The following is a 72,089-nucleotide window of genomic DNA, read 5'->3' on the forward strand; positions in this document are numbered from 1 at the left end:
CTATCGGGTGGATGAGATAGTGGATCATGTCCTGTTCTGATATGATGGGCCAGGAGGTCTGGAGGCTCGTCGAGATCTCGCAAGATGCATGGAGTGGGATGGGGCCTTTCCTACAGGCAATTCAGCAGTGGTTCGGGGTCCCCCAAATGTGCCGGTGGCTGTTGGAGCGACCTGCACAGATTATTAGATCTGGCTGGCATGGAACACTTAGACTTTTGACAAGAGGAGTCTGTTCCTGAGGTTCATCATGGAGTGCGCTAGGACACAGACGGTAGAGATCATGCATGCAGGCTTAGCACATAGGCCTTTGATAGCTCGGGACATCTAGGACCTCCATTCTATTCAGGGAGCATCTCGTGTGATATTTTTCACCTAGAAGCCCCTACCCCTGAGTTTTTTCAAGGTCAATTTCGATAAATCCATGTTGGATGGTGGCAGGAGAGATGGTGGTGGGTTTGTGTTGACCCCCTAATGGATTTTGATGAATACAAAATACTAGAGTATAATTTCCTTTATATTAACAATTTATTTGAGGATTTCAGGTGTTTAACTAAGAATATTGTTAAGAATTGTCAAGGCATGTTCCCATATTTTTCAAGGATTTATTGAAGATTTTTTGAGATAAAGAAAACAGATCAAGGACAGCCGAGACGTCTCCGGTTTGTCCCAGAGACGTCTCTGGCACGAAGAGGAAGAATTGGCATGTCTGGAGACGTCCCCGGCACCTGGCGAGGCATCTCGCAGGGTCGGAGTCGACTCCCGACTCTGCGGAGTCGACTCTCTCAGAGACGGCAGAAAGGCCGATTTCAAAGGATGCGCGCGAGTCGTCTCCGAAGGACGCGGAGTCATCCCCACGCATAAAAGACAAACATCCCGAGACGTCCCCAGAAAGCGCGGAGTCGACTCTCTTAGGGATTCCAGAGGACTTGTTTTTCGTTGATAAAACTACGGAGTCGTCCCCGACGTCGCGGAGTCGTCCCCATGCAAAAAGCGCAAACATCCCGAGACGTCCCCATAAAGTGCCGAGCCGACTCTCTCAGAAAAACAGAAAAACAAGCATTCAAGCTGTTCTTCTTCAGAGACGTCCCCGTAAAGCGCCGAGTCGACTCCAAACATCGTCAAAAGAATTTTTATACAGCCGAGACGTCTCGCGTTCAAGCGGAGACGTCTCCGGAGCGCCTGGGACGCGACTGACACACTTTTGCAGGTTTGTTTGAATTTCAAATGGCTATATTTTTGTGTCTAACAGATCTATTGCTTGTAGGGCTATAAAAAGGAGCTTTTAAGTGCCTTTAAATATCTTCTCACCAACCAAACACAAGATCATTCAAGAGAGAAGAAAGAGAAAGAGGTTCAAGGGAGTTAGAGCTTTCAAGAGGAGAAATTAAGTGCATTCAAGTTTTCCCATCTGATTTCGTGCTCAACTACTCACTTCCACTCGGCATTCAAAGCTCGCATTCAAGCAAACGTGATCCACATCGGAAGAACCACCATCACCCACGCTTCCAACGGCAAAAAGGGTGCTTCCGATTTTGTTGTTTTTCATTGATATATTTGCTTTCTTAAGAGCTTTCAAATCTTTGTAAAACATTTGATTATTGTGCTTGTTCCAGTCAAGGGACTTGGAACAAGGGATAGGCGTCCCAAGCCTAAGTTAAATTGGGGGATTGTAGGGTTCGTTGTTAGTCCGGGGTAAAACAACGAGTTGGGTAGTGCACTCGGAAAACTACCAGACTGTAATCGCTGATTATAGTGAAAATTCCCAAAGGTGTTTGGGGAGTGGATGTAGGAGCAGTGGAAGCTCCGAACCACTATAAATCTTTGTGTTTGCGATTGACCGTGCTTATAACTATATCTTTACTTTAGCACATACACTTGTGTGTCTTGTTTTAATTAGACAAAAAGTTTTAAAACACCAAATTCACCCCCCTCTTGGGTGACCATCTCTGGGCAACAAGTGGTATCAGAGCGGGTGCTCTGTGTATTCTTGAAGACTTAACCGTCTTTGCCAAAGATCAAGATGGCAACACCCTTCAACAATGTTCCTGCTGAGGGGCAGGCAACCAATAGACCTCCACTCTTCAATGGGACAAATTATTCCTATTGGAAGACTAGAATGAGAATTTTTATTCAAGCACAAGATTATGCCTTGTGGAGGGTTATAATCAAGGGACCACACGAACCATCTCACATAGTAAATGGCATTCAAGTTCCCAAACCTGAGGAGGATTGGGATGAGAATGATAGTAGGATGGTTCAACTCAATGCTAGATCCATGAACTCATTGTTTTGTGCTCTAGATGTAAATGAGTTTAATAGAGTCTCCACCTGTAGTTCCGCCAAGGAAATATGGGATAGGCTTGAAGTTACCCACGAGGGTACCAATCAAGTCAAAGAGTCTAAGGTGAACATTCTAGTTCACAAATATGAGTTATTTAAGATGGAACCCAACGAAACTATTTCATGCATGTTCACACGCTTCACTGATATAATAAATGGTCTAAAGAATTTGGGTAAATCTTACACTAACTCTGAACTTGTGAGAAAAATTCTCAGGTCTTTGCCAAAAGTTTGGGAAGCAAAGGTCACGGCGATCGTAAAGCTAAAGACCTCAACACGTTGGCACTTGAACAACTATTGGGCTCATTGATGACGCATGAGCTCACAATGAAGCAACATGAAGAAGATGTGCCAAAGAAGAAGACAATCGCCCTCAAGGCTACTTCAAGTGCTTGTGAAGAAGAAAGCAGTGAGAGTGAAGAAGAAAGTGAAGATGAAGACTTGGGCTTAATAGTAAGGAAGTTCAAGAAATTCATGAGAAGAAAGAAACCCTTCCCAAGAAAGAAGTTTGGAGGGAGAAATGATTGGAAAAAGGAAAAAGAAAAAGAAAGAGACCCAATCATATGTTATGATTGCAAGAGACCGGGACACATCCGCTCCGAATGCCCTCAACAGAAGAAGCACTATGGAAAGAAGAAGAAGAAGGCGTTGAAAGCAACTTGGGATGATAGTGACACATCCTCCTCCGAGGAAGAGAAGGAAGAGACCGCAAACTTGTGCTTCATGGCATTCGACGACGATGAGGTATGTCAAAGCTCAACTACAGATTTTACTTTAGAAGAATTATATGAAGCTTTTCAAGAGCTCATGAGTGATTGTAGTATGTTAGGAGCAAAAAATAAAGAATTAAAAGCCTCCAATCAAAAACTAAAGGATGACATTAAAAACCTATTGATTGAAAAGGAGAGCTATGAAAATGATAACACCATTGACCTAAAGAATAAAAATTCAAAGCTTAGCATTGAAAATGAAACGGCAAAAACACTCATTAAGGAATTAAATCTAAAAGTCAAATTCCTACTCAATAGTAATACCTCACTTGCACAAAATGTTGAATCCCTTAAAAATGATAAGGAAGAATTGGCTAAAGAAAATTTGGACCTTAAAAATGAGGTACACAAGTACAAACCAATTGTGCAGAAATTTACACATAGCTCTGAAAAATTAAATCTCATTCTATCCAATCAAAGAGCTGTTTTTAATAAAGCCGGATTAGGATACAAAACTAGCAAACAATAAAAATATCTAAAGAACTTTTTTTGTGAAAGCAAAAGATTTCAAAACTGAAAAACCTACATGCTTTCATTGTGGAAAAAGTGGACATAAAGCCTATTCTTGCATTCAAAGAAAGATTCAAACTAACAAGAATACATTTGTAAAGGGTAAAAATACAACTAAAGTGTGGGTGCCTAAGGAAACCAACTACACTAACCAAGAAGGACCCAAGAAAACTTGGGTACCTAAGAGCTTCACGTGATTATTTTGCAGGTATGCCTTGCAGCCGGGAGCAAAAAGAGAATGTGGTATCTTGATAGCGGTTGCTCAAGGCATATGACCGGTGATGAGAGCCTTTTTGTCACCTTGAAATCAAAAGAAGGAGGAGTAGTCACATTTGGAGACAATGCTAAAGGTCAAATCATTGGCGTTGGTAAAATCTCCATATCACCCTCCTCATTTATTGACAATGTATTGTTAGTTAATGGATTAAAACATAATTTATTAAGTATAAGTCAATTTTGTGACAAGGGATTTAAAGTGTCATTTGAATCTTCCCTATGCATAATTAGTAGTCCAATTGACAATGAGATCATACTTATGGGACATAGGCGTGGAAATGTTTACATGGTAGATCTTGATGATCTCACTATGAAAGATGGCCAATGTCTTGTAGCCATGGATGCTAAGGTCAATGAGACTAGCTGGTTATGGCATCGTAGGTTAGGGCATGCTAGCATGGATTTAATTTCTAAGTTGATTACAAAAGATCTAGTCAAAGGACTACCAAAAATAGACTTTGAAAAGAACAAAATTTGTGCCGCATGTCAACTAGGAAAACAAACAAGAAGTTCTTTCAAGTCTAAGAACATAGTTTCAACATCAAAACCCCTAGAACTAATTCATATGGATTTATTTGGACCCACTAGAACTGCTAGTCTAGGGGGTAAGAAGTTTGGTCTTGTAATTGTTGATGATTTTTCACGTTTTACATGGGTTTTATTTCTTGCCCACAAAGATGAGTCCTTTCCCACTTTTATCAAGTTTCATAATAGGATTTCGAATGAACTTAATCTTAAACTAAAAGCAATTAGGAGTGATCATGGTACCGAGTTTGAAAATCAGCATTTTGAAAAATTTTGTGAAGAAAACGGTATCAATCACAATTTCTCGGCTCCTAGGACACCCCAACAAAATGGGGTGGTAGAAAGAAAGAATCGCACACTAGCAGATATGGCTCGTACCATGTTGTGCGAATCGGATCTACCAAAGTACTTTTGGGCTGAAGCAATAAATACTGCTTGTCATATTTTAAACCGTGCTTTAGTTAGATCTATCTTAAAGAAAACACCTTATGAGTTGTTGAAAAATAAGAAGCCCAATATAAGCTATTTTCATGTTTTCGGTTGTCGCTGCTTTATTTTAAACAATGGAAAGGACAATTTAAGTAAATTTAGTGCTAAATCAGATGAGGGGATCTTATTAGGTTATTCCTCATCTAGTAGAGCATACAGGGTCTTCAACAAGAGAACTCTCGTTGTTGAAGAATCCATTCATGTTGTTTTTGATGAAGCTAATGGAGATTCTTCTAGAAAAGAAGAAGATGGTGATGCAGGTATACTTGAAGACAGAATGAAGGAATTCTCCATACAAGATAAACAACATGAGGATGAAATCAAAGAAGATACAATTCAGCAAGATGAAGAAGATCAACCTCCAGCGAGAAATCAAGATCTTCCTAGGGAATGGAGGTATGCACATGGTCATCCAAGGAATCTAATCCTTGGTGATCCTTCACAAGGGATAAGGACAAGATCCTCCTTAAGAAACACTAGTAATTATCTTACATTCGCTTCACAGATAGAGCCTAAATCACTAGAAGAAGCCGAAAAAGATGAAAATTGGATAAATGCTATGCAAGAGGAATTAAACCAATTTGAAAGAAATCAAGTTTGGACTCTAATGAAAAGATCCCCTAATGTTTCAATTATAGGCACCAAGTGGGTATATAGAAATAAACTAGATGAAGATGGAATAGTAATAAGAAACAGAGCTAGGCTAGTAGCCAAAGGATATAATCGGGAGGAAGGAATAGATTTTGATGAAACTTTTGCTCCTGTTGCTAGGTTAGAGGCTATTAGACTACTTTTGGCATATGCATGCTTCATGGATTTCAAACTCTATCAAATGGATGTAAAAAGTGCCTTTTTAAATGGTTATATAATGGAGGAAGTTTATGTAGGACAACCTCCAGGTTTTGAGAACCACTTACATCCAGATTATGTTTTTAAATTGCATAAAGCATTATATGGACTTAAGCAAGCCCCTAGGGCATGGTATGAAAGATTAAGTAATTTCCTAATTGAAAATAAGTTTAAGAGAGGAAATGTAGACAAAACCCTCTTCATTAAAAGAAAAGGGAATGACTTATTGCTTGTGCAAATTTATGTGGACGATATAATTTTTGGTGCTACTAATGATAGTCTTTGTCAAGAGTTTGCTAAGCTTATGCAGGGAGAATTTGAAATGAGCATGATGGGTGAGCTCAATTTCTTCCTTGGGCTACAAATAAAATAATCAGAGGAAGGCATCTTCATCAGTCAGTCCAAATACATCAAGGAAATGTTGGAAAAGTTCAAGATGAAGGATGCAAAGGAAATCAGCACACCCATGGGCTCAAGTTGCAAGCTTGACAAAGATGAAAAAGGTAAAAGTATAGACTGCAAATTGTACAGAGGTATGATAGGTTCTTTACTTTACCTTACTGCTAGTAGACCAGACATATTATTCAGTGTTTGCATGTGTGCTAGATACCAAGCATGTCCTAAGGAATCACACTTGCAAGCTGTTAAAAGAATATTCAGATATCTAGTAGGGACATCTAATGCAGGCTTATGGTATTCTAAACAATCTGATTTAAATTTAATTGCTTATTCTGATGCTGATTTTGTCGGGTGCAAACTCGACAGAAAAAGCACAAGTGGTACTTGTCAATTCTTGGGTGCTAACTTGGTTTTTTGGTTTAGCAAGAAACAGAATTCAGTTGCATTGTCCACAGCTGAGGCTGAGTATATTGCAGCCGGAAGCTGTTGTGCCCAAGTTCTTTGGATTAAGCAACAACTTGAAGATTTTGGTATCAAAATGGACAACATACCAATTAGATGTGATAATACAAGCGCAATTAATTTAACAAAAAATCCTGTCCAACACTCTAAATCAAAACACATAGAGATTAGGCATCACTTTATAAGGGATCATGTGCTGAAAAATGATGTATTAATTGAGTATGTATGCACTGAAAATCAATTGGCCGATATCTTTACAAAGCCCCTTTGTAAAGATAGGTTCAACTTTTTAAGGAATGCTTTGTACTTGTATGATCCTAACAAATAGATTGAACCTGTAATGCAATACTTTGTAAGCTCTAGAGATACATATGAATGCTACTCAAACTAATAATACACTTCAAGGTCACGTATAGCAAACCTAGTGCCTAATAAGTGAAAACTTGAATCTATCAAAGTTAGATGACGAATTGTTTGACTTTTCGGAGGATGGTTACCCTCCCTTGGACTCTTCATGGAGATATTTTCAGAGCCTATTTCATAGGCATTCGAAATTTGGTCAAACATTCCTCATTTCAATATTGATAATTCAAAAATCATTATCAAACTTTTATAGGATGTGTTATTGAGGGGAAGGATCACAGGCAAGCTCACTCTATATTCACCAAAAGAAATCACACTGATTATTGTGGTTGAATAAAATAAATTGGAAAAAGATAGAAATCATTCTGAAATTTTTCAGTGCCGGAGACGTCTCTGGCAAATCACAGAGACGTCCCCCCGGCGAGACGTCTCACATTAGTCACGGAGACGTCTCGGGGACCGAATGAAAGTTTTTAAATTAGGTCGAAACAGCTCGAGCCATCCCGAGCTGCCTTCCTTCGTCCCCAACGAAAACATAAACCCTAGCCTCCATTTTCTCTCCACCACAAACCGAACCAAAATCTCTCCCCATTTTCCTAGATTTCCAATCCATGGCACCTAAGAAAGCTAGGCGAACGGGTGGGAGGCGTCCTAGGGTAGCGAACGACGACGAGGAACGGAGGGAAGAGTCCTCCGCTGATAAGTGCTGATTAATCTATAATTTAATATTTTTTTTCCAGCACTTATCAATGTTCTTAAACGGATAACCACTTGTTTTACCATGAAATTGAATAAACAATGAAATAAATTTAAATTATGGTAAGAGGTAAATAATACTTTTCTTAAAACAGACTCTGAATTTGTCTCTCTTCTGGTTGAGATCTTTCATAAAAATATATAAGGAGGAGATTGTGTTGACCCGAATTATTAACCTGATGGAGTTGCAATCAAGCTAAGGGTATAATTCAATGGGCTTTGGTCCTGGTTAGATTGAAAGTTATAATTATATGAAAAAATATTTGATTAACCCTTTTATTAAGTCACGGTCTGATCTGGTTGAGTTCAATCTGAAGCGGTATAGTAAGAATTAAATGTCATTGGGCTCGAGAACAAATTCAAGCAAATCAACAATCATGACCCACCTCAAACCCAAAGTCAATTCCCAACCAATGCCTTGCGTGCCTTCATATAAAATTTATAATTTTAAAATAAAAAAAATAAAAATAATAATAATAATAAATAATAATAATAAAATAAATAAAAATAATTTCGGGAAGAATTACTGGAAACACTGTTCATATGAACAGTATCCCGTGAAAACACTGTTCATATGAACCGTGTTTTTACAAATATATATATATATATATATTTATGTATATATATAAATCAAATAATAAATAAATTAATAAATAATATCCACTGTTTATCTTCTTCTTCCCGATATCCCACTGTTTATCTTCTTTCCCCCCTTCCCCGCAGTGCATCCGGGCCGTTCCGCTTCTTCCCGTTGATCCCGCGTCGATCCGCCGCCCGTGCCAACTCCCAGCAGCCAGCGATGCAAATCCTCCACGCGGTACAGCCGGCGACCAGCTCCTCCGCGATCACCGTGCGTGCAGCCAGCACCCCAGCCCAAGCGCTCGTCCGCGTTCATCACGGATCCCGCATCCATCCGTGGGCCAAAGAAGAAGATGGATCTTCTTCCATCCGTGAAGCATTCCTCCCGGCGATCCCGCAGGCCTTCATCTCTCCCATATCCGCCGATTCAAGAAGCCGTTTCAGCCGCCCGTGATTCTCCCCACCTTCCGCATGCGTTCCCCTCTTCCGGATTCGAGAGCCTTTGCATCGCGTCCCCTCCTAGCTCAGCCTCCTTCGCATGATCCGCTCGTCCGCGTCACTGCCAGCAGCCCAAGTTCCCATCCGTACTCATCTTCCACGGATCAAGCCTCCACATCCAAGCAATCCCACAAATCAAGCTCCCGAGTCCGCCTCCTTTGAAGCCAGTGATGCATCCCACGCTTCAAGCCTCCGCGTCTGCAAGCACCATGATCCAAGCACCCAGCGGCTCATCCGAGATTGGCTCCTCCTTTCGTTTCCAAATCCCAGCCCCCAAGCAATCGGATCCCCATCGATCAAGCATCTGTTACCCCTCCATCAAAGGATTCGTCGCTGTCCATCAGGGGGTGGGCGACCTATTTAAGGAGAGGAAGAGGGAAGGAGAAGGGGGGACTCGGTGGAGAAGAAAACAGGGGAGACCCCCTGTTTCGGTGAAAAAGGAGAAACCAGCCGAGAGAGAAGAAGAGAAAAAGAAATAAAAAAAAAGAAAGAGAAAGGAGGGGGGACTTGAGGCGGATGGCGTGGAGTATCTTAGCAAGCCGATCAAAGTCGCCAAGCATCATGAGCAGCTAAACCTCGGTTTAGGGGTTTGATGAAGCCATAGAGGAGTATTCGTTTCATTTTTGTTGATTTGAGTTTGTATTGTAAGATAGGTTGCATGATGAAGAATTTATCAATTGATCTTATGATTTATCCAATTTATGTGAATCATTTATCTTGCATAAAATATTTTACATAGATTGATCTATTTCATCGAATCCAACACCTGTTGTTTGGAGGAGATATTCATGTGACATCGATTTCATATTTAATGATTTAATGATCAGATGCATCATGCTAGGTTAGACAGATCATGCTTATCGTTAGAGTAGATGGTTTGTGCTAGACTTAGATGATTCATGCTGCGAATTAATCATAATTTTTAATGATTGCTTTGGCTTGTAGTCGGAAGCAATCAAGTCTTACATACAACTCAATTATTGAAAGCGTCACGGATATAAATCTATCGGTGGATTCTAGCCCTAAACATCTCTCTCCATAGATAATTCATACTATTACATCCATATTGATTCTTAGTTTTTATCATTTACTCTAGCTTATCCCCTTTGAAGTAATTATTTAATTAGAAAAAATAACTTGTCTCCAATCCCTGTGGACCGACACCCGTAATCACTATCCTACAGGATACGTGCTATTGCGTGGTTTATTTTTGAAATTGAAATAACCGATCAATTTTTGGCGCCGTTGCCGGGGATTGCTAGCATAGTTATTTTTCTTACTAAATTTTTTTTTAAAAAAAAAATTAAAAAAAAATTCTTAAAAATTTTTTTTCTATTATTGTTACTTTTCTTATCTTCTTTTTCTCCCTTACTAATTTTTATTTATTTATTTTTTTTATATACTATTTGATCAGGAATCGAGGAAAAAATCTGGGATGATCAAAAGGAGAACTGCCGGAAAAAAAATGCTGCAGAGGTTTGCAAAAAAAAAAAAAAAAAAAATTGCTGGGGAAATTCCCTTTGGTAACCTCTAATTATTGGTTTGAAATTTTGTGGTGATTATTTGATTTTAATTATAGCAAAATTGTGAATGCATGCTTGATACACATACACAAATCAATTTGCACATAGTAAGGGCAATCACCCCAACAAGATCAGAGCCGGATTTCATCACCGGACTCTTGCCCAACTTAGGTGAACTCAATCTCACATAGTGTCATCTTTAATTAAAATCAATTAGACGTTGGCCCCTAGGGACATTCGAGCTCAATAGGACGAAGATCACCGAAGGTTGCACCAATTTCGCTCTGTGGCTTAGTTGATGTCTAGGCAAGCTTTGTCCCTAAAAGGGAGACAGTTCATCTGTTCGAGGCAAGTGGGTTTTAAGTGGGACCTTTGCGAACGCATCGTGACCCCTCCACTTACCTGGGAGCTTACCTGGTCAACTCGGTTCATTAGACCGGATTGGAGGCTTAGGTGCCCTCTTCAAACCAGTTAGGAGCTGTCTAGTGATTTTAGGACAAATCAAGGACTGATGTATTTTTCTTTTATTGCATGCTTGACTGATCGAGTACTAATGTATGCAAGGGAGTCGTTCTAGAGTACGTGAGCTATTACCTTTTGACCCTGAAATAGAACGAACCCTTAGGAACATTCGAGCTAAGATCAAAACATTAGGATCATCCCCACCTCTTAAGATGGCTGAAGAACAACCCAAACTCCTGAGAGAGTACTTTACTCCCACCATTTACACTTCCCCATCTTGCATTCAATTACCTGAAGTAGCAGCGGTACAATATGAAATAAAGTCTAGTGTGATCCAAATGCTCCCATCTTTTTATGGGCTCACCAATGAAGACCCATATAAACACCTAGATGAATTCCTTGAGATTTGCACCACTGTCAAGATTCAGAACTTCACTGATGATGTTCTGAAACTTAGATTATTTCCCTTCTCCCTTAAAGATAGAGCCAAACAATGGCTAAATTCTTTAGAAGCTAACTCAATTCGTTCTTGGGATCAAATGCAACAAGAATTCCTTAAAAAATACTTTCCCATAGGAAGAACGAACCAGTTTAGACGTGCCATTACAAGCTTCTCCCAAACTGAGGGAGAAGAATTTCATGAAACTTGGGAGAGATTTCGAGACCTAATCCGTAAATGCCCTCATCATCAAATACCTAAGTGGCAGCTAGTGCAATGTTTCTATGACGGATTGACTGAACGAAACCGTCAGATGATTGATGCCGCATGCGGGGGGACTTTCATGCTTCGAAATGAGCATGAAGCATGGCAACTATTTGAAAATCTTAATAAAAACTCCCTCCACCATGCTTCATGTTCTCGTCAAGCATCCCCGAATTTTCAAAGAAAAGGGGCCATTTGTGAAATAAGTCATTCTATGGACCTGTCTAGCAAGGTAGATGCATTGTCCCATAAGATTGACCAACTAATGATAGGAGGACATGTCGTTAGCTCTTCCCAAGCACAAGTATGTGCTATCTGTTCTAGCCCATCGCATCCAATTCATGAGTGCCCCTCAGCACCCCAATATTCCGAACTCGTGCAAGAACACATCAATGCTGCCCAAACACAGCCCAGACCGGGTAATGATCCATTTTCCAATACATATAATCCGGGATGGTGGAATCATCCTAATTTTTCTTGGAAGCAGCAAGCTTCGAACACAGCCCAACCCTATTCCCAAAATTTTCAAAATCCTCAGAATTTTCAAACCCCACAACATATTCATCCCTACCGTCCCTCGATTCAATTTCAACACACTCCTCCTCCACCCCAAAGAAACACAGCCTTTGAGGAGAAAGTGTTGAACGCCCTTCAAGGTTTGGAAACCATTACACTATTGGTGCACTCTCACACGCAATCAATCGCCAAGCTAGAATCCTAGATGGGGCAACTAGCTAATGCACTGAACAAGCGAGAGGAAGGAAAGCTTCCAAGCCAACCACTAAGTAATCCTAGGGGACAATACATGGCTCAAGAAAATCAATTAAATGAAATTCATCATGAACAAGCCAATGCTTTAACTACCCTAAGGAGTGGACGTATAATAGACAATAAGATTGGGGAGGACAACAATAAGGAAGGTGAAGAAGAGGATAGAAATGTGTCAAATGAAAATCTAAAACCTTCTTCTTCTTCTTCAGCTAGTCCATCTTCTGCCAAAACCACATCCCAAAGGCCCCATTTCCTGAAGCTCTTACTTCACCCTCTCCATTTGGCAAAAAGGGAACTTCATTAGAAGAGATGATAGAGGTCTTCAAACAAGTTAAAATCAACCTCCCACTCCTTGATGCCATCAGACAAGTTCCCTCCTATGCCAAATTTCTCAAAGACCTTTGTACACAAAAGCGAAAATCTAGGACACATGTGCCTAAAAAGATCTTCCTAACTGAGCAAGTGAGTTCTATTCTCCAACACAACACCCCTCCAAAATTCAAAGATCCTGGTGCTCCCACGATCTCCTGTGTCTTAGAAAATAATTTCATTGATCGAGCACTCTTAGATCTAGGGGCAAGTGTCAACCTTTTACCTTATTCAGTTTATGAGAAACTTGGTTTAGGTGAGTTAAAACCAACCTCGGTATCCCTTCAATTGGCTGATCGATCTGTAAAAACACCACGTGGGATAATTGAAGATGTTCTTGTCAAGGTAGACAAATTTTATTTTCCAGTAGATTTCATTATCCTTGATATGGAATATGAGCCCAATCCTAATAAACAAATCCCCGTGATCCTCGGGCGGCCCTTTTTAGCAACAGCCAATGCATGCATCAATTGTAGAACAGGGGTAATGAACATATCATTTGGAAACATGAAGGTAAAATTAAATGTGTTCAATGCGGCCAACCAACTCGCGAGGGAAGTTGAGTGTTTTATGATAGACAAAATAGATGACCTCATAAAAGGAGATGCAAAAACTATCTCACTGTGTCTGGCTGAAGACAATAAACTTAGCACTTGTTGGGAGGCAACCCAATTCTCTTAGTTTTCTTTAACATTGAGGACAATGTTAGGTTTAGGTTTGGGGGTATTCATCTTGATTTTCATCAAAAAAAAAATTTAAAAAAAATAATAATAAAAAAATCATCTTTTAAAAAAAAATTAAAAATATTTTTTTAGAAAAAATATATTTATTTTCATAAAATAATATTAAAAAAAAGTTTTGTTAAAAAAAAAAACCTAATTTATATACATTTATGCGAGAATGATAAAAACACAAGGTATATAAAATCTAAAAGCCCAATGACTAGTGGGAAGTAATACAAATTTAAGTTCTTTTTATTAAGTCTCTCTTAGGGAGTTGTAAGCTAATTAATACTTTGGAATTTCACTACACACTGGCCGACCCTTCTAAGGTCTAGGCTCGACATTATGTTGATAGTATAGTAGCAACCTTGGACCCTGATGAATCATACTTATCTAATCCAATAAAAAAAAAAAATCAATAAAAATGGATTTAGTCAGGAACATCGAAAAGGGCTACCTATTGTCAAAGATCAAGTGGGCTTGTGATGAGGACTCCGAGCATAAGTCCGTAGGGGAGTCTTGATGCCCGATACCTTATGCCAACTGGTGTGAGAGTTGTCGACTGATTGCTCGTTACACGGAGAAATCACCACAAGAGTAAAAGTGCACAATTTATATATCTTTCTTAAAAAAAAAAGGAAAAAAATGCTGTATTGACCGAAAAGACAACAGTGTGAAAGCTGTCGTTGCAAAAATTCGAGTAAACTGGAATATTACAGATAAAGCCCGTGAGGTACTAAAGTAAACATCCACAACTCTCGAAATCCTGCAGATAAGATGATTTTGAATCAGTGAGTAGGTCTTTTCGACCAATCCTTGGAAACTACTAGTATTAACAATATTTTGGAGATCCGAACCCTTAGCTTGTGTACGGTCCAGATTTCACCGAGCACTCCAGTATAAATAAGTCTTACAACTCCCTAAACGGAAACTTAATGACTTTAACTTAGATTGCATACTAATCTAGAATTTGGGCTGACTTAGTAAATAAAACCGTGTGTGCTTTGAAATTCTTATCATTTATGTATCTTAAATTAGATTTTAATTAAAAAAAAGAGTTTTTTTTTCTAGCTAGTATGCACTTGGAATTTGAAGTTTCATCAATCGAATTAAAAAAAAAAAAAAAAAAACAACAACAACAACAACAAATTAATCATAACAATAAATGATATTGAAGTTTGTGGGTATCTTCACTGGAAACCCTCACGAGACTATAACTCGTCCACTAGGGTAACCTAGGGGTTTAAAGCCTTGTTGCATATGGTAAATGCAATCGCGATGCCTGCGAAAGTGAGTTAAAGCTTTTCTTTAATTTCATTTTGCTCGAGGACTAGCAAAACATAGGTTTGGGGGTGTGATAAGTGCTGATTAATCTATAATTTAATATTCTTTTTGCAGCACTTATCAATGTTCTTAAACGGATAACCACTTGTTTTACCATGAAATTGAATAAACAATGAAATAAATTTAAATTATGGTAAGAGGTAAATAATACTTTTCTTAAAACAGACTCTGAATTTGTCTCTCTTCTGGTTGAGATCTTTCATAAAAATATATAAGGAGGAGATTGTGTTGACCCGAATTATTAACCTGATGGAGTTGCAATCAAGCTAAGGGTATAATTCAATGGGCTTTGGTCCTGGTTAGATTGAAAGTTATAATTATATGGAAAAATATTTGATTAACCCTTTTATTAAGTCACGGTCTGATCTGGTTGAGTTCAATCTAAAGCGGTATAGTAAGAATTAAATGTCATTGGGCTCGAGAACAAATTCAAGCAAATCAACAATCATGACCCACCTCAAACCCAAAGTCAATTCCCAACCAATGCCTTGCGTGCCTTCATATAAAATTTATAATTTTAAAATACAAAAAATTAAAAAAATAATAATAATAAATAATAATAATAAAATAATAAAATAAATAAAAATAATTTCGGGAAGAATTACTGGAAATACTGTTCATATGAACAGTATCCCGTGAAAACACTGTTCATATGAACAGTGTTTTTACAAATATATATATATATTTATGTATATATATAAATCAAATAATAAATAAATTAATAAATAATATCCACTGTTTATCTTCTTCTTCCCGATATCCCACTGTTTATCTTCTTTCCCCCCTTCCCCGCAGTGCATCCGGGCCGTTCCGCTTCTTCCCGTTGATCCCGCGTCGATCCGCCGCCCGTGCCAACTCCCAGCAGCCAGCGATGCAAATCCTCCACGCGGTACAGCCGGCGACCCGCTCCTCCGCGATCACCGTGCGTGCAGCCAGCACCCCAGCCCAAGCGTTCGTCCGCGTTCATCACGGATCCCTCCTCCATCCGTGGGCCAAAGAAGAAGATGGATCTTCTTCCATCCGTGAAGCATTCCTCCCGGCGATCCCGCAGGCCTTCATCTCTCCCATATCCGCCGATTCAAGAAGCCGTTTCAGCCGCCCGTGATTCTCCCCACCTTCCGCATGCGTTCCCCTCTTCCGGATTCGAGAGCCCCTGCATCGCGTCCCCTCCTAGCTCAGCCTCCTTCGCATGATCCGCTCGTCCGCGTCACTGCCAGCAGCCCAAGTTCCCATCCGTACTCATCTTCCACGGATCAAGCCTCCACATCCAAGCAATCCCACAAATCAAGCTCCCGAGTCCACCTTCTTTGAAGCCAGTGATGCATCCCACGCTTCAAGCCTCCGCGTCTGCAAGCACCATGATCCAAGCACCCAGCGGCTCATCCGAGATTGGCTCCTCCTTCCGTTTCCAAATCCCAGCCCCCAAGCAATCGGATCCCCATCGATCAAGCATCTGTTACCCCTCCATCAAAGGATTCGTCGCTGTCCATCAGGGGGTGGGCGACCTATTTAAGGAGAGGAAGAGGGAAGGAGAAGGGGGGACTCGGTGGAGAAGAAAACAGGGGAGACCCCCTGTTTCGGTGAAAAAGGAGAAACCAGCCGAGAGAGAAGAAGAGAAAAAGAAATAAAAAAAAAGAAAGAGAAAGGAGGGGGGACTTGAGGCGGATGGCGTGGAGTATCTTAGCAAGCCGATCAAAGTCGCCAAGCATCATGAGCAGCTAAACCTCGGTTTAGGGGTTTGATGAAGCCATAGAGGAGTATTCGTTTTATTTTTGTTGATTTGAGTTTGTATTGTAAGATAGGTTGCATGATGAAGAATTTATCAATTGATCTTATGATTTATCCAATTTATGTGAATCATTTATCTTGCATAAAACATTTTACATAGATTGATCTATTTCATCGAATCCAACACCTGTGGTTTGGAGGAGATATTTATGTGACATCGATTTCATGTTTAATGATTTAATGATCAGATGCATCATGCTAGGTTAGACAGATCATGCTTATCGTTAGAGTAGATGGTTTGTGCTAGACTTAGATGATTCATGCTGCGAATTAATCATAATTTTTAATGATTGCTTTGGCTTATAGTCGGAAGCAATCAAGTCTTACATACAACTCAATTATTGAAAGCGTCACGGATATAAATCTATCGGTGGATTCTAGCCCTAAACATCTCTCTCCATAGATAATTCATACTATTACATCCATATTGATTCTTAGTTTTTATCATTTACTCTAGCTTATCCCCTTTGAAGTAATTATTTAATTAGGAAAAATAACTTGTCTCCAATCCCTGTGGACCGACACCCGTAATCACTATCCTACAGGATACGTGCTATTGCGTGGTTTATTTTTGAAATTGAAATAACCGATCAACGCCGTCTCCTCCGGTTGCTCCGCCAACCATGACCCTCTCCTGTGCGAATCGCACAGTAACCACAGGTAGATATATTGATTTTCAGTTTCTAGCTAGTGAGGAATTCTCTATTGGAGAGAGACTCCGTGCCCAAGGTTGGGAACACCTATGTTCCCTAAATATGTCAACCTATCCCGGCCTAGTGAGAGAAATGTTTAGCAATATGGCCTTAGGGGACTCGGGGTACACCGGATATGTCCGAGGAACATTGATAGAAATCAATGAGGACATCCTATCTAGCTTGTTACAAATCCCCAAATACGGTGAGGCTCCGACCTCACATCCCCAAAGGGAGATTGCCCTAAACCTAATTTTAGGAAGAGAGGACTGCGGCCCTCTTGACATAGTCAAGTCCCAAGACCTCAATGCCGAAATGAGATTGCTTTTGAGCATAGTTAACCGGGTCTTGTTTTCAAAAACCGGTCGCTTCGATTTCGTTTCGGAGCGAGACTTAGCCATCATGCACCACATCTTGCTAGGGATTCCCCTAAACCTCCCTAGGCTCATGTTGAACTACATCTCCATATGTCATAGGTATTCCAGATTTAGCATACCATATGGGATGGTCTTCACCCTACTGTTCAAACATTTTAAGGTTCCAATTCCTGAAAATGAGCCAGAAAAACCTTTGAGAAACACTGACTACTACAATGTGAGCACATTACATAGGATGGAGTTTCACAAGAAAGACGGGTCTTGGGTTAAGGTCTCTAAAAGAAAATCTCAAACCATAGAGCCTGAGATCCAACATCAGGAGCCTGACCACCTCTCTCCTCCACATAGTCCTATGGCCTTTCCTGATGTACCTTCCAGCTTGGCTGGACCATCCACCTCAGTGCCCCTCCTCCAGTCAGTGGATCATTGTTCTTATCAGATGAGCAGATGCACACCCTAGCATCTATGATGTGCTAGCAGATGAGGGAAGAGATGAGATCAATAATCTCTGCTGAGTTAGCCCCCATCCGTACCTCACATGAAGCACTCCTAGAAGAATTGAAGGAAATCAAAGTTCAGATAGAAACTACAGCGTCAGAATTGGTTCGTGTGGCAACAAACCAAACTCTAAGATCAATTGAGATAAAGGCTGAATTGAAGACCATATCGGATGGTCTTCAAGAGTTGACGAGCCCTGGAGGCAATGTGGGCAGTGTGGCTGCCCAACTTAGAGGAAGGATAGACAGGGCAACTCATGAGTTTGAAGCACTAGTGACAGCCTTCAATCAATCTCAGGGAGATCACTTTAGAACCCTAATGGATTCAATAAATGGATTTATAGAGGCTGCTGCTAGGACTATTGAGCGTGGTCGCCGGTGAGGGACATTTTGTGGACATCTAGGGTTCATCTTTTTGTAAAACCCTAGGCTTATTTGAAACTTCTTCTTTTGTATTAGCAATCAATACTTGTAATGGCCTTTTATACTTGTAATGGTTTTCTTTTTATCCTTGTAATGACTTCAAATGATTGCAATGATATATGAATGTCATACACTTCTTTTTGAATCATGGTGTATGTTTTTAATTTTGTGATGTGCCATGAGAATGTTCAAATTTGAAAATGTGCAACCACTTTACTATTTTGCCAACTTGTCAATACATGTGAAACAGGGGGAGCACAACTTGTATTCACTGCATTCAAAAAGTCTGAAATGAATTCCAAACCAAAGGGGGAGTAAAATGAATGTTGAATTCATGGATGGCAATAACTTGGAAATCATTGATTGTTTCATTATAATATGAATGCTGAATTCTAATAGGCATCGCATTTTTAGGTACCTAAGGAAAATTTGTCCCCTTCATTGTTGATGACAAAAAGGGGGAGTAGAACCAATATATGGAATAGAACCAATATATGGAATGCAAAATACAAAATTTACACTCATACTTAAAAGTTGAATTAGAAAAGATAAAATTGAAGAATATTGGCTTTAAGACAATTGCCCTTCTGGAAAAGAAAGGGGGAGTCAAAAAGTATTTAGCTCTCAATTGTCTTTAGCATCAATATTTCATTAATTTACATTTTAACTTGATTCAAATCCAGTTGATATGCCAAAATTGCTCAAGAGCTACTAAGATCAATACTTATGCATAAGGATAGAACTGAAAGTTGACTATATTGAATTATGCACGCTGTATCTAGCTCTAACCAAAACATAATACTTGTACATCTGAACAAATACTGTGCATATGTTTAAATTTTAAATTTTGCATATACTCAGTGTTTTGTCATCATCAAAAAGGGGGAGATTGTTGACCCCCTAATGGATTTTGATGAATACAAAACACTAGAGTATAATTCCCTTTATATTAACAATTTATTTGAGGATTTCAGGTGTTTAACTAAGAATATTGTTAAGAATTGTCAAGACATGTTTCCATATTTTTCAAGGATTTATTGAAGATTTTTTGAGATAAAGAAAACAGATCAGGGACAGCCGAGACGTCTCCGGTTTGTCCCAGAGACGTCTCTGGCACGAAGAGAAAGAATTGGCACGTCTGGAGACGTCCCCGGCACCTGGCGAGGCGTCTCGCAGGGTCGGAGTCGACTCCCGACTCTGCGGAGTCGACTCTCTCAGAGACGGCAGAAAGGCCGATTTCAAAGGATGCGCGCGAGTCGTCTCCGAAGGACGCGGAGTCGTCCCCACGCATAAAAGACAAACATCTCGAGACGTCCCTAGAAAGCGCGGAGTCGACTCTCTCAGGGATTCCAAAGGACTTGTTTTTCGTTGATAAAACTACGGAGTCGTCCCCGACGTCGCGGAGTCGTTCCCATGCAAAAAGCGCAAACATCCCGAGACGTCCCCGTAAAGTGCCGAGCCGACTCTCTCAGAAAAACAGAAAAACAAGCATTCAAGCTGTTCTTCTTCAGAGACGTCCCCGTAAAGCGTCGAGTCGACTCCAAACATCGTCAAAAGAATTTTTATACAGCCGAGACGTCTCGCGTTCAAGCGGAGACGTCTCCGGAGCGCCTGGGACGCGACTGACACACTTTTGCAGGTTTGTTTGAATTTCAAACGGCTATATTTTTGTGTCTAACGGATCTATTGCTTGTAGGGCTATAAAAAGGAGCTTTTAAGTGCCTTTAAATATCTTCTCACCAACCAAACACAAGATCATTCAAGAGAGAAGAAAGAGAAAGAGGTTCAAGGGAGTTAGAGCTTTCAAGAGGAGAAATCAAGTGCATTCAAGTTTTCCCATCTGATGTCGTGCTCAACTACTCACTCCCACTCGGCATTCAAAGCTCGCATTCAAGCAAACGTGATCCATATCGGAAGAACCACCATCACCCACGCTTCCAACGGCAAAAAGGGTTCTTCCGGTTTTGTTGTTTTTCATTGATATATTTGCTTTCTTAAGAGCTATCAAATCTTTGTAAAACATTTGATTATTGTGCTTGTTCTAGTCAAGGGACTTGGAACAAGGGATAGGCGTCCCAAGCCTAAGTTAAATTGGGGGATTGTAGGGTTCGTTGTTAGCCCGGGGTAAAACAACGAGTTGGGTAGTGCACTCGGAAAACTACCGGAATGTAATCGCTGATTATAGTGGAAATTCCCAAAGGTGTTTGGGGAGTGGATGTAGGAGCAGTGGAAGCTCCGAACCACTATAAATCTTTGTGTTTGCGATTGACTGTGCTTATAACTATATCTTTACTTTAGCACATACACTTGTGTGTCTTGTTTTAATTAGACAAAAAGTTTTAAAACACCCAATTCACCCCCCTCTTGGGTGACCATCTCTGGACAACAGTTTGTCATTAGGGACCCAAACTCTCGAATAGTGGCCGCTGGTGGCTGCCAGATTTTCGATACCTTAGTTCTGGAGCAGAGTTGTGAACGGCTTGGGTCGGCCTAAGCAATGCTCAACGTGTACTACAAGCCAGCTTGGTTATATTAGAGGGTGACTTGGCCACCATGATCAGCTAGATCTAGGGTGGTCCGAGTTGCAGTGGAGGAGAACACCCCTTGCTTCGGAATATTTGAATTATGGTGAGTGATGGTGTGGCCTTTCAGGCCAGGCATGTGTTTAGAGAGGCTAAAAGAGCCACAAATTGGGTGGCACGATGAATAAGGTCTAGAAATAGTGAAGTTTTACCCTTGATACACCTTATGATCTATGAATTAAGTTTTTGATTATGGAAAGGACTTTCTAAAGGTAAGATCGAGGGCTCCAAAACCCTATCCTGCTACCTAAATGTTGAAAATTGAAGAAGAATTAAAGATCTATAAGTTAATAAATGAACATAAAATAATTAACCTAAAATAAATAAAAGAACAAGAGAGCAAGCTAATTTTTTTATCAAGGAGCAAAAATTCTTAATGGTCAAAAACAAATTATAAAGCTAGCATCATCATTATATGAATCAATGCAAAAATAAAATAAAAGGGAAGAAAGACAAGCTTCTCTAGAGTATATCGGCATGAATCTGGCACACCTCTTCCTCTTGAAGGATCTCTCGTATCTTGGGGGGTCTAGATTTAAGGGAATTGAGATAGAAGAAGAGTGGAATAGGGGTGGTAAGATCAAGATAAAAGAACCTAAGCTAGAGCTCTAGAGAGAGAAAAGAATCAAAAAATTAAGTTGTTAACTCTTTCCTCCGAAGGAGTATTTATAGCTAGAGAAGAGAGAGATCAATGGGAGAGTTTGAACTTTTTTGAGTTAGAGCAAGGTTGAGATGATGCCAAGTGGCATATAATTATTGGCTTAAGGAGAGAGCAATCGATTAAGGCTTGGTTGAATAGATGAGATTCTCTTTTCTAAATTTGATAGCTATAAATACTTCCATCTTTTAACTACGGGATGGGAGGTTAGTTACAACTTAAAAATATTAGATTTATAGGTGAATTTTCAGGTATTTTTGGGTAATTTTTGTTACTAGGTTGGAGATATCCAAAAAATATAAAATTTTAACTAAGACACCTATGAGATGGTTCTAATTTTAGCCCAATTTAAGCTTGTTTGACCTATATTTAGAAATGGTCAAATTTGGGCTCTAAAGTAAATTGAACCTGGTCCAATTGGTTTGCGCATGTGGAATTTGATCAAACTAGATAGTGAAAAGTATACTTGGACCCTTAAATCATTAATTGCGGTGAAGATAGAATTAGAAAGTAATTAGGAGATAATTGGATCGAGTTAGTGAATCAGTCTTAATCAGGTGACCACGAGATAACCTATTTAGGTTAATTTGCAAAAATTAACCCAAAACTTGCATAATTGGACTTAAAAATAGCCAATTAAGAATGGAAGTAGGTAAAAAAGTTGGATAAATTGAGCTTGAAATGGAACGAGATTATATGAAATTGTTTGCCCACATCTAGATTGATAGCCAAGAACCATAAATCGATCAATTATAGGCCTTCTAATGATGTCGATATAGATCGATCGAGAAGCAACAACTTCTATAAGATATCTCTTCTAGCAATAAAGAAGGTAACATATAATACATAAGATTGTAATAATACATAAATTTTTTTTCCCAAACATCAAAATTGAACTTTTATCTTTATTTTCCAATCAATTTCATGTTTGCTTATTTTAAATTTCTTGTAGATTAGTTTGTAATTTAATTTATCACCATTGCTTTCTTGAGTAGAAAGCATATTAGTAGTGAAAATCCTTGATGGTCTAAGATGGTAGAGCCTATAATTTTACCATCCTTGTCTGTGAAAGTATAGTGGTACACCCATGTATTCATCTAACTTGTATTTAAAATATTCTCTTATACCCTGAAAAGAGGCCAAGTTTTCAGGCTCATCTGGTAGCATTAGCATGCATAACTATTTAGATGCCACCTAGGTAGAGGAATGATGTACCACTATCTGGCTATCCTCAAGCTGACAGTCGTATTGGTGGTGTCGCTAATGAACAACTAGTATCACAAGGTGAACCAGTGGGATGCATCCCATAGGCTCCCCAAAGAAAAGTGATACTAGTTCTAGCCCACTAAGGAAAGTAACAGTTAGGAATGATGTACCACTATCTGGCTATCCTCAAGCTGACAATCGTTGTGGTGGTGTCGCTAATGAACAACTGGTATCACAAAATGAACCATTGGGATGCATCCCATAGGCTCCTCAAAGGAAAGTGATACTAGTTCTAGCCCACTAAGTTGTAACAATTATGATCTTGATTTGCGGCCTATTGCTGCCCATTTGCTAGAGCAACACTACTGCCCTCGATAATTTGCTCGTACCCTTTCCCCTTAAGCCTTATGCTTCTGCCATGCATCTTCTTTCAATGAATACTCTTATGTACTGATAGTCAATTTTAAAGACCACGCAATAGCACGTATGTAGTAGGATAGTGATTACGGGTATCGATCCACAGGAATTGGGGTACAGTTGTTTTTCTTTAAAAATAAAAATATTTAAAAGAAAGAGTTTGTGAAGAAAATTAAACTAAGAAATTTAATAAAAGAAAATGCAATTAAAAGGATATCAGTTGGAGGAACCTAGGGCATGGAATTCACCACTAACATCGGAACAAGGGTTATTTATAATTTATTTCGTTCTTGGATTAACATGCAAATTGGCTACAAGCCTAATAAGCATTTAAATAAAAATTCACAAAAGTAATTTGGGCATAATCCATCTTCAGTTGGCATGAAATGTCTACCCTAATCTAAGGTGGCAGCACATCGCATCTTCCCTAAGCATGGACTATCTTATATTTACTTAGTGATCATGAAGAACAGTTGTACGAACATCATACTTAAAATCACAGAAATTAAATATGATTCAAAAGAAGATATCCATTAAAAATAATAAGTTCATACAATCCCAAGAATATAAAATAAAATATAAAACCCGTGTCCCTTTGTTAGGGCTGCATCCAGCCCTAGTGAAGAGCTTAGGCTTCCATGTAGTAGTAGACGGCAGCAGCAGCACAGCAGCGGCCTTCCGTCACTTTCTTCTCTTCCTCTTGTGATTCCCCCGAGATCGATTCCTTCCTTTGGGAAATCATTCCCAAAATGCCCAGACTCTTCTCCCTCCTCTGTTTCCCGTGGAACTTGGCCTGTGAGAGATAGATGGGATCAACCCCCGGTGGGGGAAGAGGGAATGCCCCCGCGGTGGGGAAGGAGGAATAAAGGGATCAGCCCCCTCCCCTGGTGGGGAAGAGGAGGAATAAAGGGATCAGCCCCCTCCCCTGGTGGGGAAGAGGAGGAATAGTTTCCCAAGGAGTACTCTCTTCCTTTTATAGGCTCAGTATCCTCTCTCTCTCTTCCTCTCTGGATATTCCGAATGGAAGGATAAGGATGTGGAGGTTCGAGTTGATCCGGATGATTGCAATATCCAATCTGGACGTTGGGAAGAAGATGTTGGATGCTTGATTTACGAAGAGGATTGGGCGCATGGGAAGAGGCAGATGGTTGGAAGTTAAGATTGGATCCACGGATAAGAATGAACTCGGAACAGGGGAGTTGATCGAAAGATAAAGCTTGGGACTTGGCTATGATGAAGAAACGATGGGAAGACGACACGGACGGGAGGGGAAGTTTAATCTAGACTTGGTTCTAGATGGCTTGGGAATGGATGAGTCTTGATTCAGTGGGAATTCGGAAGATGCTGTGTTGGCTGAGATGAAGCTGGGAGGAAGTTGTTTCGAAACAGGGGATCTTTGGACTTAGTTGTTAGGAATGGAATGGGAAGAGGATGGAACGAATTGGATTTACGGTTGTGGATAAGCGCGAAAAGCATGGGATGCTGATCCTTGGATGAATGTCGTGGAACAGGGGAGAGATGTTGGGAAGACGTTGAGGATCCGGTTGGATGCGGGATGAAGATAGATCAACGAGGGAAGATGGTGTTGCTGGGTTCATGCGGAGGAAGGATGAGATGAAGATGAATCTACTGGATAGATTCTAAACTGTTAATCTGAATGCTGGGATAAGGATTTAAGGAGGAAGAAGATCACGGAAGAAGAGGGAATGAGCTGGAGCTTTATTCCGAAGGAAGAGGATGCTGGCCATGGGATAGAGACGAGTCGCCGGGAGGAGATGGATTCGGCTCTGTTTCGTTGGAACACGGGAGAAGGGGAGGATGGTCCGGAAGACGTTGAGGTGTTGAAATGGAGATATGAGAGGATTTCGGAGGTTGATGAGGATTTGAGTTTATCATGAGGACGTGGAAGGGAATTTGGGGAGGACGTGGAAGATGGTCCGGAAGGATGAAGCTGCGCTTGGGGGCGGCTGGATAAGGGGTAAGGATGATGAACGAGATGAGGATGCAGGGGAGGCTTGGGAACGGGCTTAGTTCCTTGGTCGGGCGATCTGTTCGTGGACGAGGAAGTTTGGATTTAGTTGGGAGATTTGGGAATCCGGCTGGGAATTTGTCCATTAGAAACCCTTTGGGTGGGAAGAGGTTCACGTGGCTGATAAATGAAAACTGGGATCGACTCTAATTGATTGGGAGGATCCGATTTATGGGGTGCATGCGATTTGGGTTCAAGGGTCATCCAAGATGAATTTGATTCGACCTGCATACATTAGATGGATCAATAAAATCAAGCAAAATCGAATTATTTTTTAATAATGCAATGGTGAAGGTAACACAATTTTTTTATTTGAATTTACAAAATATATGAATTAAAATAATGATAAGTGCTATGAATAAGATATTAATTTATGCATTATTTAGCACTTATCACACCCTCCAACCTATATTTTGCTAGTCCTCAAGCAAAATAAAAACTAACTCACTTTCGCAGGAATCACGATTGCATTTACCGTATGCAATAAGGCTTTAAACCCCTAGGTGGCCCTAGTGGACGAGTTTTGTCTCGTGAGGGTTTCCGGCTCAGATACCCACAAACTGCGGTCTCTACCCAAAGAATTCATTTTATTGTTTTATAAAATCAAATTTCAAATGCATAAGTGCCAAGAATTTCAAAAGCACACAAAGTTTTAATTACTAAGTCAGCCCAAATTCTAGGTCAGTATGCAACTTAAGTTGAAGTCATTAAGTTTCCGTTAGAGAGTTGTAAGGCTTATTTATACTTGGGTGCTCGGTGATATCTGGACCATACACAAGCTAAGGCTTAGATTTTCCAAAATACTTGTTGCCCAGATAGACAACCCAAGAGGAGGGGTGAATTGGATTTTAAAATAATTTTACAATTAAAACTTTTGTAGATGACTAATTAATACTTTTGCAAGGTGATTAATTAGTTGCTATGTGCTTTGAGTGAAATGAGAATGAGAGAAAGAGAGACAAGCAATCACAAATACGATGTTTATAGTGGTTCGGAGCTAACCCTTGCTCCTACGTCCACTCCCCAAGCCTCACTTGGGAATTCACTATAACTCCTTGGATTACAGCCGGTTGTTTTCCAAGCTCACAACCAAACTTGTTGTTTTACGAGCTCACAACGAACTCGGTCGGTTTTTCCAGGCTCACCGACTAGAACCAACCCCGATTGTTTTTCCGAGATCACAATCGAACCCTTACACGTTGGTTTTACACTCGGCTCACCAACCAACCTCTACACCCTTGATTCAATCCCCCGATTGAACCAAGTAAAGACAAGATGTAAATAAAAGGGACAAACAGAAAACAAAGCTTCTCAAAAGCAGATAAATAACAATATAAACTGAAGAGAGGTTAGAAGCCCTCAAACACGTTTGAGTTGGAGTTGAGTAGGGCTTCTTGAGCTTCGGGTCTCCTCTTGAATGTCTGGTCGACTTGAATGCAGGAGGAGGCTTCTTTAAATGCTGGGAAGAGGAAGTTGGATGGAGTTAATGCCGCTCTTCCCTCTTTTCGTTGAAAACCAACTTGCAGAGAATGAAAGCTTGATCTCTTTGAATGGAATGGTAGTTCTCTACCTTGCTACAGTCCTCTGTGGCTATTTAAGCCATCCCCCACGGAAACTAGCCGTTAGATACCTTTTTCTGCCCGTTCTGCACACTTTGCACAACCTGACAATATGTCCGTTGGGGGGTCAGAGTCGACTCGCGCGATCAGGAGTCGACTCGGCTGTAGCGGGAGTCGACTCATGCTTTTCTGGAGTCGACTCGGCTGTAGCGGGAGTCGACTCATGCTTTTCTGGAGTCGACTCGGCAACTGTTCCGGATTTGAATTAAAGTGGCCTCTTCGACTGGGAGTCGACTCGTCTTGACCCGGAGTCGACTCGCCAACTTCTGGAGCTGACTTGGCATTTTCGGAGTCGGCTCATCTCATGAAATCCACGGAGCCAATTTTCAACTTGGCCCACTCGAGTCGACTCGATAATCCTGGGAGTCGACTCGGCGCTCAGAGCCCGAACTCCCGATCTTCTGTCTTTTGGCTCGTCCAGTCTTGGAGTCGACTCGAACTTCTCTGGAGTCGACTCGGCTCTCAGTTTCCGAAACTTGGCCTTCTGTCTTTTTGGTGGAGCGCTGCCTTGGAGTCGACTCGTGTATTGCGGGAGTCGACTCGAATCTCAGAGTCCGAAAACTCCTCTCTGACTTTTTCTTTGTGTACCACTGAGAGTCGACTCTCGCTTTCTTTGGAGTCGACCTGCCAACCATCGGAGTCGACTCGCGTTCCACAGGAGTCGACTCGAATCTCAGGGTCGAAATAACGCTCTCTGACTTTTCTGTCTGTAGCTTCTTGGAGTCGACTCATATTACTCCGGAGTCGACTCGGTAAGCATCGGAGTCGACTCGCGCACTTCAGGAGTCGACTCGCTGACAGGTTTTAAGTTGATGCTTTCTGTTCGTCTGTCTGTTCTCAGTCGGAGTCGATTCGTACTGGTCTGGAGTCGACTCGAGCCCGTGCCAGTGATTCTGATACGCTTGGAGTCGACTTGTAAATATCCTGGAGTCGACTCGAGTCTCAAACTTTGGTTCAAACTGACTTTATACCTTATCCAAAATATCTTGAACCAAGTCTAGAAACACTTAGACACGATTTTCACTGAAATACTTAATTGAATTCATTAGTAAACATAAGATATACTCAAATGCTTTGAGCTCATCAAAATCAAATAGGGGTTTTAATCAATCACTCCACAATCTCCCCCTTTTTGATGATGACAAAACTTTGAGTATATATAAAGTGAATTGCTCAATAAACAAGGAAATAAAATCCATAAATGAATTCAAATGTCTGGTAATTTAATATATCCAAGCTTGAAAGGTGTGAAGCAATAAATTTTGGAATTTAAAGCTCCCCCTTTCTGATGACCTAAAGATTGATTTTGATGATCACAAAACCTTGAAGTATAAATACTAATGTTTGTGTTGCAAGGAGAAAGATATTTATTTTGCAAGGAACATAGCAAGTTGGAAGAACACAAGAAGGCCTCCAAAGCTCTCAAGAAAAGTTGGAAGAAAGTTACAAATTATTGGCCCAAGTTTCAAGTTCAAAGGATTCAATTTGGAGGAGCAAATTCAAAGGAAAATTCAAAAGAATAGTCTTCGAGTCGACTCCTGAGGAATTCGAGTCGACTCCGATGCTTGTCGAGTCAACTCCAGAGTAGAACGAGTCGACTCCAGGGTGAAACAGGCAGAAAAGTCAGAGAGCGATTTTCGACCCTGAGATTCGAGTCGACTCCTGTGGAACACGAGTCGACTCCAATGGTTGGCGGGTCGACTCCAAAAAAAGTGAGAGTCGACTCTCAGTGGAACACAAAGAAAAAGTCAGAGGGTAGTTTTTGGACTCTGAGATTCGAGTCGACTCCCAGACAGCTCGAGTCGACTCCAAGGCAGCGCTACACCAAGATGGCAGAAGGCTGTGTTTCGAAAACTGAGAGCCGAGTCGACTCCGGAACAATTTGAGTCGACTCCAAGACCAGACAAGCCAAAAATACAGAGGATCAGTTTTCGGGCTCTGAGAGCCGAGTCGACTCCAAGAGAATCCAAGTCGACTCGAGAAAGAAAATCAGAAAGAATGTCCTCTGAATTCATGGGATGAGCCGACTCCGAAAATGCCAAGTCAGCTCCAGATGTTGGCGAGTCGACTCCGGGTTAAGTCGAGTCGACTCCCAGTCGAGGATGCACAATAATTCAAATTTGGAACAGTGGCCGAGTCGTCTCCAGTAAAGCACGAGTCGACTCCTGCAACAGACGAGTCGACTCCTGATCGCGCGAGTCGACTCCGATCCCAACGGTAATATTGTCAGGAAGTGCAGACTATGTCCAACGGCTCTATTTTTGTCTCTAACGGCTATATTCTTGTTTCCACGCCATCTAAAGCTATAAAAACAAGAAGAGAGCTAGGGGAGAACTTATGGAAGTGGGAAAGAACATTTAGAAAAGAGATCTCAAAGAGATTACAAGAAAAATCTTCCATAAGCACAAAAGGGCCATCCAAAGTGAAATAGAGAGAAGAAAAGCATCCAAGCGAATCCCAAAGCTTCCTCTCCATCCGTGTGCTGCCTCGGTGATCCTCTACTTCGTGCCAAATCAGAAGAGGGTCAAGTAAAGAAGAAGCCGAGCTCCTTCATCTTCAAAACTTGTTTGAGGGCTTCTCTTTACTCTATTTGGTTATATTGTTATATTTGCTTGTTTAAAAAGCTTTGATTTGTTTTTAAACCTTTGTTTTAATATCTTGTAACTTGATTCAATCAAGGGATTGAATCAAGGGGTTAAGGTTTGTTGGTGAGCCAAAGGGAAAACCAACGATAATAGGTTTGTTGGTGAGCCTAGGTTGAAACCAACGGTGTAAGGGTTCGATTATGATCCCGGAAAAACAATCGGGGTGGTTCTAGTCGGTGAGCCTGGGAAAACCGACCGAGTTCGTTGTGCGCTCGTAAAACAACAAGTTGGGTTGTGAGCTTGTAAAACAACCGGCTGTAATCTGTAGGATTATAGTGAAATTCCCAAGAGGTCTTGGGGAGTGGATGTAGGTGCTGGGGTGCACCGAACCACTATATGTTTGTTGTGTTTGTAATGCTTCTTGTTATTGTCTAACGTACACACTTACTCACTTAGATAAATTGCATGCTTAACTATTATCCGTGAATTCTGTAGTAGCAAGCATATTCAATCAAGTCACATTCTATACAACAAACTGTTGCTAAGTTTAACTTTCACTGTGCATCTATACAACTTAGCATAATTAATCAAAAACTTTTAGAAGTAGGTTAAAAGTTTTTAAAAGACCCAATTCACCCCCCCTCTTGGCTTGTATCTACTGGGCAACAAGTGGTATCAGAGCAGGTGCTCTAAGTTTAATTATTGATCACACGATCAAGAGCCAAAGATCATGACAACTCAAATAGATAGTTTTCTAGGAGAAGGACAATCAATTGATACACCTCCACTATTTAATGGCATAAACTATACTCATTGGAAAATACGCATGCGCATTTTTATTCAATCACAAAACTATTATTTATGGAAAATTATAATAAATGACCTTCACACACTCTCTCAAACTATTAATGAAAAGGACTTAGCACAATTGAATGCTAATGCTATGAACATATTATATTGTGCTATTCAAGAAACGAAGTTTAATGAAATTTCTGCATGCTTATCTGCTAAGGAGATCTGGGATACTTTAGAAAATATTTATGATAAATCTCAGATTAGCTCACATGTGCTTCAATTACCTACTAACTATGAGACTGCAGAAGAAGGTGTTGAATCTCCCACCTCAGTCGAGTCGACTCCAAGTATTCCAGAGTCGACCCTCAAGTCAACCGAGTCGACTCCAATAAGGTCCGAGTCGACTCTGAGGCAAATCAGCTTCCTAAAGACAAAGAAGAAGAGGAAGCAAGAAGAAAAGAAGAAAGAGATAAAAAGAAAGAAAGCCTTGACCAAGAAAGAGTCAAGCAAGAAAATAAAAGTTAGGAGCAACAATGATGATATTAGCTCCAAGGAACTACAAGAGGTAACTAACTTGTGCTTTATGGCACAAGAAGACAAGGTAAAATCTGAATCTACTCTTACCTCAAATGATTTTCAAGAAGAATTCTCTTATGATGAATTATTAAATGCTTTTCATGATTTGTATGGTGAATGTAGAAAATTAGCTGTGAAGAATAAAAATCTTAAGATAACTTATCTCAAAAATGAAAAGAATGGGCATAACAACTTTACCTATCGTTCTAACATAATTAAATCAAATGGTAAAGTTATTACTATCAAACAGATTTGGATTCCAAAAGGATCCATATGTCCTAACTCTCAAGGACCCAAGCAAGCTTGGGTACCCAAAATGAAAATATGAGGATGTAGACATAGATGTGCCAAGATACCCATGAAACAAATAGATTCATACAAATGGGTGTTCTAGACACATTGAAACTTAAAATATACTTATGAAAAGTAATTTTAAATAAAAAAATAATAATAATGAAATCAGTAATCCTTGCATCTCATCATTATTTTTGCTTTAGTATTTGATTAAAATCTGAATTGCAAGTATTGATCAATTTTGTGATATAAAAAATACTTTTGGAAATATAATCAAATCACTTCATTTTATAGTATGCTTTACTCACTATTGGATAAGTTGCTAAATGATTAATCAATTTATTAAGAATAACTCTATGAATTCTCTATATGCTTGATTGAGAGTTTTTATCCATGGCATTATTGTTTATTGATCATAGATATGATAATGTGCACTTGGTATGCTTTTGAATATATGCACTATGAATACCAAGATTAGAGAAACCATCTTTGGCATATAAAATCAACTCATGCTAGTATGTACTTAATCTCAAAAGACCTTGCCATTGCCTTACTTAGATTATCTTCTGAAAGGTCAAAGTTTGCTATGCATGTTAACTAAGGAAACAAATAAGAATCAATTTCTAAATCTAAAGATGTTGTTTTCATCACTAAGTTTTCAAAAGCTTACATTGGATTTGTTCTTGGCAAATAAAATTGAAATATTTTCTGTATTTGCTAAATCTTGTAAAAGTGTTTCAAATGATAAAGGTTTCCAAACTGTGAAGGTATCATGGCACAGTGTTGAAAACCAAAATCCTGATAAAGTTTATACAGAAATTAATTATTTCAGCACCAAGGACACCTTAAGTAAAATAGGGTTAATAGAATTCTTGAAGAAATGAAAAAGACAATTGTGTATGATAGTCATCTACTTAAATAATTTTTAAAAGCTATCATCACTGCTTGTCATACATATGATTTCTATTAGATCTATTTTTTGATGAAAACTCCTTTGATCTTCTGAAAAATGGAAAATGAACAATTGCATATCTTTCATATTTTTCAGTCATACACGTTATGCTTGATATGTTCTTTTAAAAATAATGCCAAATCTGATAAAGATACTTCTATCTTTGGATATCATTCATCAAGCAATGCATATAGAATATTCAATGAAAAGATCCTAGTTGTAGAAATATCAATTCATTTTATTCTTTATGAGACTAATGATCTTTTATCAAGTCACTAAAATCAGATTATATGTGTATATGTTAATCTTTTTGCTTGCATATAACAATCTAAAACTAAAACACCTTAAGAAGAATGAGCAAGATTATAATTGGTCAAGTTAAACTAAATCATTTTTTAAAAGAGAGAGAATTTGAAATCTTGCCGATAAAATCGGAAAACTTGTTAATAATTAGAACCAAATTGAGTTTTCAGAAATGCACTTAATGAAGAAAAATTGGTGACTACTAAAAGATTCAATCAAGAAAAGATGAATTAGATCTTGATGAAATCTTTGCATGATTAGAAGTAAAGATCACCATTATCATTTGCTTGCTTCATGAGCTTTATATTCTGTCAAATGAATGTGTAGAATGCACTCCTATGTGGTTATTTCATTAAAAAGGAGATCTATGTTAAATAACCACCATATTTGAAAACACTCATTATAAATATGTTAAAGCAATATATAATTTGGAACAAGCATCAAAAGCATGATATAAAAGCTTAAGTAACCTTTTTGATAGAAAGTAATAGTGATAAATCTATACATCAAAAAGAAGAATTTGTGATATCTTATTTGCTCAAAGTATGCATTGATGATATCATTTTTGGTTCTACTAATGAAGAGTTATATGAAGATTTTACTTAGCTCATGTAAGGTGAGTTTGAAATATGTATGATAAATGAATTAACATCTTCTCTCAAACTCCAAATTAAGACAAACAAGAAAGGGGATCTTCATTGACCAAAGTTAGTCCACAAGAAAACTCTTATAGAAGATTGGCATGAAGAAGGTATGTCTATGACCCCATCTTGTAGAATTTGAAAAGGATGAGCAAAGTAGATCTATTGTTTTAGAGCTGTATTGAAGCATGATAGAATAATTATTTTATCATACAGCTAGTAGACCAGATTGTATGCTCATTATGTGACCTTGTGCAAGACTTCAATCTAACTTTAATGAATCATATTTTATTGGTAACAAATAAATCATAATCAGAATTTTGATAGAAACAACTATTTAAGATAAAGTTGATTAAAACTTAGCTAACATGTCTTATTAATAATTATCTTAAGCAAATAGAATCTAAGCTCAATTGATTCTGAAAATAAAAAATTGATTTGACCTTGATAAATCTTCCTATTACTTCACATGCTTGTCTTTGAACCTTCTTGGTTAATGAAACTATCTCTTAAGTTCAAGTGACATGTGTTTGCTTATATTTGGCAATCTCTTGAGTAAAATGACTCAACATTCAATTGTTGTCATATCTTATATTGAGTCATCTAGTTAAAAAATATATTGGATGAATGTTTTGTATCTTGAAGAAACTAATGACTTTCTTTCAAGAAAGAAAAGGAGTTTGTTAATAATGCAGGATCCTTGAGCAAGAAAATGAGAGATCTCAACTTGAAGGATATCTCCATGTAAGATACAATAAACATTCACATGCAAACAAGAGAGAGGACCTTCTTCAGCCAAAAGTTCATACATAAGAAATCTAGTAGGTATTTGACTGAAGAATGCAGAATGAATTGGTAATTCTAGATACTTCTCTCATAAATTAATTGAGCAAAGTCAATAACTTAAATCTTATTATGGCATGATTAAGGTCTTTAATTATTAATTTTTGATATCATGTCTATATATATATATTGATTGACTTATACTTTTAGAAATTGTTTCATGGTTTGCCCAAACTAAAATATATCTTTGCCTATGTCATAACCATGAAATATACAAGTTTATGCTTAAAATTTTGATTTAAAATAACTTGTGAGAAGTTATGAATCCTTAAGCACAATGAAAATGTTGTTTGCATGATGTACATCTATATGATACATAAGATTATTTCTTTATTCTGCTCTTTCATGTAAATTACTTGAGAATAACAAAAAGAGAGAGAGATAAAAAAAAGAAAATGGATATTATTCAAGAGATGAAAAATCTAAGCAAAGGCAAGTACTCCAATCTTAAGGAAAAGCAAAACAAGCATAATATATTCGGCACATTTGGAAGGGATAAAATTCATAATTAATTACACTTAAACAGGGAGAGTTTGAAGTGAACATTTTAACCTTTCTATATTGTTCATCATAGGGATGGTGCCAATGGGGAGGCTAGTGGTAGTACCCGGCACTATTTGACCCAACTATTCGGTGTAGGGCATATTAGGGACGGCACAAGAGGGAGGCTAGTGGTAGTACCTCATGCCCCTTCCCAACTCCACCGGATAGGGAGCAAATAGAGTATAGAGCATAAGAAAGTAAAAATGAAAGACAAAGTTAATGAAAGTATATAAGAAGAATCAAGTCATTTTTTTAAAATCACTTGAAAATACAATTTAAGGATGAAATCAATGCAAGATTATATTTAAATAGGGGGAGTTTATTTGAAAAGAATTGATTTTGATCCTTGACATGCTTGTTCTTAATATTTTAATGCATGACTTAACACATAATATATTTTGCATGTGGCATGATGTTTTGAATTATGGATTCTCAATATTTTGTAATGCTCCATGCTTGGATAAGTTGATTGAAATATGTCTTAACTTGGAATATGTCTTAACTTTGCTCACAAGTCTTTGCTTCACCCTTGCCTCAAACTAACTTGTGTTCCAATGCTTGAATGTTTAAAATACTACATAAAGTTCTTTTTTTTTAGCAATATTAAAAAGAAATTTCAGTTTTATCATTCACGATTATCTTTGAAAGTTAAATAGATTTACAAAAAGAAGAAGAGAAGGATATTTCTATTTAGGCAAAATGTATTGATCTTGATCTATCTTTCTACTTGCCTAACTTTGATACATAATGTCCTAATACTTGTTAAAATATCCTTTATTTTGTATCGAAACTCAATATTAAATACGAAGATTCTGAAATTATAATTGTGAAAGCTTTCTTGGAAATTCTTATAAAAATTCAGAATCTGATTTTGTATAAAAGCTTAAACTTAACTTAAAAATGCTTATATCCTTACATCTTTGTAACCTTAGTTATATACTTCAATGATCATCTATATATTTTTCTCTTCTACATTATTAAATACTTCCATCAATATATATATATATATATTATTAAGAGAGTGAATGATCTTAAGTCTAGAAACATTTCAGCTCACTCAAATGATTCTTAAAAGAAAGAAAATGTAAATGCTTTTGAAAGAATTTGAGCTTCAAATGAATCATCTTCTGATTAATATTTCTATACATTTTTCTCTAAGATTAGGAGAAAGCATAACTTGTTCTTAAAGGATTAGAAAGAGTGATTACTATAAATTTTGAATAATTCTAGATCACTCTACATTCTTGATATCATAAAGTTTCAGGTTTATTCACGTTTAACATTAAAATCTGAAATTCAACAATAGAAAAGAATGATTAAAGAAGAATGCATCTTTTGAGGGGGAGCTTTAGATATTCAGTATCTCATACCTTGATTTTTATGGATTGATTTTGATGAACCTTCTTATATTGCAAGACTTGCTTTAATAGTTGTCTATAAAGGTTGTCTTATCTCAAACATTGAGTCTTATGAAAATAAGCTGATACTTATAGAAAATATATTTATTTTGAGATTGACAATTTTATTGAACATTATCTTCAAATTCTAAACTCTTAAATGGAATGATCAATTAAGGGGGAGAAAGAAAATTTCAGAAGGAAAGATCATATGAAGCTAAATCGCATAAATCCATAACTAAAGGAGAGAGAAAGAATACTAAATGAAAAGTGATCCTAATGCTCTCCAATATTTATCATCTGAAATTTAAATCTGAAAATTTTTACGATACACCTTGAGGCTTGTTATTTGGTTAGTATATCCTATGCATCAATCATGAACCAAATTACAATTCAAATAGTTGATCTTAAGAGCCTCTAACTTAATGAAAAAGGGGGAGAATAATGTGTTGAATTTTCTAGAGTATCTCATAGAAAATCTATTTTGGAATTCACTAATGAGTCCTAATTGGCTTGCTCTTTAGAACTTCAATTTTGTGCCAATTCATATCTCTATATATATATCAAATTGTGCTTATTTTCTAAAAGAATAAAAGAAAGTTTGTAAAAGAGCTCTAAGATGTATCAAAAACTGCATATTTTGGTACTTGTGCCCCAATGCTCTTATTATCATAAAAGAACTTTGAAGTCATTAAAAATTAATGATCCAACATGATGATATGTCTTTCAAGTATATAAGTTTTGATCTTTTACTCTGAAAATTAATTAAATTGCTCTCATGTTGATAAAATACTTAATAGATTGGGCAAAAGATCTTAAATGAACAAGCTTTCATACTTATTATTGAAGAGAGGTTAGATTTTCATTCGTGTTTTCCTTGAATATCATTTGTGGTACTTCTTGAATTAACTTAAGAAAGATTCCACCTACACTTAATTAGAAAACTATCTGTGGTATCAAATTAGAAATCTTCTTGAAATCACATTCGATGTTTTTTGCTCTGAAATTATCTTAATTGGCTCTGATCTATACTCATTAATCTGATTCTAATATTATTGCCTTGAGTTATATAATTCATATATGATTCATATATGATTAATCTTATTTGAGTATTCTGATCTTTGTGCTTAATGATTCACTACCTTTTTGATGTTGTCAAAAAGGGGGAGAAATATCTAAGTATATGCTCATAATGCTTTATGTTTTGAATTGAATACAAATCAGCTTAAATTGAAATATGTTGATTGTGTTAAGCTGATTAAATCTAAAGCATTATCATGAAGTATGTTTTTACATATATATGTTTTCTACTTCATGCAACTTAGCTATGTATTACTTCTAGAACACAATATATTTTATATTGCATATACTCCAAGTTTTGTCATCATCAAAAAGGGGGAGACTGATGACCTAAAGATTGATTTTGATGATCACAAAACCTTGAAGTATAAATACTAATGTTTGTGTTGCAAGGAGAAAGATATTTATTTTGCAAGGAACATAGCAAGTTGGAAGAACACAAGAAGGCCTCCAAAGCTCTCAAGAAAAGTTGGAAGAAAGTTACAAATTATTGGCCCAAGTTTCAAGTTCAAAGGATTCAATTTGGAGGAGCAAATTCAAAGGAAAATTCAAAAGAATAGTCTTCGAGTCGACTCCTGAGGAATTCGAGTCGACTCCGATGCTTGTCGAGTCAACTCCAGAGTAGAACGAGTCGACTCCAGGGTGAAACAGGCAGAAAAGTCAGAGAGCGATTTTCGACCCTGAGATTCGAGTCGACTCCTGTGGAACACGAGTCGACTCCAATGGTTGGCGGGTCGACTCCAAAAAAAGCGAGAGTCGACTCTCAGTGGAACACAAAGAAAAAGTCAGAGGGCAGTTTTCGGACTCTGAGATTCGAGTCGACTCCCAGACAGCTCGAGTCGACTCCAAGGCAGCGCTACACCAAGATGGCAGAAGGCTGTGTTTCGAAAACTGAGAGCCGAGTCGACTCCGGAATAATTTGAGTCGACTCCAAGACCAGACAAGCCAAAAATACAGAGGATCAGTTTTCGGGCTCTGAGAGCCGAGTCGACTCCAAGAGAATCCAAGTCGACTCGAGAAAGAAAATCAGAAAGAATGTCCTCTGAATTCATGGGATGAGCCGACTCCGAAAATGCCAAGTCAGCTCCAGATGTTGGCGAGTCGACTCCGGGTTAAGTCGAGTCGACTCCCAGTCGAGGATGCACAATAATTCAAATTTGGAACAGTGGCCGAGTCGTCTCCAGTAAAGCACGAGTCGACTCCTGCAACAGACGAGTCGACTCCTGATCGCGCGAGTCGACTCCGATCCCAACGGTAATATTGTCAGAAAGTGCAGACTATGTCCAACGGCTCTATTTTTGTCTCTAATGGCTATATTCTTGTTTCCACGCCATCTAAAGCTATAAAAACAAGAAGAGAGCTAGGGGAGAACTTATGGAAGTGGAAAAGAACATTTAGAAAAGAGATCTCAAAGAGATTACAAGGGAAATCTCCCATAAGCACAAAAGGGCCATCCAAAGTGAAATAGAGAGAAGAAAAGCATCCAAGCGAATCCCAAAGCTTCCTCTCCATCCGTGTGCTGCCTCGGTGATCCTCTACTTCGTGCCAAATCAGAAGAGGGTCAAGTAAAGAAGAAGCCGAGCTCCTTCATCTTCAAAACTTGTTTGAGGGCTTCTCTTTACTCTATTTGGTTATATTGTTATATTTGCTTGTTTAAAAAGCTTTGATTTGTTTTTAAACCTTTGTTTTAATATCTTGTAACTTGATTCAATCAAGGGATTGAATCAAGGGGTTAAGGTTTGTTGGTGAGCCAAAGGGAAAACCAACGGTAATAGGTTTGTTGGTGAGCCTAGGTTGAAACCAACGGTGTAAGGGTTCGATTATGATCCCGGGAAAACAATCGGGGTGGTTCTAGTCGGTGAGCCTGGGAAAACTGACCGAGTTCGTTGTGCGCTCGTAAAACAACAAGTTGGGTTGTGAGCTTGTAAAACAACCGGCTGTAATCTGTAGGATTATAGTGAAATTCCCAAGAGGTCTTGGGGAGTGGATGTAGGTGCTGGGATGCACCGAACCACTATATGTTTGTTGTGTTTGTAATGCTTCTTGTTATTGTCTAACGTACACACTTACTCACTTAGATAAATTGCATGCTTAACTATTATCCGTGAATTCTGTAGTAGCAAGCATATTCAATCAAGTCACATTCTATACAACAAACTGTTGCTAAGTTTAACTTTCACTGTGCATCTATACAACTTAGCATAATTAATCAAAAACTTTTAGAAGTAGGTTAAAAGTTTTTAAAAGACCCAATTCACCCCCCCTCTTGGCTTGTTTCTACTGGGCAACACTTTCATTTGGAATTATATAAGCCTTCATATCATGCAATCAATTGTTTGGCTTATATATATTTAATGATTTAGCTTTCTTAAAAACATTCAGATTCTCCCCCTCAACATATGCATTCTACTTATGATTTGATTCTCTGAATTTTCTTTTAATGTATTGAATTTTTGATTTTAAATTTTTGGTTTTTAGAGGGAAAATCTGTCAATTTGTTCTTGAGTTGGATTCAGCTAATCTCCGAATATCCCTTGAATAGATTCAGCTAATCTGTTAGGAGCCCCAACAGAGAGATAATGAGCCTCGAGGTACGAAATCCACTAAGAACAAATTATGTTTTAATTTTCTTTAATTTTCATTTGAGTCCTTTTGTATTTAAGTATTTCTCCCCCTTTTTGTCATCGTATCAAAAAGGAGGTAAGCAGTACACACAATCAATCATAGATCAAATTGCACAGGAATTGAAGAGAACATGTCTACTCATTGTATTGATTTGTATGTAAATACATTTGAGAATACAATAAGTAAAGCAAAACAATACATGTCAAAATACAAAACGATATCTAGGGCTTCCTCGAAGAGGATGTGGCTCCCCGAGGCATGCGGTCAGCAAGTGCTTGGACCGCATTGGTGCTGTCGGATGATGGCCGAGGTGGCCCTGCTATGCATCGTGTCGAGCTCGGTCACCGACTTCTGAAGTGCGTCCAACTTGTCGATGAGCACATTCGACAAGCGCTCGGCCCCCTGAGTAGTGGTGCTCATGTCCTTCCGGATGTCATCGCGCATCTTCCGAGTGATGCCCGTGACCTCACTCATACTGGAGAACTGAGCCTGGACCAAACTCCAGACATTGTAGATCTCTTCCCGTACATGGGCCGTCATGTCAGTCACGGCTGTCAAGAAAGGGACCAACTCAGAAGATGTGGGTGCAGGAGTGGGAGCAGGCACTGAACCTCGGAGCTCCCGAAGCAGATCATCTCGCAGGTCTCGGACAATCTCCTGCCGCAACTCCAGGAGCTGCTCAGGAGCGATCCGGACCTCCATGGGTGGTGGAGCTGAGGAGGAGGGTCCGGCTGAGGTGGTAGGAGCAGAAGTGGAGGAAAAGTCAGGATAATCTGAGTCTGGCTCAGGACTAGGGGAATGTCTGGTGGTATGTGTGGAGGTGGAAGACTTCCTAACCCAGGTCCCCTCTACCTTTCGAAACCCCATCCTGTGTAGGGTCCCCGAACGCATGCGATCTGTCCATCGCAATGCGCGAGAGGGTTCCCCCTCAGGAATAGGGAGCTCGGCCTCCCTAAAGATAAGGGTGAACAACATGCCATAGGGGAGGGTGAGCCTAGGTCTATCTAGTGGCTCACATAGATACCTATAAATGAGTTTGGGGAAGTTGATTGGGGTGTCCTGAAGAATATAAAACATAAGGGCGAGGTCCCTCTCAGAAACAAAATCGAAGCGGCCAGTCTTCGGAAAGATGGACCTAGACAAGATGCTCAGGAGGATCCGCACCTCAACAGAAAGTGAGCTAGCGGACACCTCATCTAAGGGGGACTGAGGTGGGTATCCTAGAATGGCCGTAAGGGCCTCAGTCCTATCCTCGGGATGTGTGGGAGCCACCCCTACTTGTAGAAGGTGGAGGATGTGGGCAATGATATCCTCCGAAATGAACAAAGGGACACCGGCTACCGTGCCCTCTATACCCCCATCTCCCCGATGGACGGTACCGTAAAACTCTCTAACTAATCCAGGGTATGTGGGGAGATCTAACGTAAGGAAATATTCTAAGCCCTGGACACGCAATCTCTCACCTATGGTGAAGCCCTCCCGGGAGAGATAGTCGAAATCGACGTATCTCCCGGTGGAGACCGCCTTTCCGGCGCACGGCCTTGCGGGAACCGCCCTCGGCGGGGAACGAGCCGGAGGTTGTGGCCTCACGGGGTCGTTCCGAGCCTTGGAACGCCGCTCGGCACCGGTCGCGGAATGGGGCCTCTTCCGGCTTGAGACAACGGATTTGCGAGGCATGGTTGACCTAGAATGGGATGAAAACCTAATGGGCGATGAAAAATCGACGGGAAAAGGACCTAGGGGCGGCCGGAGACGATCTACGAGTCGACTCTAGGGTTTTGAACAGTGGCGGCGGTGAAAAGAAATGTTTTCTAAGCGATGAAGTTAGGGTTAAAAAGTCGGATCCCGACTGCGAGTCGACTCCACTGAGTCGCGAGTCGACTCGACCTCGAGTCGACTCCAAAATATGCGTGTTGCCCAGATAGACAACCCAAGAGGGGGGGGTGAATTGGGTTTTAAAATAATTTAGATATTTAAAACGTTGTGGATGACTAATTAAAACTATTGCAAGTTGTTTAATTAAATGCTATGTGCTATGAGTGATAAGAGAGGAAGAAGAAGAGAGACAATCAAACACAAACACCAAGTTTTATAGTGGTTCGGAGCTAACCCTTGCTCCTACGTCCACTCCCCAAGTCTCACTTGGGAATTCACTATAACCCCCTTGGATTACAGCCGGTTGTTTTCCAAGCTCACAACCAAACTTGTTGTTTTACGAGCTCACAACGAACTCGGTCGGTTTTCCCAGGTTCACCGACTAGAACCACCCCGATTGTTTTTCCGGGATCACAATCAAACCCTTACACACGTTGGTTTTAATAACTAGGCTCACGAACTAACCTCTATGCCCTTGATTCAATCCCCCGATTGAATCAAGCAAATACAAGTTGTAAATAAAATAGACAAACAGAAAAACAAGCTTCTCAAAAGCAGATGAAAGACAATATAATCTAAAAGGAGTTTAGAAGCCCTCAAACGCTTTTAAGTTGGAGAAGAGGAAGGGCTTCTTAAACTTCGGTCTCCTCTTGAATGTGTAGTCGACTTGAATGCAGGAGGAGCTTCTTTAATTGCTGGGAAGATGTAGGTGGATGCAGTAAATGCAGATCTTTCCTTTTTCTCGTTGAAGAACAAGTTGCAGAGTTGAATGCTTGAATGCTTGGAGTGGAATGGTTGTTCTCTGCCTTGCTACAGTCCTCTGTGGCTATTTAAACCAACCCCCATGGAAACTAGCCGTTAGAGAGCTTTTTCTGCCCGTTCTGCACACTCTGTACAGTCTGACAATGTGTCCATTGGTGGGTTGGAGTCGACTCGCGCGATCAGGAGTCGACTCGTCTGTAGCGGGAGTCGACTCATACTTTTCCGGAGTCGACTCTGCAACTGTTCCAGATTTGAATTAAAGTTGCCTTCGCGACTGGGAGTCGACTCGTCTTGACCCAGAGTCGACTCGCCAACTTCTGGAGCTGACTTGGCTTTCTCGGAGTCGGCTCATCCCATGAAGTCCGTGGACGTATTTTTGAATTTGGTCCACTCGAGTCGACTCGACTGTCCTGGGAGTCGACTCGCCGCTCAGAGCCCGAACTCCCTATCTTCTGTCTTTTGGCTCGTCCAGTCTTGGAGTCGACTCGAGCTTCCTCGGAGTCGACTCGGCTCTCAGTTTCCGAAACTTGGTCTTCTGCCCTTTTGATGTGAAGCTGCCTTGGAGTCGACTCTAGCTGTCTGGGAGTCGACTCGAATCTCAGAGGCAGTAACTTGGTCTTCTGTCTTTTCGATGGTCGCGGAGTCTCGGAGTCGACTCGCGTAATGCGGGAGTCGACTCGAATCTCAGAGTCCAGAATCTGCCCTCTGACTTTTTCTTTGTGTACTGCTGAGAGTCGACTCTTGCTGTCTTTGGAGTCGACCTGCCAACCATCGGAGTCGACTCGCGTTCCACTGGAGTCGACTCGAAACTCAGACCCGAAAACTGCTCTCTGACTTTTTCTTTGTATTCCTCTTGGAGTCGACTCTTACTACCCTGGAGTCGACTCGGTGATCATCGGAGTCGACTCGCACACTTCGGGAGTCGACTCGTTGACAGGTTCTGAGTTGAAGCTTTCTTTTCGTCTGTCTGTTCTCAGTCGGAGTCGACTCGTACTGATCCGGAGTCGACTCGAGCTCGTGCCAGTGAACTTGATACGCTTGGAGTCGACTCGTGATACTCTGGAGTCGACTCGAGTCTCAGACTTTGGTTCAAGCTGACTTCTTAACTTATCCAAAAATTATGAACCAAGTCTTGATACACTTAGACAAGATTTTCACTGAAACACTTAATTGAATTCATTAGTAAACAAGAAATATACTCAAATGCTTTGAGCTCATCAAAATCAAATAGGGTTTTAATCAATCACTCCACAATCTCCCCCTTTTTGATGATGACAAAACATTGAGTATATGTAAGGTGAATTGCACAATAAACAATCAAATAAAATCCATAAATGAATTCAAATGTCTGGTAATTCAATTTATCCAAGCTTGAAAGGAGTGAAACAATAAATTTCGGAGTTAAAGCTCCCCCTTTCATTTGGAATTATATAAGCCTTCATATCATGCATTCAATTGTTTGGCTTATATATAATTAATGATTTAGCTTTCTTAAAATTTCAGATTCTCCCCCTCAATATATGCATTCTACTTTGTTTTGATTCTTTGAATTTTCTTTTAATGCTTTGAAGTTTTTGAACTGAAATTTTGGTTTTTAGAGGAAAAATCTGTCAATTTGTTCTTGAGTAGGATTCAGCTAATCTCCGAATATCCCTTGAATAGATTCTGGAGATTACTCCATTAGGAGCCCCAAAAGAGAGATAATGAGCCTCGAGGTACCGAATCCACTTAGAACAAATTTGTGTGTTTTAAGAGTTTATCTTTTTATTGATTTCCATTGATTCCTTTTACATATTTTTCCTTTTCTTTTACATATTTTATACATATTTCTCCCCCTTTTACATATTTTATACATATTTCTCCCCCTTTTTGTCATCATATCAAAAAGGAGGTAAACAGAACACACAATCAAACATAGATCAAAAGGCACATTATTGAAGAAAAATGCGGCTACTCATTGTATTAATTTGTATGTAAGTACATTTCAGAATACAATAAGTAACGTAAAGCAATACATGTCAAAGCAAAATACAAAAAGTAGCTACGGTCTCTTCGAGGATGTAGGTCCTCCTCTCGAGGATGTATCTCCTCCTCTCGAGGATGTGACTCCTCCTCTCGAGGATGTATCTCCTCGAGGCATGCGCTCCACGAGTGATTGGACCGCATTGGTCACGTTCTCTAGCTGGCGAATGATGGCCTGGATGGCCCTGCTCTGTGTCGTATCCAGCTCGAGTACTGAATTCTGCAGTCCGTCCAGCTTGTCGATGAGCACATTCGACAAGCGCTCGGCCCCCGCGGTGGTGGTGGACATGTCACGACCGATGTCATCCCGCATCCGTCGAGTGGTGCTCGTGACCTCACTCATGCTGTGGAACTGGGCCTGTATCAAGGTCCTCATGTTGTATATCTCTTGCCGCACCTCAGCCGTCATGTCTGTCACGGCTGTCAGGGAAGGGACCAATGCGGAAGATGTGGGCGCAGGAGAGGGAGTAGGCACCGAACCTCGGAGCTCCCGAAGCAACTCATCCCTCAGATCTCGGACTATCTCCTGCCGCAGCTCCCGGAGCTGCTCAGAATCAATGCGGACCTCCATGGATGGTGGAGCCGAGGAGGAAGGTCCAGCGGAGGTGGTAGGAGCAGGAGTGGATGGAAGATCTGGTAAGTCTAGAAAGTCAGAGTCTGGCTCAGGACTGGGGGAAGGTCTGGTGGTCTGTGTGGTGAGGGAAGACTTCCTAACCCAGATCCCCTCTCTCTTCCGAAACCCCATCCTGTGTAGGGTCCCTGCACGCGTGCGATCAGTCCATCGCAATGCGCGAAAGGGTTCCCCCTCAGGAATAGGAATCTCGTACTCCCTAAACAGAAGAGTGAATAGCATGCCGTATGGGAGGGTGAGCCTAGGTCTATCTAGGGGCTCACACCGATACCTATAGATGAGTTTGGGGAAGTTGATTGGAGTGTCCTGAAGAATATAAAACATCAGAGCTAGGTCTCTCTCATTTACAAAATTAAATCTCCCTGTCTTAGGGAAGATGGACCTAGACAATATACTCAAGAGGATCCGCACCTCAATCGGTAGTGAGCTAGCGGATACCTCGTCTAGAGGTGACTGGGGTGGATGCCCTAGAACGGCCGTAAGGGCCTCAACCCTGTCCTCAGGGTGTGTGGGAGCCACCCCTACTTGTGGAAGGTGGAGGATGTGGGCAATGAGATCCTCCGTAACGAACAGAGGGACACCGGCTACTGTGCCCTCGATACCCCCATCTCCCCGATGGACGGTACCGTAAAACTCTCTAACAAGGCCAGGGTAAGTGGGGAGGTCTAATGTAAGGAAAAACTCTAAGCCCTGGACCCTAAGCCTATCACCTATGGTGAACCCTTCCCGGGAGAGATAGTCGAAGTCGACATATCTCCCGGTGGTGACGGCCTTCCCGGCCAATGGCCTCACGGGAACCGCCCTAGGCGGGGAACGAGCCGGAGGTGGTGGCCTCGCGGGATCGTGCCGCGCCTTGGAGCGCCGCTTGGGACCGGCCTCGGGTCGGGACCTCTTCCGGACTACGGTCTTACGCGGCATAATGACCTAGACGGGATAAAAAAAAATAAAGGACGGAGAAAGGTCGACGGAGAAGGCTTGGGATCGACCGGGGACGACCTAGGAAGGGATGAAAACCCAAAGACCGGTGAAGAATCGATTGGAAAAAGCCTTGGGAAGGATTGGGGACGACCTAGGAGTCGGCTCTAGGGCTTGTGAACAGTGGCGGCTTGAGAAAGAAGTGTTTTCGAAACGACAAATCTAGGGTTAAAAAGTCGGATCCCGACTGCGAGTCGACTCCACTAAGTCGCGAGTCGACTCGACCTCGAGTCGACTCCAGAATATGCGCGAGTCGACTCTCCTTATGCGCCTGTAGACCTCGAGTCGACTCCCGACTATATGTGAGTCGACTCCCCCTCTGCTGCCATCTATGCGAGTCGACTCCCGCAAATGCGCGAGTCGACTCCCCCTTAGGAGCCGACTCTGAAACTTACTTGAGTCGTCTCTAACTTTGGCACGCACCTAAAAATCATGCTTCGTTTGTGCCAAACGAGGGAAAATCACTAAATTAAGATCTGATTTGATGATCATTGAAGAGAAACTCTATTTTAACCACAAACTAATCATCAAAATCAATGAATCTAGTGGAAACTACCACTAGGATGGATCAATCACTCCTAATCCCCTCCTAAGCACACTAAACCTCTCTTCACTTAGGGGTTTTGTAAAAATATCTGCTAATTGATCATCAGTACAAACAAATTGGAGTGTCACATCACCATTCAATACATGATCTCTTATGAAGTGATGTCGTATCTCAATATGTTTAGTTCTTGAATGCTGAATTGGATTTTTAGTTAGATTAATGGCACTTGTATTATCACAATTAATGGGAATTTTATCTTGTTTAATGCCATAATCTTCTAGTTGTTGTTTAATCCACAAGATTTGAGCACAACAACTCCCGGCTGCAACATATTCAGCTTCAGCAGTAGATAATGCAACCGAGTTTTGTTTCTTGCTAAACCATGAGATAAGGTTTTCTCCTAGAAATTGACACGACCCGCTGGTACTTTTTCTATCAAGCTTACATCCAGCAAAGTCTGAATCTGTGTATCCTATTAAGTTTAGGCTAGATTCTTTAGAGTACCATAGCCCTATATTCTTAGTTCCTATTAAATATTTAAAAATTCTCTTAACTGCAACTAGATGTGATTCTTTAGGATTAGCCTGATATCTAGCACACATGCAAACACTAAACATAATATCAGGTCTACTTGCAGTAAGATACAATAAGGATCCTATCATACCTCGATACAGTTTCTGAACTACAGATTTACCTGATTCATCTTGGTCTAATTTGCATGATGAACTCATGGGGGTGCTGATTGATTTGTTTCCCTCCATATCAAACTTCTTGAGCATCTCCTTGATATATTTGGCTTGATTGATGAAGATGCCTCCTTCAGATTGTTTGATTTGGAGTCCAAGGAAGTAAGTCAGCTCTCCCATCATGCTCATCTCAAATTCACTCTGCATCAAGTTAGCAAATTCTTCGCAGAGACGATTGTTAGTAGCACCGAAAATAATATCATCAACATAAATCTGTACTAACAGCATGTCTTGGTTTTTCTTTTTCAGAAATAAAGTTGTATCTACATTACCCCTAGAGAACTCATGTTCTAATAGGAATTTGCTAAGTCTCTCATACCATGCTCTAGGTGCTTGTTTCAAACCATAAAGTGCTTTGTTCAATTTATAAACATGATTAGGGTATTGATGATTTTCAAAACCAGGAGGTTGTTCTACATATACCTCCTCATTAATATACCCATTTAAAAATGCACTTTTTACATCCATTTGAAATAGTTTGAAGTCCTTAGAGCATGCATATGCTAATAATAGTCTAATAGCCTCAAGTCTAGCTACAGGAGCAAAGGTTTCATCAAAATCTATACCTTCTTCTTGATTATAACCCTTTGCTACTAGTCTAGCCTTATTCCTTATAACAGTTTCATTTTCATCAAGTTTATTTTTATAAATCCATTTAGTATCTATAATTGGATATTCAGAAGGTCTCTCAACTAGATTCCACACTTTGTTTCTAGTAAATTGGTTTAGTTCTTCTTGCATTGCATTTATCCAATTTACATCATTTTCGGCTTCTTCTATATGTTTGGGCTCAAAGTGTGAGACAAAAGCTAGATGGTTATTCAAATTCCTAAGGGATGCTCTAGTCCTAACCGGTTGAGATAGATCATCTAGAATTAGTTCCTTAGGATGCCCGTGAGCATACCTCCAAGCTTTAGTTAGCCCATGATCCACAATAGCCTCTTGGCTTGATGATGCTCCTTCACTCAACTTTTGATTATCATCTTGTAATGCCATCTCATCTATCTTTTCTTCAAGAATTTCAACATCATCATCAAAATTATCTTTCTTACTAGAGGAGATGTCACTAGAATCATCAAATACAACATGTATAGATTCTTCTATAACTAAGGTTCTTTTGTTAAAGACTCTATAGGCTTTGCTAGTTGTAGAGTAGCCTAAGAAAATTCCCTCATCAGATTTAGAGTCAAATTTACCTAGATTATCTTTTCCATTATTATGAACAAAACACCTACATCCAAAAGCATGAAAGTAGTTAACTTTTGGTTTTCTGTTTTTCCAAAGTTCATAAGGTGTTTTCTTTATGATGGGTTTCAATAGAACTCTATTTAATATATGACAAGATGTATTAATGGCTTCTCCCCAAAAGTACTTAGGGAGGTTACTTTCACATAACATAGTTCTAGCTATTTCCTCTAGAGTTCTATTTTTCCTCTCCACAACTTCATTTTGTTGTGGTGTCCTAGGTGCAGAAAAATTATGGGTTATCCCCTTTTTACTACAAAATTCCTCAAATGACTGATTTTCGAATTCGGTACCATGGTCACTTCTAATAGCTATTACTGAGGTATCTCTAGCATTGGTTACTTCTTTATGGAATTTCTTGAAAACAGAAAATGCTTGATCCTTATGTGCTAGGAACATGACCCATGTGTACCTAGAATAATCATCTACAATAACTAGACCATATTTATTTCCACCTAGGCTTGTTGTTCTAGTTGGTCCGAATAGGTCCATGTGTAATAATTCTAGAGGCCTAGAGGTAGAGACACATTTTATGGATTTAAATGAGTTCCTAGATTGTTTGCCAAATTGACATGCTTCACATATTTTGTTCTTTTCAAATTTTAATTTTGGCAAGCCTATCACGGAATCTCTTTTAACTAGTTTAGTTATTGTGTCCATGCTTGCATGACCTAACTTACGGTGCCACAACCAACTAGCATCATTATCCTTAGTTTCATTAACAACTAGACATTGGTTATATTTTGCAAGATCTTCAAGGTCTACAACATATACATTTCCTCGTCTAATTCCTTCAAAAACTAAACTATTATCATTAGGGTTTGTTATAATGCATAGTGATGGTTTAAACATAACATCATACCCTTTATCACATAATTGACTAATGCTTAATAAGTTATGCTTAAGACCATCAACATATCTAACATTATCAATATAAGTAGAAGGGGTGATTTGAACTTTACCAATACCAATGATGTGACCTTGGTTGTTGTCTCCAAAAGTCACAGTACCTCCCTTCTTAGCTTCAAGGGTGAAAAATTGATCCTTGTCACCCGTCATGTGTCTTGAGCAGCCACTGTCCAAGTACCAGCAGTTTTTGTTGACCTTGGCTGCAAGACACTCCTACACAAGTAGATCATATAATCTTAGGTACCCAAGTTTTCTTGGGTCCTTCATGGTTAGTCAAGTTGGTTCCTTTTGGAACCCATACCCTTTTAATTTTCCTTTTTGTTTTACTTTTCCTATAATCACATACATTTGCCTTATGTCCTATAGTCCCACAACAAAAGCAGGTTATTTTCTTAGTTTTAGTTTCCCCAGCTTTAACAAAGAAGTTACTAAGAAGTTTTTGTTTATTTCTTAGTTTATACCCTAAACCCGCTTTATTAAATACTGCTCGTTGACTATTGAGTATCATATTTAACTTTTTAGAGCTATATGTAAATTTTTCAACTAAGGGTTTGTATTTGTTAAGTTCTTTAGTTAGTGTTTGATTTTCTGCTTTTAGATTATTAAGTTCTTTTGTGAGATCCTTATTTAAGATTTGTTTATGTTTTTTAAGTTCTGAAAATTCCTTAGTTAGTTTTTCATTATCTTTAGTTAAGGTATTAGTCTTTTGAGTTAAAAGTTGGTTGCTTGTCTTAAGTTCTATATTTTCTTTGGTGATTAAATCCTTATCCTTAACTAATTTATCGTATTTATGTAGGTATGATTGATAAGCTATTTTTAGTTCTTTATTCTTAAGATTTATTGCCTTATATTCTATCATTAATTCATTAAATGCATCATAAAGTTCATCAAAAGAAAAATCAAGATGCGTGTCGGAAGTTACCTCATTTTCATTGGCCATGAAGCAGAAATTGGCCTTCTCTTCTTGTTCATCATCCGATGAAGAGGATGATGAATCGGAGTCGGATAGTGTTGTGACAAGAGCCTTCTTCTTCTTATACTTGCTCCCCTTTTTCAGTAAAGGGCACTCAGCTCTTATGTGACCCGGCTTCTTGCACTCGTAACACCCAATCCCCTCATTTTCCCTTTTCTTATCTTTGTCCTTGCGGTAGGAATTAGAGGGGCCTCTCCTTTGATGATAGGACTTCTTGTGGTTGATGAATTTTCTGAATTTGCGCACAAGAAGTGCCTCACCATCATCTTCCTCATGTTCTTCTTCTTCACTGCTGCTACTGCAAGATAAGTCCTTGTTAGATGAAGTAGATTTTAGAGCTATTACCTTTTTCTTATGGGAGGACTCTTCCTCGTTGTGTTGTTTCATGGTTAGCTCGTGCGTCATTAGGAATCCAAGAAGCTCCTCAAGTGGTAATTTGTTCAGGTCCTTGGCTTCTTGGATTGCGGTCACTTTAGCTTCCCATGACCTTGGTAGACACCGAAGGATTTTCCTGACAAGCTCACTGTTAGTATAGTTCTTGCCAAGGCTTTTTAGGCCATTGATAATGTCAGTAAACCTAGTAAACATGCATGTAATTGTTTCATTAGAATCCATTTTAAATAGTTCATATTTATGAACCAAAATATTTATTTTGGATTCTTTGACTTGATTCGTGCCCTCATGGGTCACTTCAAGTCTGTCCCAAATCTCTTTTGCAGAATTGCAAGTAGAGACCCTATTGAATTCATTTCTATCTAAGGCACAATAAAGCACATTCATAGCTTTAGAGTTTAGTTGTGCCTTTCTCATGTCATGTTCATCCCAATCCTTTTCTAGTTTGGGTACCGTGACACCCTCTACATATATGGATGGGATGTATGGCCCATTTACTACAATGGTCCACATCTCATAGTCTTGGGCTTGGATGAATATTCTCATCCTAGCCTTCCAATATGAGTAGTCGGATCCATTAAAGAATGGGGGTCTTTGGGTGGACTGACCCTCAATGTGGGAAGATCCAAATGGGGTTGTCATTTTGATCTTTTACTCTTGGGTGGAAGAGTTTAGGCTCTGATACCACTTGTTGCCCAGATAGACAACCCAAGAGGGGGGGTGAATTGGGTTTTAAAATAATTTAGATATTTAAAACGCTGTGGATGACTAATTAAAACTATTGCAAGTTGTTTAATTAAATGCTATGTGCTGTGAGTGATAAGAGAGGAAGAAGAAGAGAGACAATCAAACACAAACACCAAGTTTTATAGTGGTTCGGAGCTAACCCTTGCTCCTACGTCCACTCCCCAAATCTCACTTGGGAATTCACTATAACCCCCTTGGATTACAGCCGGTTGTTTTCCAAGCTCACAACCAAACTTGTTGTTTTACGAGCTCACAACGAACTCGGTCGGTTTTTCCAGGCTCACCGACTAGAACCACTCCGATTGTTTTCCCGGGATCACAATCAAACCCTTACACACGTTGGTTTTAATAACTAGGCTCACCAACTAACCTCTATACCCTTGATTCAATCCCCCGATTGAATCAAGCAAATACAAGTTGTAAATAAAATAGACAAACAGAAAAACAAGCTTCTCAAAAGCAGATGAAAGACAATATAATCTAAAAGGAGTTTAGAAGCCCTCAAACGCTTTTAAGTTGGAGAAGAGGAAGGGCTTCTTAAACTTCGGTCTCCTCTTGAATGTGTAGTCGACTTGAATGCAGGAGGAGCTTCTTTAATTGCTGGGAAGATGTAGGTGGATGCAGTAAATGCAAATCTTCCCTTTTTCTCGTTGAAGAACAAGTTGCAGAGTTGAATGCTTGAATGCTTGGAGTGGAATGGTTGTTCTCTGCCTTGCTACAGTCCTCTGTGGCTATTTAAACCAACCCCCACGGAAACTAGCCGTTAGAGAGCTTTTTCTGCCCGTTCTGTACACTCTGTACAGTCTGACAATGTGTCCGTTGGTGGGTTGGAGTCGACTCGCGCGATCAGGAGTCGACTCGTCTGTAGCGGGAGTCGACTCATACTTTTCCGGAGTCGACTCTGCAACTGTTCCAGATTTGAATTAAAGTTGCCTTCGCGACTGGAAGTCGACTCGTCTTGACCCAGAGTCGACTCGCCAACTTCTGGAGCTGACTTGGCTTTCTCGGAGTCGGCTCATCCCATAAAGTCCGTGGACGTATTTTTGAATTTGGTCCACTCGAGTCGACTCGACTGTCCTTGGAGTCGACTCGCCGCTCAGAGCCCGAACTCCCTATCTTCTGTCTTTTGGCTCGTCCAGTCTTGGAGTCGACTCGAGCTTCCTCGGAGTCGACTCGGCTCTCAGTTTCCGAAACTTGGTCTTCTGCCCTTTTGATGTGAAGCTGGCTTGGAGTCGACTCTAGCTGTCTGGGAGTCAACTCGAATCTCAGAGGCAGTAACTTGGTCTTCTGTCTTTTTGATGGTCGCGGAGTCTCGGAGTCGACTCGCGTAATGCGGGAGTCGACTCGAATCTCAGAGTCCAGAATCTGCCCTCTGACTTTTTCTTTGTGTACTGCTGAGAGTCGACTCTTGCTGTCTTTGGAGTCGACCTGCCAACCATCGGAGTCGACTCGCGTTCCACTGGAGTCGACTCGAATCTCAGACCCGAAAACTGCTCTCTGACTTTTTCTTTGTATTCCTCTTGGAGTCGACTCTTACTACCCTGGAGTCGACTCGGTGATCATCGGAGTCGACTCGCACACTTCGGGAGTCGACTCGTTGACAGGTTCTGAGTTGAAGCTTTCTGTTCGTCTGTCTGTTCTCAGTCGGAGTCGACTCGTACTGATCCGGAGTCGACTCGAGCTCGTGCCAGTGAACTTGATACGCTTGGAGTCGACTCGTGATACTCTGGAGTCGACTCGAGTCTCAGACTTTGGTTCAAGCTGACTTCTTAACTTATCCAAAAATTATGAACCAAGTCTTGAGACACTTAGACAAGATTTTTACTGAAACACTTAATTGAATTCATTAGTAAATAAGAAATATACTCAAATGCTTTGAGCTCATCAAAATCAAATAGGGTTTTAATCAATCACTCCACAATGCGCGAGTCGACTCTTCTTATGCGCCTATTGACCTCGAGTCGACTCCCGACTGTATGCGAGTCGACTCACCCTCTGCGGCCATTGATCTCGAGTCGACTCCCGTAAATGTGCGAGTCGACTCTCCCTTACGAGCCGACTCTGAAACTTACTCGAGTCGTCTCGAACTTTGGCACGCACCTAAAAATCATGCTATGTTCGTGCCGAATGAGGGAAAATCACTAAATTATGATCTGATTTGATGATCATTGGAAAAAAACTCTATTTTAACCACAATCTAATCATCAAAATCAATGAATCTAGTGGAAACTACCGCTAAGATGGATCAATCACTCCTAATCCCCTCCTAAGCACACTAAATCTCTCTTCACTTAAGGGTTTTGTAAAAATGTCAGCTAATTGGTCATCAGTACAAACAAATTGAAGTGTCACATCACCATTCAGTACATGATCTCTTATGAAGTGATGTCTTATCTCAATATGTTTAGTTCTTGAATGCTGAATTGGATTTTTAGTTAGATTAATGGCACTTGTATTATCACAATTAATGAGAATTTTGTCTTGTTTAATGCCATAATCTTCTAATTGTTGTTTGATCCACAAGATTTGAGCACAACAACTTCCGGCTGCAACATATTCAGCTTCAGCAGTAGATAAAGCAACCGAGTTTTGTTTCTTGCTAAACCATGAGATTAGGTTTTCTCCTAGAAATTGACAAGACCCGCTGGTACTTTTTCTATCAAGTTTACATCCAGCAAAGTCTGAATCTGTGTATCCTATTAATTTTAAGCTAGATTCTTTAGAATACCATAAACCTATATTCTTGGTTCCTATTAGGTATTTAAAGATTCTTTTGACTGCAATTAGATGAGATTCTTTAGGATTAGACTGATATCTTGCACACATGCAAACACTAAACATGATATCAGGTCTACTTGCAGTTAAATACAACAAAGATCCTATCATACCTCTATATAGCTTCTGATCTACAGATTTACCTGATTCATCTTGGTCTAATTTGCATGATGAGCTCATGGGGGTACTGATTGATTTGTTTCCCTCCATATCAAACTTCTTGAGCATCTCCTTGATGTATTTGGCTTGACTGATGAAGATGCCTTCTTCAGATTGTTTGATTTGAAGTCCAAGGAAGTAATTCAGCTCTCCCATCATGCTCAGTTCAAATTCACTCTGCATCAAATCAGCAAATTCTTCGCAGAGGCGATTGTTAGTAGCACCGAAAATAATATCATCAACATAAATCTGTACTAATAACATATCTTTGTTTTGCCTTTTCAGAAACAGTGTTGTATCTACATTACCCCTAGAGAACTCATGTTCTAATAGAAATTTGCTAAGTCTCTCATACCATGCTCTAGGTGTTTGTTTCAAACCATAAAGTGCTTTGTTCAATTTATAAACATGATTAGGGTATTGATGATTTTCAAAACCAGGAGGTTGTTCTACATATACCTCCTCATTAATATACCCATTTAAAAATGCACTTTTTACATCCATTTGAAATAATTTAAAGTCCTTAGAGCATGCAAAAGCTAGTAAAAGTCTAATTGCTTCAAGTCTAGCTACCGGAGCAAAAGTTTCATCAAAATCTATACCTTCTTCTTGATTATAACCCTTTGCTACTAGTCTAGCCTTATTCTTTATTACAATACCATTTTCATCAAGTTTATTTTTATAAATCCATTTGGTACCTATAATTGAATATTCAGTAGGTCTTTCAACTAGATTCCATACTTTGTTTCTAGTAAATTGGTTTAATTCTTCTTGCATTGCATTTATCCAATTTACATCTTTTTCAGCTTCTTCTATGTGTTTGGGCTCAAAATGTGAAACGAAAGCTAGATGATTGTTTAAGTTCCTAAGGGATGCTCTAGTCCTAATAGGTTGAGACGGATCATCTAGAATTAATTCCTTAGGATGCCCGTGAGCATACCTCCAAGCTTTAGTTAGCCCATGATCTACTATAGTCTCTTGGCTTGATGATGCATCTTCAATTAATTTTTGATTGTTATCTTGAATGTCATCTCATCAATCTTTTCTTCAAGAATTTCCGTATCATCATCAAAATTAACTCTCTTACTAGAGGAGATATCACTCGAGTCATCAAAAACAACATGTATAGATTCTTCTATGACTAGGGTTCTTTTATTAAAGACTCTATAGGCTTTACTAGTTGTAGAGTACCCTAAGAATATGCCCTCATCAGATTTAGAGTCAAATTTTTCTAGATTATCTTTTCCATTATTATGAACAAAACACCTACATCCAAAGATATGAAAATAGTTTACCATTGGTTTTCTGTTTTTCCAAAGTTCATAAGGTGTTTTCTTTATAATGGGTCTTAATAGAACTCTATTTAATATATGACAAGAAGTATTAATGGCTTCTCCCCAAAAGTACTTAGGGAGGTTACTTTCACACAACATAGTTCTAGCCATTTCCTCTAGAGTTCTATTTTTCTCTCCACAACTCCATTTTGTTGTGGTGTCCTAGGTGCAGAAAAATTATGAGTTATCCCCTTTTTACTACAAAACTCATCGAATAACTGATTTTCAAATTCGGTTCCATGGTCACTTCTAATGGCTATGACTGAAGAATCTCTAGCATTTGTTACTTCCTTATAAAACTTTTTAAAGACTGAAAAAGCTTGATCTTTATGTGCCAAGAACATAACCCAAGTGAATCTAGAGTAATCATCTACGATAACTAGACCATATTTATTTCCTCCTAGACTTGTGGTTCTAGTTGGTCCGAAGAGGTCCATGTGTAGTAGTTCTAGAGGTCTAGAGGTAGAGACACAATTTATAGATTTAAAGGAGTTCCTTGATTGTTTGCCAAATTGACATGCTTCACATATTTTATTCTTTTCAAATTTTAATTTTGGCAAACCTATCACAGAATCTCTTTTAACTAGTTTAGATATTGTGTCCATGCTTGCATGACCTAACTTATGATGCCATAACCAACTAGCATCATTATCCTTGGTTTCATTAATAACTAAACATGGGTTGTGTTTGGCAAGATCCTCAAGGTCTACAACATACACATTTTCACGTCTTATTCCTTTAAAAACTAAACTATTGTCATTTGGGTTTGTTATGATGCATAGTGATGGTTTAAACATGACATTATAGCCTCTATCACATAATTGACTAATGCTTAATAAATTATGCTTAAGACCATCAACATATCGAACATTATCTATAAAAGTAGAAGGGGTAATTTGTACTTTACCTATACCAATGATGTGACCTTGGTTGTTGTCTCCAAAAGTCACAGCACCTCCCTTCTTAGCTTCAAGGGTGAAGAATTGATCCTTGTCACCCGTCATGTGTCTCGAGCAGCCACTATCCAAGTACCAGCAATTTTTGTTGACCTTAGCTGCAAGACACTCCTACACAAGCAAATCATGTAATCTTAGGTACCCAAGTTTTCTTGGGTCCTTCATGGTTAGTCATGTTGGTTCCTTTTGGAACCCATACCCTTTTAACTTTTCTTTTTGTTTTTCCTTTTCTATAATTGCACACATTTGCTTTATGTCCTACAGTTCCACAACAAAAACAGGTTATTTTCTTAGTTTTACTTTCTCCTGCTTTAACAAAGAAGTTACTAAGAAGTTTTTGCTTATTTTTAGGTTTATACCCTAAACCCGCTCTATTGAATACCGCTCGTTGACTGTTAAGTATCATATTCAATTTTTCAGAACTATATGTAAATTTTTCAACCAAAGGTTTGTATTTTTCAAGTTCTTTAGTTAGAGTTTGTTTTTCTGTTTTTAGAATGTTTAAGTCTTTTATGAGATTCTCGTTTAAGATTGGTTTATTGTTTTTAAGTTCTGAAATTTCCTAAGTTAGTTTTTCATTATCTTTGCTCAAGGTATTAGTCTTTTGAGTTAAGAGTTGGTTGCTTGTCTTAAGTTCTAGATTTTCTTTGGTGATATAGTCCTTATCCTTAACTAATTTATCGCATTTATGTAGGTAAGATTGATTAGCTAGTTTTAGCTCTTTATTCTTAACGTTTATAGCCTTATATTCAATCATTAGTTCATTAAATGCATCATACAGTTCATCAAAAGTAAAATCAAGATGTGTTTCGGATGTTACCTCATTTTCATTGGCCATGAAGCAGAAATTGGCCTTTTCTTCTTGTTCTTCATCCGATGATGACGATGATGCGTCGAAGTCCGATAAGGTGGTGACAAGGGCTTTCTTCTTCTTGTACTTGCTGCTCTTCTTTAGTAAGGGACACTCAGCTCTGATGTGTCCCGGCTTTTTGCACTCATAGCAACCAATCCCCTCATTTTTCCTTTCCTTACCTTTATCCTTGCGATAGGAATTTGAGGGGCCTCTCCTTTGATGATAGGACTTCTTGTGGTTGATGAATTTTCTGAATTTGCGCACAAGAAGAGCCTCATCATCATCTCCCTCATGATCCTCTTCTTCACTGCTGCTACTGCAGGATAAGTCCTTGTTAGATGATGTAGATTTAAGAGCTATTACCTTTTTCTTATGGGTGGACTCTTCTTCGCTGTGCTGCTTCATTGTTAGCTCGTGAGTCATTAGGGATCCAAGGAGCTCTTCAAGTGGAAGTTTGTTCAAGTCCTTAGCTTCTTGGATTGCCGTCACCTTGGCTTCCCATGACCTTGGTAGACAGCGAAGAATTTTCCTGACAAGATCACTGTTAGTATAGTTTTTGCCAAGGCTTTTTAGGCCATTGACAATGTCAGTAAACCTAGTGAACATGCTAGTGATTATCTCATTAGAATCCATCTTAAATAGTTCATACTTATGAACTAATATATTTATTTTGGATTCTTTGACTTGATTCGTGCCCTCATGGGTCACTTCAAGTCTGTCCCAAATCTCTTTTGCAGAATTGCAAGTAGAGACTCTATTGAATTCATTCCTATCTAATGCACAGTAAAGCACATTCATTGCTTTAGAATTGAGTTGTGCCTTTCTCATGTCATGTTCATCCCAATCCTTTTCTAGTTTGGGTACAGTGACCCCCTCTACATAGATGGATGGGATGTATGGTCCATTTGATACAATGGTCCACATCTCATAGTCTTGGGCTTGGATGAATATTCTCATCCTAGCCTTCCAATATGAGTAATCGGATCCATTAAAGAATGGGGGTCTTTGGGTGGACTGACCCTCAATGTGGGAAGATCCAAATGGGGTTGTCATTTCGATCTTTTACTCTTAGGGTAGAAGAGTTTAGGCTCTGATACCACTTGTGGCCCAGATAGACAACCCAAGAGGGGGGGTGAATTGGGTTTTAAAATAATTTTACAATTAAAACTTTTGTAGATGACTAATTAATACTTTTGCAAGGTGATTAATTAGTTGCTATGTGCTTTGAGTGAAATGAGAATGAGAGAAAGAGAGACAAGCAATCACAAACACGATGTTTATAGTGGTTCGGAGCTAACCCTTGCTCCTACGTCCACTCCCCAAGCCTCACTTGGGAATTCACTATAACCCCTTGGATTACAGCCGGTTGTTTTCCAAGCTCACAACCAAACGTGTTGTTTTACGAGCTCACAACGAACTCGGTCGGTTTTCCCAGGCTCACCGACTAGAACCAATCCCGATTGTTTTTCCGGGATCACAATCGAACCCTTACACGTTGGTTTTACACTCGGCTCACCAACCAACCTCTACATCCTTGATTCAATCCCCCGATTGAACCAAGCAAAGACAAGATGTAAATAAAAGGGACAAACAGAAAACAAAGCTTCTCAAAAGCAGATAAATAACAATATAAACTGAAGAGAGGTTAGAAGCCCTCAAACACGTTTGAGTTGGAGTTGAGTAGGGCTTCTTGAGCTTCGGGTCTCCTCTTGAATGTCTGGTCGACTTGGATGCAGGAGGAGGCTTCTTTAAATGCTGGGAAGAGGAAGTTGGATGGAGTTAATGCCGCTCTTCCCTCTTTTCGTTGAAAACCAACTTGCAGAGAATGAAAGCTTGATCTCTTTGAATGGAATGGTAGTTCTCTACCTTGCTACAGTCCTCTGTGGCTATTTAAGCCATCCCCCACGGAAACTAGCCGTTAGACACCTTTTTCTGCCCGTTCTGCACACTTTGCACAACCTGACAATATGTCCGTTGGGGGGTCAGAGTCGACTCGCGCGATCAGGAGTCGACTCGGCTGTAGCGGGAGTCGACTCATGCTTTTCTGGAGTCGACTCGGCTGTAGCGGGAGTCGACTCATGCTTTTCTGGAGTCGACTCGGCAACTGTTCCGGATTTGAATTAAAGTGGCCTCTTCGACTGGGAGTCGACTCGTCTTGACCCGGAGTCGACTCGCCAACTTCTGGAGCTGACTTGGCATTTTCGGAGTCGGCTCATCTCATGAAATCCACGGAGCCAATTTTCAACTTGGCCTACTCGAGTCGACTCGATAATCCTGGGAGTCGACTCGGCGCTCAGAGCCCGAACTCCCGATCTTCTGTCTTTTGGCTCGTCCAGTCTTGGAGTCGACTCGAACTTCTCTGGAGTCGACTCGGCTCTCAGTTTCCGAAACTTGGCCTTCTGTCTTTTTGGTGGAGCGCTGCCTTGGAGTCGACTCATGTATTGCGGGAGTCGACTCGAATCTTAGAGTCCGAAAACTCCTCTCTGACTTTTTCTTTGTGTACCACTGAGAGTCGACTCTCGCTTTCTTTGGAGTCGACCTGCCAACCATCGGAGTCGACTCGCATTCCATAGGAGTCGACTCGAATCTCAGGGTCGAAATAACGCTCTCTGACTTTTCTGTCTGTAGCTTCTTGGAGTCGACTCATATTACTCCGGAGTCGACTCGGTAAGCATCGGAGTCGACTCGCGCACTTCAGGAGTCGACTCGCTGACAGGTTTTAAGTTGATGCTTTCTGTTCGTCTGTCTGTTCTCAGTCGGAGTCGACTCGTACTGGTCTGGAGTCGACTCGAGCCCGTGCCAGTGATTCTGATACGCTTGGAGTCGACTCGTAATATCCTGGAGTCGACTCGAGTCTCAGACTTTGGTTCAAACTGACTTTATACCTTATCCAAAATATCTTGAACCAAGTCTAGAAACACTTAGACACGATTTTTACTGAAACACTTAATTGAATTCATTAGTAAACATAAGATATACTCAAATGCTTTGAGCTCATCAAAATCAAATAGGGGTTTTAATCAATCACTCCACAATACTGCTAAAGCTAGTAGTTTCCAAGAATTGGTCAGATAAGACCTATTCACTGATTCAAAATCATCCTATCTTGTAGGATTTCGAGAGTTGTGGATGTTTACTTTAATACCTCATGGGCTTTATCTGTAATATTCCAGTTTACTCGAATTTTTACAACGATGGCTTTCACACTATCATCTTTTTCAAGATCAATATTATTTTCTCTTTCTTTTCTTTTTTTTTAATATTATATTTTTTTATTTTGTATTTATAAATAATTTATGCACTTTTACTCTTGTAATGATTCCTCCGTGTAGCGAGCATTCAGTCAACACTCCCACACCAGATGGCATAAGGTGTTGGGCATCAAGACTCCCCTATGGACCTATGCTCGGGTTCATCATCACAAGCCCGCTGACCTTTGACAATAGGTAGCCCTTTTCGATGTACCTGACTAAATTCACTTCTTTTTTTTTTTTAATAGCGAATTAGATAGGTATGATTCATCAGGACTCAAGGTTGCTACCAGACTTAACAACATCATGTTAAACCTAACCCTTAGAAGTGCAGGCCATACGTGTTGTGAAATTTCAAAGTAAAAATTATCTTACAACTCGCTAAAAGAATTTTTAATGAAAAGAACTCAAATTGACTTATTCCTGACTAATCATTGAGCTTTTTAGATTTTATATACTTTGTGTGATTATCATTTCAACACTAAGGCATAGAAATTAGTTTTTTTTTTTTTGAAATTCACTTTTTTTTTTTGAAATTTACTTAAAAATGCGAAAAATTTCTTCAAAAATTCGAATCCTATACCCCCCAACCTAGATCAGACATTGTCCTCAATATTTTTTTGTTTTTTTGAATATTATATTATTATTTTTATTATTTTATATATTTTTTATTTTGGACGAAAATATGATGCATATGGAGGATAGAAGCATTTTACCGTAGTTGCATCAGTAATATGAGGGATCCTGTTAAGAAAATAAAAAAATGCGACAAGAAAATATGCAAAAATAACCTACGAGAATTGGGTTGCCTCCCAACAAGCGCTAAGTTTAACGTCTTCAGCCAGACGCAGTGCATCTTTATCAAATCATACCGGGTATAGTTGATTCTAATGTTCTGATCTCAGCTCGAATATTCCTAAGGGTCCGTTCTATTTCAGGGTCAAAAGGTAATAATTCAGGAGATTTGGAACGACACCCTAGCATGCACTAATATTTTTCGGATCAATCACGTACAGTCAAGCATGCACTAAAAGAAAAATACATCAAATCCTTGTATTTGCCCTAAAATTACTAGACAGCTCCTAACTAGTTTGAAGAGGGCACCTAAGCCTCCAATCCGGTCTAATGAACTTAGTTGACCAGGTAAGCTCCCACGTAAGTGGGGGGGTCACGATGCATTGCAAAGGTCCCACTTAAAAACCACTTGCCTCGAACAGATGAACTGTCTTCCTTAAAGGGACAAAGCTTGCCTAGACATCAACTGAGCCAGAGAGCGAAATTGGTGCAACTTTCGGTGATCTTCGTCCTATTGAGTTCGAATGTCCCTAGGGGCCAACATCTAATTGATTTTAATTTAAGTGATGGCTATGTGAGAATTGATTCACCTAATTTGGGCAAGAATCTGGTAATGAAATCCAGTTCTTATCTTGTTGGGGTGATTGCCCTTACTATGTGCGGATTAATTGGTGTATGTATATCAAGCATGCATTCACACTTTTGCTGAAATTAAAATTAAACAATCACCACAAAATTTTTTTTTTTTTGGCTAATTGGGAATCAATCTAAATAAGAAAGGTTTAGAGGTTACCAAAGGAACTTTTTCCAGCAATTTTTTTAAAAGCAAACCTCTACAGCATTCCTTTTCCAGCAATTCCCTTTTTGATCGTCCCACACTTTTTTTTTCTTTGATTCCTGATCAAATAATATCAAAAGAAAAATCAAAAATTAGTGAGAGGTAAAAGAGATAAGGAAAGTAACAAAAATAGAAAATATTTTTATTTTATTTTAAATATATTTTTTTTTTTTGAAAGTTTTTTTTTATGAAAAGAAAAACAACTATACTAGCAATCTCCGGCAACGGCGCCAAAAATTGATAGTCAATTTTAAAGACCACGCAATAGCACGTATCTAGTAGGATAGTGATTACGGGTATCGATCCACTGGGATTGGGGTACAGTTATTTTTCTTTAAAAATAAAAATTTTTAAAAGAAAGAGTTTGTGAAGAAAATTAAACTAAGAAATTTAATAAAAGAAAATGCAATTAAAAGGATATCAGTTGGAGGAACCTAGGGCATAGAATTCACCACTAACATCGGAACAAGGGTTATTTATAATTTATTTCGTTCTTGGATTAACATGCAAATTGGCTACAAGCCTAATAAGCATTTAAATAAAAATTCACAAAAGTAATTTGGGCATAATCCATCTTCAGTTGGCATGAAATGTCTACCCTAATCTAAGGTGGCAGCACATCGCATCTTCCCTAAGCATGGACTATCTTATATTTACTTAGTGATCATGAAGAACAGTTGTACGAACATCATACTTAAAATCACAGAAATTAAATATGATTCAAAAGAAGATATCCATTAAAAATAATAAGTTCATACAACCCCAAGAATATAAAATAAAATATAAAACCCGTGTCCCTTTGTTAGGGCTGCATCCAGCCCTAGTGAAGAGCTTAGGCTTCCATGCAGTAGTAGACGGCAGCAGCAGCACAGCAGCGGCCTTCCGTCACTTTCTTCTCTTCCTCTTGTGATTCCCCCGAGATCGATTCCTTCCTTTGGGAAATCATTCCCAAAATGCCCAGACTCTTCTCCCTCCTCTGTTTCCCGTGGAACTTGGCCTGTGAGAGATAGATGGGATCAACCCCCGGTGGGGGAAGAGGAAATGCCCCCCCGGTGGGGAAGGAGGAATAAAGGGATCAGCCCCCTCCCCTGGTGGGGAAGAGGAGGAATAAAGGGATCAGCCCCCTCCCCTGGTGGGGAAGAGGAGGAATAGTTTCCCAAGGAGTGCTCTCTTCCTTTTATAGGCTCAGTATCCTCTCTCTCTCTTCCTCTCTGGATATTCCGAATGGAAGGATAAGGATGTGGAGGTTCGAGTTGATCCGGATGATTGCAATATCCAATCTGGACGTTGGGAAGAAGATGTTGGATGCTTGATTTACGAAGAGGATTGGGCGCATGGGAAGAGGCAGATGGTTGGAAGTTAAGATTGGATCCACGGATAAGAATGAACTCGGAACAGGGGAGTTGATCGAAAGATAAAGCTTGGGACTTGGCTGTGATGAAGAAACGACGGGAAGACGACACGGACGGGAGGGGAAGTTTAATCTAGACTTGGTTCAGATGGCTTGGGAACGGATGAGTCTTGATTCAGTGGGAATTCGGAAGATGCTGTGTTGGCTGAGATGAAGCTGGGAGGAAGTTGTTTCGAAACAGGGGATCTTTGGACTTAGTTGTTAGGAATGGAATGGGAAGAGGATGGAACGAATTGGATTTACGGTTGTGGATAAGCGCGAAAAGCATGGGATGCTGATCCTTGGATGAATGTCGTGGAACAGGGGAGAGATGTTGGGAAGACGTTGAGGATCCGGTTGGATGCGGGATGAAGATAGATCAACGAGGGAAGATGGTGTTGCTGGGTTCATGCGGAGGAACGATGAGATGAAGATGAATCTACTGGATAGATTCTAAGCTGTTAATCTGAATGCTGGGATAAGGATTTAAGGAGGAAGAAGATCACGGAAGAAGAGGGAATGAGCTGGAGCTTTATTCCAAAGGAAGAGGATGCTGGCCATGGGATAGAGACGAGTCGCCGGGAGGAGATGGATTCGGCTCTGTTTCGTTGGAACACGGGAGAAGGGGAGGATGGTCCGGAAGACGTTGAGGTGTTGAAATGGAGACGTGAGAGGATTTCGGAGGTTGATGAGGATTTGAGTTTATCATGAGGACGTGGAAGGGAATTTGGGGAGGACGTGGAAGATGGTCCGGAAGGATGAAGCTGCGCTTGGGGGCGGCTGGATAAGGGGTAAGGATGATGAACGGGATGAGGATGCAGGGGAGGCTTGGGAACGGGCTTAGTTCCTTGGTCGGGCGATCTGTTCGTGGACGAGGAAGTTTGGATTTAGTTGGGAGATTTGGGAATCCGGCTGGGAATTTGTCCATTAGAAACCCTTTGGGTGGGAAGAGGTTCACGTGGCTGATAAATGAAAACTGGGATCGACTCTAATTGATTGGGAGGATCCGATTCATGGGGTGCATGCGATTTGGGTTCAAGGGTCATCCAAGATGAATTTGATTCGACCTGCATACATTAGATGTATCAATAAAATCAAGCAAAATCGAATTATTTTTTAATAATGCAATGGTGAAGGTAACACAATTTTTTTATTTGAATTTACAAAATATATGAATTAAAATAATGATAAGTGCTATGAATAAGATATTAATTTATGCATTATTTAGCACTTATCACACCCTCCAACCTATATTTTGCTAGTCCTCAAGCAAAATAAAAACTAACTCACTTTCGCAGGAATCGCGATTGCATTTACCGTATGCAATAAGGCTTTAAACCCCTAGGTGGCCCTAGTGGACGAGTTTTGTCTCGTGAGGGTTTCCGGCTCAGATACCCACAAACTGCGGTCTCTACCCAAAGAATTCATTTTATTGTTTTATAAAATCAAATTTCAAATGCATAAGTGCCAAGAATTTCAAAAGCACACAAAGTTTTAATTACTAAGTCAGCCCAAATTCTAGGTCAGTATGCAACTTAAGTTGAAGTCATTAAGTTTCCGTTAGAGAGTTGTAAGGCTTATTTATACTTGGGTGCTCGGTGATATCTGGACCATACACAAGCTAAGGCTTTAGATTTTCTAAAATACTGCTAAAGCTAGTAGTTTTCAAGAATTGGTCAGATAAGACCTATTCACTGATTCAAAATCATCCTATCTTGTAGGATTTCGAGAGTTATGGATGTTTACTTTAATACCTCATGGGCTTTATCTGTAATATTCCAGTTTACTCGAATTTTTACAACGATGGCTTTCACACTATCATCTTTTTCAAGGTCAATATTGTTTTCTCTTTCTTTCTTTTTTTTTTAATATTATATTTTTTTATTTTGTATTTATAAATAATTTATGCACTTTTACTCTTGTAATGATTCTTCCGTGTAGCGAGCATTCAGTCAACACTCCCACACCAGATGGCATAAGGTGTTGGGCATCAAGACTCCCCTATGGACCTATGCTCGGGTTCATCATCACAAGCCCGCTGACCTTTGACAATAGGTAGCCCTTTTCGATGTACCTGACTAAATTCACTTCTTTTTTTTTTTAATAGCGAATTAGATAGGTATGATTCATCAGGACTCAAGGTTGCTACCAGACTTAACAACATCATGTTAAACCTAACCCTTAGAAGTGCAGGCCATACGTGTTGTGAAATTTCAAAGTAAAAATTATCTTACAACTCGCTAAAAGAATTTTTAATGAAAAGAACTCAAATTGACTTATTCCTGACTAATCATTGAGCTTTTTAGATTTTATATACTTTGTGTGATTATCATTTCAGCACTAAGGCATAGAAATTAGTTTTTTTTTTTTGAAATTCACTTTTTTTTGAAATTTACTTAAAAATGCGAAAAATTCCTTCAAAAATTCGAATCCTATACCCCCCAACCTAGATTAGACATTGTCCTCAATGTTTTTTTGTTTTTTTTGAATATTATATTATTATTTTTATTATTTTATATATTTTTTATTTTGGACAAAAATATGATGCATATGGAGGATAGAAGCATTTTACCGTAGTTGCATCAGTAATATGAGGGATCTTGTTAAGAAAATAAAAAAATGCGACAAGAAAATATGCAAAAATAACCTACGAGAATTGGGTTGCCTCCCAACAAGCGCTAAGTTTAACGTCTTCAGCCAGACGCAGTGCATCTTTATCAAATCATACCGGGTATAGTTTGATTCTAATGTTCTGATCTCAGCTCGAATATTCCTAAGGGTCCGTTCTATTTCAGGGTCAAAAGGTAATAGTTCAGGAGATTTGGAACGACACCCTAGCATGCACCAATACTTTTCGGATCAATCACGTACAGTCAAGCATGCACTAAAAGAAAAATACATCAAATCCTTGTATTTGCCCTAAAATTACTAGACAGCTCCTAACTAGTTTGAAGAGGGCACCTAAGCCTCCAATCCGGTCTAATGAACTTAGTTGACCAAGTAAGCTCCCAGGTAAGTGGGGGGGTCACGATGCGTTGCAAAGGTCCCACTTAAAAACCACTTGCCTCGAACAGATGAACTGTCTCCCTTAAAGGGACAAAGCTTGCCTAGACATCAACTGAGCCAGAGAGCGAAATTGGTGCAACTTTCGGTGATCTTCGTCCTATTGAGCTCGAATGTTCCTAGGGGCCAACATCTAATTGATTTTAATTTAAGTGATGGCTATGTGAGAATTGATTCACCTAATTTGGGCAAGAATCTGGTAATGAAATCCAGTTCTTATCTTGTTGGGGTGATTGCCCTTACTATGTGCGGATTAATTGGTGTATGTATATCAAGCATGCATTCACACTTTTGCTGAAATTAAAATTAAACAATCACCACAAAATTTTTTTTTTTTTTTTGGCTAATTGGGAATCAATCTAAATGAGAAAGGTTTAGAGGTTACCAAAGGGACTTTTTCCAGCAATTTTTTTAAAAGCAAACCTCTACAGCATTCCTTTTCCAGCAATTCCCTTTTTGATCGTCTCACACTTTTTTTTCTTTGATTCCTGATCAAATAATATCAAAAGAAAAATCAAAAATTAGTGAGAGGTAAAAGAGATAAGGAAAGTAACAAAAATAGAAAATATTTTTATTTTATTTTAAATATATATTTTTTTTGAAAGTTTTTTTTTATGAAAAGAAAAACAACTATACTAGCAATCCCCGGCAACGGCGCCAAAAATTGATAGTCAATTTTAAACACCACGCAATAGCACGTATCTAGTAGGATAGTGATTACGGGTATCGATCCACAGGGATTGGGGTACAGTTGTTTTTCTTTAAAAATAAAAATATTTAAAAGAAAGAGTTTGTGAAGAAAATTAAACTAAGAAATTTAATAAAAGAAAATGCAATTAAAAGGATATCAGTTGGAGGAACCTAGGGCATGGAATTCACCACTAACATCGGAACAAGGGTTATTTATAATTTATTTCGTTCTTGGATTAACATGCAAATTGGCTACAAGCCTAATAAGCATTTAAATAAAAATTCACAAAAGTAATTTGGGCATAATCCATCTTCAGTTGGCATGAAATGTCTACCCTAATCTAAGGTGGCAGCACATCGCATCTTCCCTAAGCATGGACTATCTTATATTTACTTAGTGATCATGAAGAACAGTTGTACGAACATCATACTTAAAATCACAGAAATTAAATATGATTCAAAAGAAGATATCCATTAAAAATAATAAGTTCATACAACCCCAAGAATATAAAATAAAATATAAAACCCGTGTCCCTTTGTTAGGGCTGCATCCAGCCCTAGTGAAGAGCTTAGGCTTCCATGCAGTAGTAGACGGCAGCAGCAGCACAGCAGCGGCCTTCCGTCACTTTCTTCTCTTCCTCTTGTGATTCCCCCGAGATCGATTCCTTCCTTTGGGAAATCATTCCCAAAATGCCCAGACTCTTCTCCCTCCTCTGTTTCCCGTGGAACTTGGCCTGTGAGAGATAGATGGGATCAACCCCCGGTGGGGGAAGAGGGAATGCCCCCCCGGTGGGGAAGGAGGAATAAAGGGATCAGCCCCCTCCCCTGGTGGGGAAGAGGAGGAATAAAGGGATCAGCCCCCTCCCCTGGTGGGGAAGAGGAGGAATAGTTTCCCTAGGAGTACTCTCTTCCTTTTATAGGCTCAGTATCCTCTCTCTCTCTTCCTCTCTGGATATTCCGAATGGAAGGATAAGGATGTGGAGGTTCGAGTTGATCCGGATGATTGCAATATCCAATCTGGATGTTGGGAAGAAGATGTTGGATGCTTGATTTACGAAGAGGATTGGGCGCATGGGAAGAGGCAGATGGTTGGAAGTTAAGATTGGATCCACGGATAAGAATGAACTCGGAACAGGGGAGTTGATCGAAAGATAAAGCTTGGGACTTGGCTGTGATGAAGAAACGATGGGAAGACGACACGGACGGGAGGGGAAGTTTAATCTAGACTTGGTTCTAGATGGCTTGGGAACGGATGAGTCTTGATTCAGTGGGAATTCGGAAGATGCTGTGTTGGCTGAGATGAAGCTGGGAGGAAGTTGTTTCGAAACAGGGGATCTTTGGACTTAGTTGTTAGGAATGGAATGGGAAGAGGATGGAACGAATTGGATTTACAGTTGTGGATAAGCGCGAAAAGCATGGGATGCTGATCCTTGGATGAATGTCGTGGAACAGGGGAGAGATGTTGGGAAGACGTTGAGGATCCAGTTGGATGCGGGATGAAGATAGATCAACGAGGGAAGATGGTGTTGCTGGGTTCATGCGGAGGAAGGATGAGATGAAGATGAATCTACTGGATAGATTCTAAACTGTTAATCTGAATGCTGGGATAAGGATTTAAGGAGGAAGAAGATCACGGAAGAAGAGGGAATGAGCTGGAGCTTTATTCCGAAGGAAGAGGATGCTGGCCATGGGATAGAGACGAGTCGCCGGGAGGAGATGGATTCGGCTCTGTTTCGTTGGAACATGGGAGAAGGGGAGGATGGTCCGGAAGACGTTGAGGTGTTGAAATGGAGACGTGAGAGGATTTCGGAGGTTGATGAGGATTTGAGTTTATCATGAGGACGTGGAAGGGAATTTGGGGAGGACGTGGAAGATGGTCCGGAAGGATGAAGCTGCGCTTGGGGGCGGCTGGATAAGGGGTAAGGATGATGAACGGGATGAGGATGCAGGGGAGGCTTGGGAACGGGCTTAGTTCCTTGGTCGGGCGATCTGTTCGTGGACGAGGAAGTTTGGATTTAGTTGGGAGATTTGGGAATCCGGCTGGGAATTTGTCCATTAGAAACCCTTTGGGTGGGAAGAGGTTCACGTGGCTGATAAATGAAAACTGGGATCGACTCTAATTGATTGGGAGGATCCGATTCATGGGGTGCATGCGATTTGGGTTCAAGGGTCATCCAAGATGAATTTGATTCGACCTGCATACATTAGATGGATCAATAAAATCAAGCAAAATCGAATTATTTTTTAATAATGCAATGGTGAAGGTAACACAATTTTTTTATTTGAATTTACAAAATATATGAATTAAAATAATGATAAGTGCTATGAATAAGATATTAATTTATGCATTATTTAGCACTTATCATGTACTGGATTGGCCAGCACACTAGGATCCTCCACATTAATTGGAATGTTGTTTTTATCTCTTGGCAAGGCATGCCTCTCCTCTATAAATAGGCCCGACCCCATCAACATTTTTCTTTACCTCGGGCTTCTATACAAGACGGCTTCCATTTCCCTTGATATTTAATTTGAGATGAGCCTCTTTCTTTGCCTTCTTGCTCCATACTTGGAGGTTTTTTTTTCTCCAGTAGTAAGCTTGGATTGATATGCTTATTCTAAAGGCTGAACTGAAGACCTGTTCATTCTTTGTTCATGTGCCTCAAGTGACCCCATTAGTTCATACAAGTTGAGAGTAGATAAATCCTTTGATTCTTCGATTGCAGCAACAATATAAACAAATTTAACAAGCAATCTTCTTAGAATTTTCTCAACAATCTTCTTATCTTGAATGGTATCACCATAGCTTCTAATTTGATTAATAATTCCAACAACTCTAGAGAAGAAATCTTTGATTGTTTCATGATCTTTGATTGCTAAATTATCAAATTCTCTCCATAAGGATTGAAGCTTCATAGAGACAACTTTGTCGGAGCCTTAAAACTCTTTTTTTAGAATTTCCCATGCATCTTGATTTATTTGCACCCATAACTCAAGGAAAGTTTTGTTTTACTTACTCCTTGTTGAATGAGAAATAACTCTCTTGCATCTCTTCTTTTGTTCTCTTTGTACTCCCTTTGTTTTGCTTAAGTCCATGCCGCAAATGCTTCTTGATTTGCTGGTTCTTGATAGCCACCTTCGACTAAGTCCAAAAATCCTATGAGATAAAGAGAGTCCTCAGTTGTATGCTCCAAAAATCATAGCTCTTGCTGCCGAAGACTGACATTAGGTTTTGCATATAGTTGAAGGTAGTGTTGTTTGTACTTGCACCAGAACTTGTTGCCATGGTGGAATTGAATTGTGAAGTAGGATTTAGGTAGAAGATATGAGCTGGAGTTTTGGGGGGCTTTGGATGAAAACTAGGTACAAGAAATATAGGAAACATGATGCAAGAAAGAGAATTTTTTAGTGGGAAGCATGAGGGATTTTTATTCATGCATACTAGAGTGGTGCAAGAGGCTCCCAATGGTTGTTCATCTCAAGACTCTAGTTTACCTATTTTTATTTATAGATATAAAGGCTCTAGTTTACCTATTTTTATTTATAGATACAAAAGTGACTCTTAGACTACCATTATGAATATAAAAGTGACCTTTTTATCCTCACATGACTCTTAATTTACTTAAGATATCTCTTTAACTTCCCAAAGTATTAAATACTAGAATTACGACTTTTAAGCTTACGTGTATTAATTGTAAGCTTCTAGAATTACAAAGTAATTTCTTATAGATTCTGTTACAGTGAAAGGCCGGACAGAAGAATTAGTACACATCCGTTCTGACTAGAGACTAGCTAGGGAAACTACTTCCTTCTTTCCGAAACACGTCTACCGAGAGATGAAGCTATGGATTGGTTGGCTTCTTATGTGGCGGAGCACTCTAGTGAGGCATTGTGGACAACTTGATGCCGATACCAAGGGCATTCTAAGACATCTTACTTTTTTAATTTTTAAGATGTGTTTATACTAGAATGGTGTGAATCACCCAACTTAGGAAGAAAAAAAAAATCTCAACTTATGGCTATGTTTCGTGGACCTTTTGTTTTACCTTTTTATGTTCTGTCGGTCTGCTTCTTATAAAGGGTGGGGGACTCCACCCTTAAACGAAGGGTAAGGCCCATGAAACCTGTCCATGTTCTCCAATCCTCAAAAGAAAACACTACCAGGTGACGAACCGCGTTAGTTTCACAGTGATCAACATCATAAAAAGAGAAAAAGAAATAGAAGGAAATGAATCTTGTGGTAAGCCTATTTTAAAGTAAATATTGTTGTTCGTATTCCTCGAAGCAAAACCTATATTGATCTGGTGGCAAGAACCCTGTTGTCAAATGGATCGTCCCCCTGTTTAACAGTGGATGTTAACCTTCTGAAAAAACAAAGAAAGAAAAGTTAAACATTAATCAGAAAGAATATTTTGCGACACCCAGTTTTGAAAATTAAGCCACATGAAACACCCTCATTATATATATACTTCTTAATCTCCATACACCTGGTGCTCATCAAGAATAATAATTCCCAGAGGTACAGTAT

At 39.6% G+C, this 72,089-nt stretch overlaps 1 protein-coding gene and 1 non-coding gene across 2 annotated transcripts in view; both read right to left on the bottom strand.

Annotated features, from left to right (window-relative positions):
• Positions 1-11,389: 11,389 nt before the first annotated feature.
• LOC120106702 (small nucleolar RNA R71) lies at positions 11,390-11,495 on the bottom strand. The gene has a single exon (XR_005508773.1). It is a non-coding gene; the product is annotated as a small nucleolar RNA R71 (small nucleolar RNA).
• Positions 11,496-71,995: 60,500 nt separating this feature from the next.
• Positions 71,996-72,089, bottom strand: part of LOC103698229 (xyloglucan endotransglucosylase protein 34-like) — a 3,160-nt gene continuing 3,066 nt past the window's right edge. The window contains exon 4 of the mRNA XM_008780219.5: positions 71,996-72,089. This exon is cut by the window's right edge and continues 518 nt beyond it. The gene's annotated coding sequence lies outside the window, so the exon portion shown is untranslated.

Source organism: Phoenix dactylifera, chromosome 12, assembly GCF_051530095.1.
Source record: "Phoenix dactylifera cultivar Ajwa chromosome 12, Ajwa_hap1_PhDact_Kaust_v1.1, whole genome shotgun sequence".
NCBI classification, from domain to species: domain Eukaryota; kingdom Viridiplantae; phylum Streptophyta; class Magnoliopsida; order Arecales; family Arecaceae; genus Phoenix; species Phoenix dactylifera.